The 72,089-nt window shown below is 47.5% G+C and overlaps 1 protein-coding gene and 2 pseudogenes across 1 annotated transcript; 1 reads left to right on the top strand and 2 right to left on the bottom strand.

The window, feature by feature from the left end:
• Positions 1-23,521: 23,521 nt before the first annotated feature.
• On the bottom strand, positions 23,522-32,278 carry LOC134947919 (sialic acid-binding lectin-like). Its single transcript, XM_063935736.1, has 3 exons — positions 32,204-32,278; positions 31,717-31,759; positions 23,522-24,224 (listed from the first exon to the last, which is right to left on the bottom strand). Exon 3 carries the CDS (start codon positions 24,207-24,209, stop codon positions 23,805-23,807), a length of 405 nt encoding a protein of 134 aa, XP_063791806.1. The 5' UTR covers positions 24,210-24,224; positions 31,717-31,759; positions 32,204-32,278; the 3' UTR covers positions 23,522-23,804.
• Positions 27,765-27,882, bottom strand: LOC134953895 (5S ribosomal RNA; annotated as a pseudogene).
• Positions 29,371-29,488, top strand: LOC134953894 (5S ribosomal RNA; annotated as a pseudogene).
• Positions 32,279-72,089: the final 39,811 nt, after the last annotated feature.

Here is a 72,089-nt window from a genome sequence, read left to right as displayed (position 1 = left end):
CACCTCCTATATCGTGCTCAATTGTATAGGCTTGAATGGCCTTTTGCTGCTCCTCCAACCTCTGAAGCATATAGAGGGTTGAATTCCACCTCGTTACCACTTCTTGCTTCAGATGATGGCAGGGCAGGTTCAGTAGTTTTTGGTGGTGCTCCAGTCTTCTGTACGTGGTGCCTGTACGCCGAAAGTGTCCCGCAATTCATCTGGCCACCGACAGCATCTCTTGCACGCCCCTGTCGTTTTTAAAAAAATTCTGCACCACCAAATTCAAGGTATGTGCAAAACATGGGACGTGCTGGAATTTGCCCATATTTAATGCACACACAATATTGCTGGCGTTGTCCGATGCCACAAATCCACAGGAGAGTCCAATTGGGGTAAGCCATTCCGCGATGATCTTCCTCAGTTGCCGTAAGAGGTTTTCAGCTGTGTGCGTATTCTGGAAAGCGGTGATACAAAGCGTAGCCTGCCTAGGAAAGAGTTGGCGTTTGCGAGATGCTGCTACTGGTGCCGCCGCTGCTGTTCTTGCGGCGGGAGTCCATACATCTACCCAGTGGGCTGTCACAGTCATATAGTCCTGACCCTGCCCTGCTCCACTTGTCCACATGTCCGTGGTTAAGTGGACATTGGGTACAGCTGCATTTTTTAGGACACTGGTGAGTCTTTTTCTGAGGTCTGTGTACATTTTCGGTATCGCCTGCCTAGAGAAGTGGAACCTAGATGGTATTTGGTAACGGGGGCACACTACCTCAAGAAATTGTGTAGTTCCCTGTGAACTAACGGCGGATACCGGACGCACGTCTAACACCAACATAGTTGTCAAGGCCTCAGTTATCCGCTTTGCAGCAGGATGACTGCTGTGATATTTCATCTTCCTCGCAAAGGACTGTTGGACAGTCAATTGCTTACTGGAAGTAGTACAAGTGGTCTTCCGACTTCCCCTCTGGGATGACCATCGACTCCCAGCAGCAACAACAGCAGCGCCAGCAGCAGTAGGAGTTACACGCAAGGATGCATCGGAGGAATCCCAGGCAGGAGAGGAATCGTCAGAATTGCCAGTGACATGGCCTGCAGGACTATTGGCATTCCTGGGGAAGGAGGAAATTGACACTGAGGGAGTTGGTGGGGTGGTTTGCGTGAGCTTGGTTACAAGAGGAAGGGATTTACTGGTCAGTGGACTGCTTCCTCTGTCACCCAAAGTTTTTGAACTTGTCACTGACTTATTATGAATGCGCTGCAGGTGACGTATAAGGGAGGATGTTCCGAGGTGGTTAACGTCCTTACCCCTACTTATTACAGCTTGACAAAGGCAACACACGGCTTGACACCTGTTGTCCGCTTTTCTGTTGAAATACCTCCACACTGAAGAGCTGATTTTTTTGGTATTTTCACCAGGCATGTCAACGGCCATATTCCTCCCACGGACAACAGGTGTCTCCCCGGGTGCCTGACTTAAACAAACCACCTCACCATCAGAATCCTCCTGGTCAATTTCCTCCCCAGCGCCAGCAACACCCATATCCTCCTCATCCTGGTGTACTTCAACACTGACATCTTCAATCTGACTATCAGGAACTGGACTGCGGGTGCTCCTTCCAGCACTTGCAGGGGGCGTGCAAATGGTGGAAGGCGCATGCTCTTCACGTCCAGTGTTGGGAAGGTCAGGCATCGCAACCGACACAATTGGACTCTCCTTGTGGATTTGGGATTTCGAAGAACGCACAGTTCTTTGCGGTGCTTTTGCCAGCTTGAGTCTTTTCAGTTTTCTAGCGAGAGGCTGAGTGCTTCCATCCTCATGTGAAGCTGAACCACTAGCCATGAACATAGGCCAGGGCCTCAGCCGTTCCTTGCCACTCCGTGTGGTAAATGGCATATTGGCAAGTTTACGCTTCTCCTCCGACAATTTTATTTTAGGTTTTGGAGTCCTTTTTTTACTGATATTTGGTGTTTTGGATTTGACATGCTCTGTACTATGACATTGGGCATCGGCCTTGGCAGACGACGTTGCTGGCATTTCATCGTCTCGGCCATGACTAGTGGCAGCAGCTTCAGCACGAGGTGGAAGTGGATCTTGATCTTTCCCTAATTTTGGAACCTCAACATTTTTGTTCTCCATATTTTAATAGGCACAACTAAAAGGCACCTCAGGTAAACAATGGAGATGGATGGATACTAGTATACTTATGGATGGACTGCCGAGTGCCGACACAGAGGTAGCTACAGCCGTGGACTACCGTACTGTGTCTGCTGCTAATATAGACTGGATGATAATGAGATGAAATCAATATATATATATGTATGTATATATAATATCACTAGTACTGCAGCCGGACAGGTAGATAATATATTTATTAGGTAATGATGACTGATGACGGACCTGCTGGACACTGTCAGCTCAGCAGCACCGCAGACTGCTACAGTAAGCTACTATACTATAGTAGTATGTACAAAGAAGAAAGAAAAAAAAAAACCACGGGTAGGTGGTATACAATTATGGATGGACTGCCGAGTGCCGACACAGAGGTAGCTACAGCCGTGGACTAACGTACTGTGTCTGCTGCTAATATAGACTGGATGATTGATAATGAGATGAAATCAATATATATATGTATGTATATATAATATCACTAGTACTGCAGCCGGACAGGTAGATAATATATTTATTAGGTAATGATGACTGATGACGGACCTGCTGGACACTGTCAGCTCAGCAGCACCGCAGACTGCTACAGTAAGCTACTATACTATAGTAGTATGTACAAAGAAGAAAGAAAAAAAAAAACCACGGGTAGGTGGTATACAATTATGGATGGACTGCCGAGTGCCGACACAGAGGTAGCTACAGCCGTGGACTAACGTACTGTGTCTGCTGCTAATATAGACTGGATGATTGATAATGAGATGAAATCAATATATATATGTATGTATATATAATATCACTAGTACTGCAGCCGGACAGGTAGATAATATATTTATTTTATTAGGTAATGATGACTGATGACGGACCTGCTGGACACTGTCAGCTCAGCAGCACCGCAGACTGCTACAGTAAGCTACTATACTATAGTAGTATGTACAAAGAAGAAAGAAAAAAAAAAAACCACGGGTAGGTGGTATACAATTATGGATGGACTGCCGAGTGCCGACACAGAGGTAGCTACAGCCGTGGACTAACGTACTGTGTCTGCTGCTAATATAGACTGGATGATAATGAGATGAAATCAATATATATATATGTATGTATATATAATATCACTAGTACTGCAGCCGGACAGGTAGATAATATATTTATTAGGTAATGATGACTGATGACGGACCTGCTGGACACTGTCAGCTCAGCAGCACCGCAGACTGCTACAGTAAGCTACTATACTATAGTAGTATGTACAAAGAAGAAAGAAAAAAAAAACCACGGGTAGGTGGTATACAATTATGGATGGACTGCCGAGTGCCGACACAGAGGTAGCTACAGCCGTGGACTAACGTACTGTGTGTCTGCTGCTAATATAGACTGGATGATAATGAGATGAAATCAATATATATATATGTATGTATATATAATATCACTAGTACTGCAGCCGGACAGGTAGATAATATATTTATTAGGTAATGATGACTGATGACGGACCTGCTGGACACTGTCAGCTCAGCAGCACCGCAGACTGCTACAGTAAGCTACTATACTATAGTAGTATGTACAAAGAAGAAAGAAAGAAAAAAACCCACGGGTAGGTGGTATACAATTATGGATGGACTGCCGAGTGCCGACACAGAGGTAGCTACAGCCGTGGACTAACGTACTGTGTGTCTGCTGCTAATATAGAGTCTAGACTGGATGATAAATTATTGATAATGAGATGAAATCAATATAATATCACTAGTACTGCAGCCGGACAGGTACTATATATATTTATTATGTAATGACTGATGACGGACCTGCTAGACACTGTCAGGTCAGCACAGCACCGCAGACTGCTACAGTAAGCTACTATAGTAGTATGTATAAAGAAGAATGAAAAAAAAAAAACCACGGGTAGGTGGTATACAATATTATATATATATATATATATATATATATATATTATATACAATTATATATATATATATATATATATATATATATATATTAAACTGGTGGTGATTGATTATTAAACTGGTGGTCAGGTCACGTTGCAACTTGCAACTAGTAGTACTCCGAGTCCTAAGCAGACAATCACAAAATATATTATTATACTGGTGGTCAGTGTGGTCACAACAATGGCAGTGTGTCACTGACTCTGGCAGCAAAAGTGTGCACTGTACGTTATATGTACTCCTGAGTCCTGCTCTCAGACTCTAACTGCTCCCCACTGTCAGTGTCTCCCCCACAAGTCAGATAATACACTTACAGTCACACTATCTAATCTATAAATATCACTTCAGCAAGTAGTATAGTAGTATACAGTATAGTAGTACTCCTCCTAATAATGCTCCCCAAAATACTGTGTCTCTCTCTTCTCTAAAAGGAGAGGACGCCAGCCACGTCCTCTCCCTATGACTCTCAATGCACGTGTGAAAATGTCGGCGACGCGCGGCTCCTTATATAGAATCCGAGTCTCGCGATAGAATCCGAGCCTCGCGAGAATCCGACAGCGTGATGATGACGTTCGGGCGCGCTCGGGTTAGCCGAGCAAGGCGGGAAGATCCGAGCCTGCTCGGACCCGTGTAAAAAACCTGAAGTTCGAGCGGGTTCGGATTCAGAGGAACCGAACCCGCTCATCTCTACGGCCGCCCTTAAGGAACCTGCTGACAGAAAGCAGGAGAATATCCTAAAATGTATATACACTCACACGGGTGTGATACTGCGACCAGCAATCGCCTCAGTCTGGATGTGCAGTGCTGGGGTGGCTTGGTCGGATTCCCTGACTGACAATATTGATACCCTAGATAGGGACAGTATATTACTGACTATAGAGCATTTAAAAGATGCATTTCTTTATATGCGTGATGCACAAAGGGATATTTGCCGACTGGCATCAAGAGTAAGTGCGCTGTCCATTTCTGCCAGAAGAGGGTTATGGACAAGACAGTGGTCAGGTGATGCTGATTCCAAAAGGCATATGGAAGTATTGCCTTATAAAAGGGAGGAGTTATTTGGGGTAGGTCTAACAGACCTGGTGGCCACGGCAACGGCTGGGAAATCCACATTTTTACCCCAGGTAGCCTCTCAACATAAGAAGACGCTGTATTATCAGGCACAGTCCTTTCGGCCCCATAAGGGCAAGCGGGCAAAAGGCTCCTCATTTCTGCCCCGTGGCAGAGGCAGAGGAAAAAGGCTGCAGCATACAGCCAGTTCCCAGGAACAGAAGCACTCTCCCATTTCTGCCAAGTCCTCAGCATGACGCTGGGGCTTTACAAGTGGACTCAGGCACGGTGGGGGCCCGTCTCAAAAATTTCAGCGTGCAGTGGGCTCACTCACAGGTGGACCCCTGGATCCTTCAGGTGGTATCTCAGGGGTACAAATTGGAATTTGAGACGTCTCCACCTCGCCGTTTCCTAAAGTCTGCTTTACCGACGTCTCCCTCCGACAGGGAGGCGGTATTGGAAGCCATTCACAAGCTGTATTCCCAGCAGGTGATAATCAAGGTACCCCTCCTACAACAGGGAAAGGGGTATTATTCCACGCTGTTTGTGGTACCGAAGCCGGACGGCTCGGTGAGACCTATTTTAAATCTGAAATCCTTGAACACTTACATACAAAGGTTCAAATTCAAGATGGAGTCACTCAGAGCGGTGATTGCGAACCTGGAAGAAGGGGATTATATGGTGTCTCTGGACATCAAGGATGCTTATCTCCATGTCCCAATTTACCCTTCTCACCAAGGGTACCTCAGGTTTGTGGTACAGAACTGTCACTATCAGTTTCAGACGCTGCCGTTTGGTTTGTCCACGGCACCCCGGGTCTTTACCAAAGTAATGGCCGAAATGATGATACTCCTTCGAAGGAAGGGAGTTTTAGTTATCCCTTACTTGGACGATCTCCTGATAAGGGCAAGATCCAGGGAACAGTTGGTAGTCGGGGTAGCACTATCTCAAGTAGTGTTGCGGCAGCATGGTTGGATTCTCAATATTCCAAAATCGCAGCTGATCCCGACGACACGTCTTCTATTCCTAGGGATGATCCTGGACACAGTCCAGAAAAAGGTGTTTCTCCCGAAGGAGAAAGCCAGGGAGTTATCCGAACTAGTCAGAAACCTCCTAAAACCAGGCCAAGTGTCAGTGCATCAGTGCACAAGGGTCCTGGGAAAAGTGGTGGCTTCCTACGAAGCAATTCCATTAGGCAGATTCCACGCAAGAACTTTCCAGTGGGACCTGCTGGACAAATGGTCCGGATCGCATCTTCAGATGCATCAGCGGATAACCCTGTCACCAAAGACAAGGGTGTCTCTCCTGTGGTGGTTGCAGAGTGCTCATCTTCTAGAGGGCCGCAGATTCGGAATTCAGGACTGGGTCCTGGTGACCACGGATGCCAGCCTGCGAGGCTGGGGAGCAGTCACACAGGGAAGAAATTTCCAGGGCTTGTGGTCAAGCCTGGAGACATCACTCCACATAAATATCTTGGAGCTAAGGGCCATTTACAATGCCCTAAGCCAAGCAAGACCTCTGCTTCAAGGTCAGCCGGTGCTGATCCAGTCGGACAACATCACGGCAGTCGCCCACGTAAACAGATAGGGCGGCACAAGAAGCAGGAGGGCAATGGCAGAAGCTGCAAGGATTTTTTGCTGGGCGGAAAATCATGTGATAGCATTGTCAGCAGTGTTCATTCCGGGAGTGGACAACTGGGAAGCAGACTTCCTCAGCAGGCACGACCTCCACCCGGGAGAGTGGGGACTTCACCCAGAAGTCTTCCACATGATTGTAAACCATTGGGAAAAACCAAAGGTGGACATGATGGCGTCCCGCCTAAACAAAAAATTGGACAGGTATTGCGCCAGGTCAAGGGACCCTCAGGCAATAGCTGTGGACGCTCTGGTAACACCGTGGGTGTACCAGTCAGTGTATGTGTTCCCTCCTCTTCCTCTCATACCAAAAGTACTGAGAATTATAAGACGGAGGGGAGTAAGAACTATACTTGTGGCTCCGGATTGGCCAAGAAGGACTTGGTACCCGGAACTTTAAGAGATGCTCACGGAGGACCCGTGGCCTCTACCTCTAAGAAGGGACCTGCTCCAGCAAGGACCCTGTCTATTCCAAGACTTACCGCGGCTGCGTTTGACGGCATGGCGGTTGAACGCCGGATCCTGAAGGAAAAAGGCATTCCGGATGAAGTCATCCCTACCCTGATCAAAGCCAGGAAGGATGTGACCGCAAAGCATTATCACCGCATTTGGCGAAAATATGTTGCGTGGTGCGAGGCCAGTAAGGCCACGACGGAGGAATTTCAACTAGGTCGATTCCTGCATTTCCTGCAAACAGGAGTGTCTATGGGCCTAAAATTGGGGTCCATTAAGGTTCAAATTTCGGCCCTGTCGATTTTCTTCCAGAAAGAACTAGCTTCAGTTCCTGATGTTCAGAAGTTTGAAAAAGGGGTACTGCATATACAGCCTCCTTTTGTGCCTCCAGTGGCACCTTGGGATCCCAATGTAGTTTTGGGGTTCCTAAAGTCACATTGGTTTGAACCACTTAAATCTGTGGAGTTAAAATATCTCACATGGAAAGTGGTCATGCTGTTGGCCCTGGCCTCGGCCAGGCGCGTGTCAGAATTGGCGACTTTATCCTGTAAAGGCCCTTATCTGATCTTCTATTCAGACAGGGCGGAATTGAGGACTCGTCCTCATTTTCTCCCTAAGGTGGTTTCAGCGTTTCATCTGAACCAACCTATTGTGGTACCTGCGGCTACTAGTGACTTGGAGGACTCCAAGTTGTTGGACGTAGTCAGGGCCCTGAAAATATATGTTTCCAGGACGGCTGGAGTCAGAAAATCTGACTCGCTGTTTATCCTGTATGCACCCAACAAGCTGGGTGCTCCTGCTTCTAAGCAGACTATTGCTCGTTGGATTTGTAGTACAATTCAGCTTGCACATTCTGTGGCAGGACTGCCACAGCAAAAATCTGTAAAAGCCCATTCCACAAGGAAGGTGGGCTCATCTTGGGCGGCTGCCCGAGGGGTCTCGGCTTTACAACTTTGCCGAGCAGCTACTTGGTCAGGGACAAACACGTTTGCTAAATTCTACAAATTTGATACTCTGGCTGAGGAGGACCTGGAGTTCTCTCATTCGGTGCTGCAGAGTCATCCGCACTCTCCCGCCCGTTTGGGAGCTTTGGTATAATCCCCATGGTCCTTACGGAGTTCCCAGCATCCACTAGGACGTCAGAGAAAATAAGAATTTACTTACCGATAATTCTATTTCTCGTAGTCCGTAGTGGATGCTGGGCGCCCATCCCAAGTGCGGATTGTCTGCAATACTTGTACATAGTTATTGTTAACTAAATCGGGTTATTGTTGTTGTGAGCCATCTATCCAGAGGCTCCTCTGTTATCATACTGTTAACTGGGTTCAGATCACAAGTTATATGGTGTGATTGGTGTGGCTGGTATGAGTCTTACCCGGGATTCATAAATCCTTCCTTATTGTGTACGCTCGTCCGGGCACAGTATCCTAACTGAGGCTTGCAGGAGGGTCATAGGGGGAGGAGCCAGTGCACACCAGGTAGTCCTAAAGCTTTACTTTTGTGCCCAGTCTCCTGCGGAGCCGCTATTCCCCATGGTCCTTACGGAGTTCCCAGCATCCACTACGGACTACGAGAAATAGAATTATCGGTAAGTAAATTCATATTTTTTGCTTAACTGCCCCCACTTGAGATCTCAACCCAATGCGACTCCACGTTATCTCCAGTCCCCTCATAAAGAACATCTTTTAAGTTTGGTTTTAGAGATGGTTTAACATGGAGACATGCCCCTCCTCCTCTTTTGGTAGCCCTATCCCTCCTGAAAAGAGAATATCCTTGCAACCCAGTCGTGAGAGTCATCCCACCATGTTTCAGTAATACCTATAATATCATACTTTGATACAAGGTATTCCAATTCCCCCTTTTTACCTGAAAGGCTTCTTGCGTTCTCGTGCATACATTTTAGCTTAGTATTTCCCTTGCCCGTAATGGTATCCTATCTTTATTTACAAGTGCCTTTCTAGAATTACTCTTACCGAATGTTGTTCCCCTCCCTCCCTTTCCATCCCCATCATACTTAATACAGCCTTCTTTACTACTAACTCTGTTTGACCTATTAAGTCTGTCTACCCCCCCACCCCACCCCGATGTAAGTATTTTCTCTGGTGCAATGGACATTATTTTCTATATGTCATACTGATGAACCGTAATCGTCATTAGGTAATAAATTGGGAATACCTTGGACAATACCTGTGTCAGTAATTCCTGTGTCAATACCCATGTAAATGCCCTTGCCGGCTGATCTTTCTCTCCCTCCTTCTCCACCCCCATTTTGTTCACTACTCCCATCATTACTGTTCTCACTGTTTGACCCGTAGCTTCTAGCTAAACCCTCCCCCCAGTTTAAAAGCTCCAGCAACCTTCTAACCATCCTGCCCCTCAGCACCGCAGCCCCCTCCTCATACAGGCGCAATATTATGGCCACTAAAAGACTTTTATAATGTTTTCCAATATTACTTTGGCATTTTTGGGGGTACAGGCACATTTCCCCACTTTTCCCTATACTTTTGTCGGCTAGAATTATCGTGCGATTGCCATTATTGCCGATTTGTAATAGTACAGGTGCGATAAATGGGAACATACAGGCTGCGATAACCTGATTTTTTGGGAGATAGGTGGGTTAACATTAGCCAAGATCGCGGATGGCGTTATCACGGCTAATAGGACACCCCCTTACTTTTGTATCAACAACAACCTTATGTGTTGCCGATACAGTATTTGTATTTTGCATCATAAAATTAAATAATTTCAGAAATTGTTGCCAAATTAAATGTAATTTTAAAAATAGATCTTGTTGAAATTAACTACAGTTTACAACTTTTTTAGTTTATAAACTCAATGTCCCTTTATGTATTATCTGCCCGTTATACAGAGCCGGCCTTAGGCATAGGCAAACTAGGCAAATGCCTAGGGCATTTGGTATGCTTAGGGGCACCAGCAGCTTCTGCTGATTAAAATGATATGCGGCATGCCTATATTCTGTGTGTGACTGCGGCTGTATCTGCATACATTATGCTACGTTGCAGTGTATTCCTGGAAATCACTGTAATGTAGCATTTCATATGAAGATACAGCCGCAGTCACACACAGAATATAGGCATGCTGCATATCATTTTAATCAGCAGAAGCTGCTTGTGCGTCCTAGCCACATAGTAATGAAAATAAGATGCATTTTCATAAACAAAAGGCGCCCAATGTTAGCAGAGCTGCCAACTGACTCATGCCAGGCATCTCCTGCAGAACTAGCGGCGGTGCTAGGGGGCACCAGCCAAAATCTTGCTTAGGGCATAATATATGTTAGGGCCGGCTCTGCCATTATAGTTACTTGTTCTGCACTTGATTTAAATGTAAATGTCATTATCTTAATTAATGGGACTGTTGCATTACCATCATGATGTAAGCGGACGCAGTAAATGAATATGTAGATGGACGGCAGTGACACCTTACAGCAGTGGTTCCCAAACTTTTTTAGTCCAAGGCACCCTTTGGGTCTTCCTGACTTTTTCAAGGCACCCTTAAGCCAAAATAATTACCGAACTGTCCCTTTTTTTTCGGCGTCCTGCGCATGCACTGTAGAGTCTCTAGTGCTCAGAGGGCTATCAGCAGCGCTGCTAACTATGGGAGATATAAGTCACTTATAGCAGGCACCCCCCTCCTATAGATTTCCCTATGCAGCATCTCACATACAGTATCACATATTAATATTAATATTTTACTCACTTTCTCAGCGAGCTCCTCCGTCACAGCAGCCAGGACTTCAATCAGCCGTCAGGACCCTTGCCCAGCGCACTCCTCGGTCACTCCAGGGCACTTCTCGGCCACTTCAGCGCACTTCTCGGTCACTCCAGGGCACTCCTCGGCCACTTCAGCGCACTCCTCGGTCACTCCAGGGCACTCCTCTGCCACTTCAGCGCACTCCTCGGCCACTTCAACGCACTCCTCGGCCACTTCAGCGCACTCCTCTGCCACTTCAGCGCACTCCTCGGCCACTTCAGCGCACTCCTCGGCCACTTCAGCGCACTCCTCGGCCACTGCAACCTGCTTACACCCGCATTCCCTGCCTGCTGATTCCAGTCACAGTTTCCCCAAAGCACCCGGTCACAACCTGCACAATAACACCTCCCCTCCCCACAGGGTGACTGTCCCAGCACCTGAGCTGGCTAACTTTAGGCACAGCCACAGCACATCCCGCACAAACACCCCCCCCCCCTCCCCTCTGCGCTGGCTAACTCCACACTGGCCAGCCGCAGCTCTCCTCTTTCTCCCTCCCCCGCCGGCTAACTCCACACTACCCAGCTGCAGCTTGCCGCCTGCACTCTGTCCCTTCCACTGCGCCCTCCCCTCCCCTCCGGGCGCCGGCTCTGTGCACACTGTGGTAATCAGCCTGCACTCTCTCCCTCCGGCTCGCCCCCCGACCCTAACTGTGCGCACTGTATATCAGCTGCTGCCGCCAGCCCCCGCTAGCCCCGGCGCCGGCTAACTGAGCGGACTACTCACTACTGTGACACTGATCCTCCTGCTGCCCGCACTCCCCTCCCGAAGCCACATGCGGACACATTCCGCACAGCACGTCCCGGTTCCGGCCACACTGGCCTGTCTCTCCTGCTGCCAGCACTCCCCTTCCGTAGCGACAGGCGGAAGTAAAAAAAAAAAAAAAAAAAGCGGACAATTGGCTGCTAGGCTGCGGCACCCCTGTCACAGCGTCGCAGCACCCCAGGGAGCCGCGGCGCACAGTTTAGGAACCACTGCCTTACAGTGTTATGACTTGTGTATACATTGGTTTTAACTAAATATAGTTTCCTTGCGAACGCCAGTGCGAGTGGATCCTTTGCACAAACCCCGTCTCTCACCGGTGATCCCCTTTGCAGCCGTCCATCGTGCCCGCGCATAGCGGTGCATACACATGCGCACTTCGGATCTGATTGCCCATTGTGCGAAAGTGCACAGCAGCGATCAGATCTGAATTACCCCCTTTATCCATAACAGGCCTGTTACACATGGGGAAACATTAGTTTCTGCATGTTTTTTAGTAACCAACCCATTAATTATTAGGGACTCGATGGGTCTTTTTGCAAACAGATAAGTGTTTTAAAATTGCACCACACAAGGTGATTGGATCTTTTAGATACAGAGACGTTCCACTTCTACCTACCTTCAAGGTGATAAGATCGTTTTCTTAAGGCCCGTACACACTGGTCGATGTATCGGCCGTTCTCTTGAACGGCCGATACATCGCGGGACCGTCGGCCAGTGTGTACGGGCGATACGTTAGTGAACTCCGTCGTTCACAGACGTATCGCGTCGGCCGCGCAGCACAGCCGACAGCCAATATATCTAACGATATATTGGCGCTTCGCTGTGTGTGTACGGGGCGGTCGTCCGACCGCCCGTACACATGCTGCGGCGGCCGGCGGTGATTGACAGGTGAACTGGGCGGGCGCGAGCGCCCGCCCAGTTCATGACGCCAGTCCCCCGACGGATCGGGCTGTGTGTATGCACAGCACACTGCCCGATCCGTACATAGATATATCTGCAGATCAATTGATCTGCAGATATATCTAATAGTGTGTACCCACCTTTAGACTTGTGCTATATTTCCCAGTTTATTTTGTCGGGACTAAATTGGTGAAAGGCAAATGTTTAAGGCCCTTATGGAGTAGAGTGACACAACCCTATTTTTAATTTTTTATGGACTTGAACTTTTTATGGATTTCGTTTTTAACTTGTTATACCACCCCCTGAATAAATTGATGTATGGAGAATAATCGGTCCCGCTATCTTGATTGGAGTCAGCTAGAGTTGGGATACATCTACAGAGGAGAAGGATAGCCAAAGATACCTTTTGGTGAACATAGGGCCTGAGATACTGGTGAGTGAATTTCTATATGACCACCGTGTAATCAGATGTCAGGATAAAATGAAAATCTAAAGATACCTTTTTGTGAACGCATCTCACGGCCTCTTGGTGAGTGAGATATATTCAGGCGGGGTTAAACCTGAAAAAAAGACGAATACAGCTATCTGGTGTTTGACCAAAGTTTTTGCCTCTTGTGCTTTATTGAGTTGTACACTTGAGTTGAGTTGGACATTCTCAAACAGAAGTATATTTATACAGAGTTGTATACAGGCAGCGCTGGTGGGCCACTCTCTTCTGTCTTTGACTTGATGGGTCTGCCTAGTCATCAGAAATCTACAAAAACTGAAAGCTTCCAGAGTTTGCCTGTGGGAATAAATGCCATCTTCCTATGGGCAGTAGGACCGGGGTTGTGAAAAGGGATCTGATAGGATCCATCAGCCGCCTCCACAATGCATATCCTGTGGCCATGTGCATGCGTGAACTCGGGTCATACAGTGGGCAGCGAAAGGATAGTAAGGGCATGGTGTGGGTGTGCATTTGCAAATTGAGACTAGCATGCCCTATAAAAGTGTAAGTGTACAGTTGATAATGATGACTGCAAAGCTGCGACTGATGACTGCATAAGACTGGTTGCATTATGTGAAAAAACACACTTCCTACTAAATACATGAAAATAGCAGGAGCAGTGATTAAAAAATAAGAATTTACTTACCGATAATTCTATTTCTCGTAGTCCGTAGTGGATGCTGGGACTTCCGTAAGGACCATGGGGAATAGCGGCTCCGCAGGAGACTGGGCACAAAGTAAAAGCTTTAGGACCAGCTGGTGTGCACTGGCTCCTCCCCCCATGACCCTCCCCCAAGCCTCAGTTAGGATACTGTGCCCGGACGAGCGTACATAATAAGGAAGGATTTTGAATCCCGGGTAAGACTCATACCAGCCACACCAATCACACCGTACAACCTGTGATCTGAACCCAGTTAACAGTATGATAAAACTTAGGAGCCTCTAAAAGATGGCTCACAACAATAAACAACCCGATTTTTTGTAACAATAACTATATACAAGTATTGCAGACAATCCGCACTTGGGATGGGCGCCCAGCATCCACTACGGACTACGAGAAATAGAATTATCGGTAAGTAAATTCTTATTTTCTCTGACGTCCTAGTGGATGCTGGGACTTCCGTAAGGACCATGGGGATTATACCAAAGCTCCCAAACGGGCGGGAGAGTGCGGATGACTCTGCAGCACCGAATGAGAGAACTCCAGGTCCTCCTCAGCCAGGGTATCGAATTTGTAAAATTTTGCAAACGTGTTTGCCCCTGACCAAGTAGCTGCTCGGCAAAGTTGTAAAGCCGAGACCCCTCGGGCAGCCGCCCAAGATGAGCCCACCTTCCTTGTGGAATGGGCTTTAACAGATTTTGGCTGTGGCAGGCCTGCCACCGAATGTGCAAGCTGAATTGTATTACAAATCCAACGAGCAATCGTCTGCTTCGAAGCAGGAGCACCCAACTTGTTGGGTGCATACAGGATAAACAGCGAGTCAGTTTTCCTGACTCCAGCCGTCCTGGAAACATATATTTTCAGGGCCCTGACTACGTCCAGTAACTTGGAATCCTCCAAGTCCCTAGTAGCCGCAGGTACCACAATAGGCTGGTTCATGTGAAACGCTGAAACCACCTTAGGGAGAAATTGAGGACGAGTCCTCAATTCTGCCCTGTCTGAATGAAAAATTAGGTAAGGGCTTTTATAGGATAAAGCCGCCAATTCTGAGACACGCCTGGCTGAAGCCAGGGCTAACAGCATTACCACTTTCCATGTGAGATATTTAAAGTCCACAGTGGTGAGTGGCTCAAACCAATGTGATTTTAGGAACCCCAAGACTACATTGAGTTCCCAAGGTGCCACTGGAGGCACAAAAGGAGGCTGTATATGCAGTACCCCCTTGACAAACGTCTGAACTTCAGGCACTGAAGCCAGTTCTTTCTGGAAGAAGATCGACAGGGCCGAATTCTGAACCTTAATGGATCCCAATTTTAGGCCCATAGACAGTCCTGCTTGCAGGAAATGTAGGAATCGACCCAGTTGAAATTCCTCTGTAGGGGCCTTCTTGGCCTCACACCACGCAACATACTTCCGCCAAATGCGGTGATAATGTTTTGCAGTTACATCCTTCCTGGCTTTGATCAGGGTAGGGATGACTTCATCCGGAATGCCTTCTTCCTTCAGGATCCGGCGTTCAACCGCCATGCCGTCAAACGCAGCCGCGGTAAGTCTTGGAACAGACAAGATCCCTGCTGAAGCAGGTCCTTTCTTAGAGGTAGAGGCCACGGTTCCTCCGTGAGCATCTCTTGCAGTTCCGGGTACCAAGTTCTTCTTGGCCAATCCGGAGCTACGAGTATAGTTCTTACTCCTCTCCTTCTTATGATTCTCAGTACCTTGGGTATGAGAGGCAGAGGAGGGAACACATACACCGACTGGTACACCCACGGTGTTACCAGAGCGTCCACCGCTATTGCCTGAGGGTCCCTTGACCTGGCGCAATATCTGTCCAGTTTTTTGTTGAGACGGGACGCCATCATGTCTACCTTTGGTTCTTCCCAACGGTTTACAATCACTTGGAAGACTTCTGGATGAAGTCCCCACTTCCCCGGGTGGAGGTCGTGTCTGCTGAGGAAGTCTTCTTCCCAGTTGTCCACTCCCGGAATGAACACTGCTGACAGTGCTATCACATGATTTTACGCCCAGCGGAGAATCCTTGCGGCTTCTGCCATTGCCCTCCTGCTTCTTGTGCCGGCCTGCCTGTTTACGTGGGCGACAGCCGTGATGTTGTCCGACTGGATCAATACCGGTTGACCCTGAAGCAGAGGCCTTGCTTGACTCAGGGCATTGTAAATGGCCCTTAGTTCCAGGATATTTATGTGAAGAGACGTTTCCATGCTTGACCCCAAGCCCTGGAAATTTCTTCCTTGTGTGACTGCTCTCAGGCTGGCATCCGTGGTCACCAGCATCCAATCCTGAATGCCGAATCTGCGGCCCTCTAGAAGATGAGCACTCTGTAACCAACACCGGAGAGACACCCTTGTCCTTGGAGATAGGGTTATCCGCTGATGCATCTGAAGATGCGATCCGGACCATTTGTCCAGCAGATCCCACTGAAAAGTTCTTGCATGGAATCTTCCGAATGGAATCGCTTCGTACGAAGCCACCATTTTTCCCAGGACTCTCGTGCATTGATGCACTGACACTTGGCCTAGTTTTAGGAGGTTCCGGACTAGCTCGGATAACTCCCTGGCCTTCTCCTCCGGGAGAAACACCTTTTTCTGGACTGTGTCCAGAATCATCCCTAGGAACAGTAGACGTGTTGTTGGGATCAGCTGTGATTTTGGGATATTTAGAATCCACCCGTGCTGACGTAGCACTACCTGAGATAGTGCTACTCCGACCTCTAACTGTTCCCTTGACCTTGCCCTTATCAGGAGATCGTCCAAGTAAGGGATAATTAAGACACCTTCTCTTCGAAGGAGAATCATCATTTCGGCCATTACCTTGGTAAAGACCCGGGGTGCCGTGGACAATCCAAACGGCAGCGTCTGAAACTGATAATGACAGTTCTGTACCACAAACCTGAGGTACCCTTGGTGAGAAGGGAAGATTGGGACATGGAGATAAGCATCTTTGATGTCCAGAGACACCATATAGTCCCCTTCTTCCAAGTTCGCTATCACTGCTCTGAGTGACTCCATCTTGAATTTGAACCTTTTTATGTAAGTGTTCAAGGATTTTAGATTTAAAATTGGTCTCACCGAGCCGTCCGGCTTCGGTACCACAAACAGTGTGGAATAATACCCCTTTCCCTGTTGTAGGAGGGGTACCTTGATTATCACCTGCTGAGAATACAGCTTGTGAATAGCTTCCAAAACAGCCACCCTGTCGGAGGGAGACGTTGGTAGAGCAGACTTCAGGAACCGGCGAGGGGGAGATGTCTCGAATTCCAATTTGTACCCCTGAGATACTACCTGCAGGATCCAGGGGTCCACTTGCGAGTGAGCCCACTGCGCGTTGAAATTTTTGAGACGGGCCCCCACCGTGCCTGAGTCCGCTTGTAAAGCCCCAGCGTCATACTGAAGCTTTGGCAGAAGCGGGGGAGGGCTTCTGCTCCTGGGAAGGGGCTGCCTGGTGCAGTCTTTTCCCTCTTCCTTTGCCCCGGGGCAAAAAGGAGTGGCCTTTTGCCCGCTTGCCCTTATGGGAACGAAAGGACTGAGTCTGAAAAGACGGTGTCTTCTTCTGCTGAGAGGTGACCTGGGGTAAAAAGGTGGATTTTCCAGCTGTTGCCGTGGCCACCAGGTCCGATAGACCGACCCCAATTAACTCCTCCCCTTTATACGGCAATACTTCCATATGTCGTTTGGAATCCGCATCCCCTGACCACTGTCGTGTCCATAAACTTCTTCTGGCCGAAATGGACATCGCACTTACTCTTGATGCCAGGGTGCAAATATCCCTCTGTGCATCTCGCATATATAGTAATGCATCCTTTAAATGCTCTATAGTTAATAATATACTGTCCCTATCCAGGGTATCAATATTTTCAGTCAGGGAATCTGACAAAGCCACCCCAGCACTGCACATCCAGGCTGAGGCGATCGCTGGTCGCAGTATAACACCAGTATGTGTGATATTTTCCAGCCTTCTATCAGCTGGTTCCTTGAGGGCGGCCGTATCTGGAGACGGTAACGCCACTTGTCTTGATAAGCGTGTGAGCGCCTTATCTACCCTAGGGGGTGTTTCCCAACGCGCCCTAACCTCTGGCGGGAAAGGATATAGTGCCAATAATTTATTAGAAATCAACAGTTTTTTATCGGGGGAAACCCACGCTTTATCACACACTTCATTTAATTCATCTGACTCAGGAAAAACCACAGGCAGTTTTTTCACACCCCACATAATACCCTTTTTTGTGGTACTTGTAGTGTCAGAAATGTTCAACGCCTCCTTCATAGCCGTGATCATGTAACGTGTGGCCCTACTGGACATTACGTTTGTCTCCTCACCGTCGACACTGGATTCAGTATCCGTGTCTGGGTCTGTGTCGACCACCTGAGGTAGCGGGCGTTTTAGCGCCCCTGACGATGTCTGAGACGCCTGGACTGGCACTAATTGATTTGCCGGCTGTCTCATGTCGTCAACAGTTTTTTTTTTTTTTGCAAAGTGCTGACACTGTCACGTAATTCTTTAAACACGACCATCCAGTCAGGTGTCGACTCCCTAGGGGGTGACATCACTAACACAGGCAATTGCTCCGCTTCCACATCATTTTCCTCCTCATACATGTCGACACAATTGTACCGACACCCAGCACACACACAGGGAATGCTCTGATAGAGGACAGGACCCCACGAGCCCTTAGGGGAGACAGAGGGAGAGTTTGCCAGCACACACCAGAGCGCTATATATGTATAGGGATAACCTTATATAAGTGTTACTCCCTTAAATAGCTGCTTATATTATTATTTTGCCAAATAGTGCCCCCCCTCTCTTGTTTTACCCTGTTACCGTAGTGTAGGACTGCAGGGGAGAGTTAGGGAGCTGTCCTTCCAGCGGAGCTGTGAGGGAAAATGGCGCTTGTTTGCTGAGGAGATAGGCTCCGCCCCCTTCTCGGCGGCCTTTTCTCCCGCTTTTTTCCGGAAAACTGGCAGGGGTTAAATGCATCCATATAGCCCAGGAGCTATATGTGATGCATTTTTTTAGCCATATAAGGTTTTTTTCAGTGTTTTATTGCGTCTCAGGGCGCTCCCCCCCCAGCGCCCTGCACCCTCAGTGACCGGAGTGTGAAGTGTGCAGAGAGCAATGGCGCACAGCTGCGGTGCTGTGCGCTACCTTATTTGAAGACAGGAACGTCTTCTGCCGCCGCTTTCTCCAGACCTCTGCGCTCTTCTGGCTCTGTAAGGGGGCCGGCGGCGCGGCTCCGGGACCCATCCAGGCTGAACCTGTGATCGTCCCTCTGGAGCTAATGTCCAGTAGCCAAGAAGCCCAATCCACTCTGCACGCAGGTGAGTTCGCTTCTTCTCCCCCTAGTCCCGCGCTGCAGTGAGCCTGTTGCCAGCAGGACTCACTGAAAATAAAAAACATAAGTATACTTTTACTTCTAAGCAGCTCAGGAGAGCCACCTAGATTGCACCCTTCTCGGCCGGGCACAAAATCTTAACTGAGGCTTGGGGGAGGGTCATGGGGGGAGGAGCCAGTGCACACCAGCTGGTCCTGAAGCTTTTACTTTGTGCCCAGTCTCCTGCGGAGCCGCTATTCCCCATGGTCCTTACGGAAGTCCCAGCATCCACTAGGACGTCAGAGAAAGACACATTACACTCTGCAGAATGAACATTTTTCAGAGCTAAAGATTGATTCAATGTGCAATCGGTGCAGGGAAGACTGGATATGTGTTTATAAGTTACAAAATAATAAAAAGAAATAATATACAGTGCTCCAAGCCACTTGGGTACTTATTAGCTGCACAGTCCTACCATGTGTACTGCGATTAATAGCATTTTCAGTCCATGGCGCCACGTCTCCAGATGCAATCCAGGCTCATCTCCGCAGTGTATGGCAATGGGAAGGAATAACAGCCAAGGGGAAGGGGACACAGTTCAAGTCATACCTCCCAACTTTAGAAAGTTGGAAGGAGGGACAGAGATGAGCGCTGGAGGCATGGCTTCATGGGTAGGGGGCGTGACCTCACAGAGGGTGCCGTGATCACAAGCCACGCCCCTGTTTTTGACACTATGGGGGCATGCCCAGTGCTCTTTGAGCAGCTGGCATACCCCCGTGCCTCTCTCCCAGTGACTGTGAATAAAGCCCTTACAGTACTATAGGCTTCACAACACTTAATGTCAGCTGTCATGAGCGGTATGTACAGTATACACATTGCGTAGTACAAAGCGCCTGAGATTCAAAATAAATAAATATTTACATCAAATCTACTTGTTTGGTAAACCTCGGAATTCTCAGGTTCAAAATAATGAAAACCACAAATTTTTAAGAGAAAAAATAAATTGAAAGGCTAATGGATGAATTTATTGTATATATTAATAGCACAAGGAGCATGGCAATGCAATATTTGTAATATACTGTAATTGCTTCCCATAGCAAGAGCATTGCTACCATAAGTGCAGCTGCTATGGGGCCCAGAGCTGAGAGGGGCCACCTTCCCTGTCACAATTACATATGTTATATACAAGGTTGTAGCTACCATAGGTGCAGGGAGTTCGGCTGCTATGGGGCCCAGAGCTGAGAGGGGCCACCTTCCCTGTCACAGTTACATGTGTTATATACAAGGTTGTAGCCACCATAGGTGCAGGGAGTTCGGCTGCTATGGGGCCCAGAGCTGAGAGAGGCCACCTTCCCTGTCACAGTTACATGTGTTATATATAAGGACATAGCTACCATAGGTGCAGGGAGTGCAGCTGCTATGCGGCCTAGAGTTGAGAGGGACCACCTTCCCTGTCACAGTAACATATGTTATGTACAAGGGCATAGATACCCTAGGTGAAGGGAGTGCAGCTGCTATGGGGCCCTGAGCTGAGAGGGGCCACCTTCTCTGTCACAGTTACATGTGTTATATACAGGGGTGTAGCTACCATAGGTGCAGGGAGTGCAGCTGCTATGGGGTCCAGTGATGAGAGGGGCCACCTTCCCTGTCACAGTTACATGTGTTATATACAAGGCTGTAGCTACAATAGGTGCAGGGAGTGGGGCCCTCTCAGCTATGGGGCCCAGAGCTGAGAGTGGCCACCTTCTCTGTCATGAGTACACAAAATATAATAAAGCCTTGTGCTCTACATACATGTTTTATACAGAGATGTACAGGCTGCTTCTTGCTACTAGCTATGCATAGCGGGGTCTATTAATTAACTTGAATATGCAGTAACCAGGTTATACAAGCAAAAACAGATGTTTCCGCACCGGTATAATATGACTTAATCCCCGTATAACATATTAACCTAGAGGTCTGGGTATCTACCTGAGGGGACGTGCTACCTGGGAAGTCTGTATTTTATCAAAAGAAAAAGGGTAGCATTGTGGTGCACAAGGTCAAAAATTAGCTGTTTATGAATCAATTAAAACGTAACTTTTATTGTGGTAATTTGAAATTAAATAAACTCCCCACCAATCAAAAAAGCGAAATATTAAAAACTAGAAGATAGTAAGAGATGAAATATTAAAATCTGGCGCTGAGACACCAGATATTGCTCCTATTAATGCTCAATAATCGATCCAAATATCAATGTAAGTATTGTGTAGTGGTATGTAAATTGTCACCTACTAAATATCAATGTAAGTCTTACGTAGCGGTGTATAAATTATCACCACTGTATATATTATATAGTGATCCCCTAATTAACACCGATAGAAACAGAAACAAAGGACACTCCTCATGTATTTAATCCATGTAGTTATATAATTAGGGAGTAATAAATAGAAGTGGATTTTACAGATATCACTGAATAATGGAATTGAATACTATGTCTTCCCCATACACTGTTGAAAAAGTGTGTTCTGCTAACTTCTCCACCAACAGGGAGTGATCACTGTAGCAAGAATGAAACAAATAAGCTATACATTCTTTTTTCTGTGGACTGCTGTGATGCAGAGCACGATCTTCATTTGTGGTTATTCACACTGTCTGGATGAATATTCCCATTAGCGTATTATACTCTGAACTAATACAAAATTCTGGAGATTGTGTTCATAAACTAGAAGGTGACAGTATAATTGGTGGGTATGATTACTGATAATTTGACCAATTATTCTTTCCTCTCTATACTGCTAGAATCTATAATGAGATTGCAGAATAAATCCTCATCACATCTCACTGAAATAGTAACTACTTGTCTGCACAGTATTGTAGGCAGTGATTATTTTCTCATAGTCAGTAAAACTAGGAATGACATGTATCTCATATTGGGAACCTAAACATTGGGAACCTAAACATTTGCACCCACAGTTAAACAGTGTTTCTGTTGTGTATTGGACTAACAGCAGTCTGCTGAGTTCGCATTAGCCGTGTTGGGTGGGACGGCATTAGGCAGTCCTGACCTGCACGGTGTTACAAACAGATATAAGTCTCTCACAGTAAGAGAGATATCGTATGTCTCATGTTCGAGGGAGCAGTGTTATATTTCATTAACACTTGTGCCCTCAGTTAGATCACTTCACTCAGCTCCATGATTAAGCTACGGGCGAAATGCGCATTGGAGTGAGGCGCTGACGGCCCTAGATATGCTCCTAACGATATTGTGTTAACTATAAATGTTAGTTTAATTGAAGTGATCTAACTGAGGGCACAAGTGTTAATGAAATATAACACTGCTCCCTCGAACATGAGACATACGATATCTCTCTTACTGTGAGAGACTTATATCTGTTTGTAACACCGTGCAGGTCAGGACTGCCTAATGCCGTCCCACCCAACACGGCTAATGTGAACTCAGCAGACTGCTGTTAGTCCAATACACAACAGAAACACTGTTTAACTGTGGGTGCAAATGTTTAGGTTCCCAATGTTTAGGTTCCCAATATGAGATACATGTCATTCCTAGTTTTACTGACTGTGAGAAAATAATCACTGCCTACAATACTGTGCAGACAAGTAGTTACTATTTCAGTGAGATGTGATGAGGATTTATTCTGCAATCTTATTATAGATTCTAGCAGTATAGAGAGGAAAGAATAATTGGTCAAATTATCAGTAATCATACCCACCAATTATACTGTCACCTTCTAGTTTATGAACACAATCTCCAGAATTTTGTATTAGTTCAGAGTATAATACGCTAATGGGAATATTCATCCAGACAGTGTGAATAACCACAAATGAAGATCGTGCTCTGCATCACAGCAGTCCACAGAAAAAAGAATGTATAGCTTATTTGTTTCATTCTTGTTACAGTGATCTACTCTGTCACTCCCTGTTGGTGGAGAAGTTAGCAGAACACACTTTTGCAACAGTGTATGGGGGAGACATAGTATCCAATTCCATTATTCAGTGATATCTGTAAAACCCACTTCTATTTATTACTCCCTAATTATATAACTACATGGATTAAATACATGAGGAGTGTCCTTTGTTTCTGTTTCTATCGGTGTTAATTAGGGGATCACTATATAATATATACAGTGGTGATAATTTATACACCGCTACGTAAGACTTACATTGATATTTAGTAGGTGACAATTTACACACCACTACACAATACTTACATTGATATTGGATCGATTATTGAGCATTAATAGGAGCAATATCAGGTGTCTCAGCGCCAGATTTTAATATTTCATCTCTTACTATCTTTTAGTTTTTAATATTTCGCTCTTTTGATTGCTGGGGAGTTTATTTATTTCAAATTACCACAATAAAAGTTACGTTTTAATTGATTCATAAACAGCTAATTTTTGACCTTGTGCACCACAATGCTACCCTTTTTCTTTTTCTTTTGATAAAATATGCAGTAACCAATCAGCTTCTAGCTATCATGTAACAAATATAGTCTATAAAATGACAGCTTGAAGATGATTTGTTACTCTGGGCAACGTTTCCACCTGCCCGGTTTAATAAACCGCTCCCCAAGTGTTATACCGAATAGGGCCATTTACTATGTGTTACAGAGATGAGGTTGCTGCGTTCTCCTCTGCTGTACATTACACACAAACAAATTAAAGAAACATAATGTTTAGAAGACAGACTTCAGCATCTCCCAACCTTAACAAAGTGTACGGGAAGCCTGTTCTCACATCGTATACATATCACATTTGTTTCAGGTCTACGATTATAGGGACACGGAGGCTTCATATCAGATGCCCTAAAGCAGTTTGTGAGTCTGAAACTTGTACTACTCGTCACATCTCTGTTCCCGGTGACACTGCTGCAGATAGCCTGGACACTGGGTGCAGATGAATGGATGAAGGTGTTGAGTGACTTGCAGCGCCCACGTACATGGAACAGAGGCTGATTCATGACCGTGATACAGTCGATGTTTGATGAGCCAGTTATGTGCTTTGCCTGAAACGCCGGCCAGTTCTGACATGCGGACAGATGGGAGAGACTGAGGACAATCCCGAGCGTCAGGATAAATGGTGATACTGAAGACATCCTGGTGGGCGTGATCTGAAAAGAGATACAACAATGGATAGACTCAAGCTTTGCAGTCACAGTAACTCCTCAGTGTTTATCAATGACCTATACACTAGACCACAGGTTCTCAAACTCAGTCCTCAGGACCCCACACGTTTCATGTTTTGTAGGTTTTTAAAATGTGGCAGTTGGTGATACACAGTGCACCTACTAGGTGAAATGGAAAACGTGAACCGTGTGGGGTCCTGAGGACCGAGTTTGAGAACCACTGCACTAGACACACAGGGGTAAATTTACTAAGATCAGAGTTCTATTTAGAATGGGATGTTGACCAATGCAACCAATCAGATTCTACTTCTCATTTATCTAGCACCTTCTAGAAGATAATACCTGGAATCTGATTGGTTGCTATGTGCAACATCCCATCCTAAATAGAACACCCATCTTGGTAAAGTTACCCCTTAGAGCACCTGAGTTTCATGCACTTTGTCAGCATCTACAGCCATACTGCTTCCTTCAAAATATATGGAAATGCTCGCCTTTATTCAGAGCTGGCCACATCTACTGTATGTGGCTGCACCATCCACCACTTATGGAAGTGGCTGCCATCACTATCAGTGCAGATTATGCCCTATCCTTGGCGCAGGAGGTCTGTCTGAGGTCAGTGGGACCTCTGGGTAGGCTCACTCTGAGTAACATGCAATTGGGTCTACATGCCCGTGGCACACTTATCTTACATGCAAATGTCCTGTTGTTACCTGGTTATACCCATAATGCCGCTTACAGGGGCTAAGAGACACAACATTTATCCACAGAGGGGAATTACATTCAACTCTTATCACTCCACCCCCTGAGGACTTGTCTGTTCAATACATGTTGTTTGTACTGTATATATGTTACCCCAGTTAAGGGTTAAAGTGAGAGTTAATGACTGGGGCCTTATATACACTATGTTGACAAGTGATTGGACACTGACAGCAAATAAATCAACGAGATCTTATTGACGTCAGTATTTTGTAGGTCCACCACATGCAGTGATTACTGCAGACACCCTCCTTGGCAAACTGTCCACAAGTTCCTGAACAACAGCAGGTGGTATGTTTTGCCATTCCGCCTTATGTACAGTGACCAACTGCGACAGTGAAGAAGGTCGAGTTGGCCTAGAGTCACTCGTTGCTCCAATTCGTCCCAGAGGTTCTCAATAGGGATAAGATCTGGACTCGGAGCTGGCCAGTCCATCCGGGTTACCGAAGTTTCTGTATACCAGTCCAGCGTCACCCTGGAAACATGACAGGTGGCAATGTCGCCCTGATAAAAACATTCATTGCTTCTGTAGAACTGCCGCAATGTAGGGAGCACAGAGTTATTGAGAACATCTTTATACTTAGAGTTAATGTGACCGTGCATTACAACTAGTGGACCCATGACAAACCAGCTGAAACGGGATGTACTCAAGATCCCGGCGGTTGGGATCCCGGTGGTCAACAATACTGACGTCGGGATCCTGGCCGCCAGAATGCCGGCAGCAGTGTCAGGGCTATTCCCACTTGCGGGTATCCACGACACCCATAGATTGGGAATATAACCTGTGGCAAGCGCAGCGAGCCACCGAGCCCACAAGGAGCTTCATTGCGCTCGCCCCCCTGCCGGCATTCTGGTGGCCGGGATCCAGGTGCCGATATTCTGAATGCCGGGATCCCGACCGCCGCCGTCCCGTATCCAACGTGCTGAAACAGCCCCACGGCATAACGCCACCACCTTTACTGTAGGTACTGTACACTCTGGCATCAGACGTTCTCCTGGCAATCTCCAAACCCAAACACGTAAGTGCTGGGCCTAATTCAGATGTGCTTGTTCGTGCTACTGTTGTTGCTATCTTTTGCTGTACGCAATTGCGATTATATGCTAATATGGGCATAAGCTAACCTGAGCATAGGGACGCCTACTGCTGTTGCATCATTTCCGTCTGACGGTGTATAACTACTGATACATCGGTACCATCATCACGCACAGGCTGAGCTGCTCTCCAGGGATGCTGAGGGCTCTCCAGTTGCAAATGAGATTGCAACTGCTAACTTATGCGCACCCAGAAAACGCCATCTGAAAAGCCATGACAAGCCTGCGTTTACCCGACCACTCCCAGTTACCACCCCCAAATGCTGTGTTCCTGTCACTCACTTTGCGATTACTGTAATTCCCCTGTGCGACCGCCATCGCAGTTCACTCACTGCACATGCGCACTGCACTGCGGCTCAGACGCATGCGCAGTAATAAAACATCAGCCCATTTGCGTACAATAGCAGATCTGCAACTGCATCTGAAATAGGCCCATGGTTAGTCTTAAGGATAGAGATTAACATTGACTAGTCTTAGGGGCAGATGTATTAAGCTTTGGAGAATGATAAAGTGGAGATAAATAAAGTACCAGCCTAAATGCCATGTTACAGGCTGTGTTTGAAAAATGACAGGAGCGGATTGGCTGGTACTTTATCTCCATCCACAGCTTCCTACATCTGTCCCTTAATATTTTATAGAGATGTGTGGTTCGATTCTTTAGAAATCCCAACCCACCCAGATTCCACAGATCCTTTTCGAGACCTCGTTCGGATCTTGCCGCGTTCAGAATTCAGATTTTTGATCCGAAGTCAGTGTTTTGGATTGCTAAAACTCTTAAATGATTTTAGCTGTTTTTATCCATTTTCAAGAAATCTAGAACCTAAGGTTCTGATCAGGGGCGTTTTAAGAGAGGAGGGGGCCCGTGACTCCTCTCCATGGCGCTGTAGGCTCCAGCAATGATTTACCAAAGGAGGTTGGTGATTCCGCACCAGTATTGCACAATTACATGTGTTTATAAGGACCAGTATACATTTGTACGGAGATAATCTCTTATTGCTATCTGGTGGTGCACCCAGAGTCAGAGAAAAGCTAGAGCAAACATGGAATAAAGAAGACTCTTTTTTGGGTGCACTCTTGTTAAATGTGTATTTATGAATGATATTAAAACATATAATTTTATTATGTTTTATTAAAATATTGTCCGTATCCAGTCATTCTCCCCATGAAATTAATTTATATCACAAGACGGAGATATCCATAAATATATTTGTTGGGGAAACAAAGTCACAAATGGGGTTATGTCCTGGTTTAATCTATCCCAATATAGACTGGCATGGAGGTGTAGATATAATCACCGTACACCTGTTCTCATGCCATACCAGTACAAGCAATGCTTGTTTTAATGGGACCAAAATTGGTCATGCAAAAGTAGGTATCAATTACACCGGGAGTGTGTATACCATATATATTACCTTGTCCTGTCCTCGACACTCAAACCCTACTGAGGGTGCCTGATATAGTGGAATAAAAATTCCTAATTAATTCTCGCCTGAGAAAGTAATCATACACCTATTCTCATATCGTATCCGTACAGGCAGCGCATGTGTTGATGAGACCAAAATTAGTAATATACAAATGTTCTTGCCTGAGAAAAATCAGGAAGAATACATACAGGTGGGAAGGAAGAAGTAGTGGTGATACTGCTGTTGGTATTGAGTTTTGATTTGAAACAGCCTCAGATTACTACACTGGGTATTCTCTGAGGGTCACCCCTCAGATACTGACCCAGCCCATCACCGTTTTGCTTCCAAGATCAGACGAGATTGGGCTCTAGCGGTGAGGTATGATAGTAACCTATAAATGAAGTGTTTCACTCACCAATGAGAGTGCACCTATTGGTAGATTAAGGGAAAAGTGTGGATCTGCTGTCCCTGTTAGACCTGGGATTACTCCCAGGAATCATGGATGAGAGTCCACGAAAATAAGGAAAGTAATGAATTCTTTGTAAGAAATAAGAGGATTACACAATACACTATTCAGGCAAAATTGCACATCTGTATTGTCTATGGTATGTGTTCACGGTGTCACCGTATGCAAGAAATCGGGGAAAATGCCCTATTATGGGAGAAAAATTTCATCCACACATTTTCATTTCAATTTGAACAACATATCCAATAGTATCATAAAAAGAGGTCTCAGATACAATGTATATAAGAATATATAACGGGTAAAGGTAATATAGTAATCAGGTACAGCATGCATGTGTCATGACTGGAGCTATCATCTCCATTCATTGGTTACACCTGGGATAGGTATGCTGTCTTAAGCACCAATTAGTGCATATACCACTGAATAATCACAAAAACTGATAGAAAAAAATGATAGAGAAAAATAATAATAATAATAACAATAATATCAAAGGTGATACCGATTACCGCCCAGGTCCCTGGGTCAGTTAAGAGTGATTGGTAGTATAGGTATTCTCCCGTGTAGGATCCTATTGCATGCCTTGCTCAGAGTCCTTGATGCATATTGGATAGGAGTCAGAGTCCTTACTGCATATTAGATAGGAAGTCAGAGTCCTTACTGCATATTAGATATTTAATATGCAGTAAGGACTCTGACTTCCTATCTAATATGCAGTAAGGACTCTGACTCCTATCCAATATGCATCAAGGACTCTGAGCAAGGCATGCAATAGGATCCTACACGGGAGAATACCTATACTACCAATCACTCTTAACTGACCCAGGGACCTGGGCGGTAATCGGTATCACCTTTGATATTATTATTATTATTATTATTATTTTTCTCTATCATTTTTTTCTATCAGTTTTTGTGATTATTCAGTGGTATATGCACTAATTGGTGCTTAAGACAGCATACCTATCCCAGGTGTAACCAATGAATGGAAATGATAGCTCCAGTCATGACACATGCATGCTGTACCTGATTACTATATTACCTTTACCCGTTATATATTCTTATATACATTGTATCTGAGACCTCTTTTTATGATACTATTGGATATGTTGTTCAAATTGAAATGAAAATGTGTGGATGAAATTTTTCTCCCATAATAGGGCATTTTCCCCGATTTCTTGCATACGGTGACACCGTGAACACATACCATAGACAATACAGATGTGCAATTTTGCCTGAATAGTGTATTGTGTAATCCTCTTATTTCTTACAAAGAATTCATTACTTTCCTTATTTTCATGGACTCTCATCCATGATTCCTGGGAGTAATCCCAGGTCTAACAGGGACAGCAGATCCACACTTTTCCCTTAATCTACCAATAGGTGCACTCTCATTGGTGAGTGAAACACTTCATTTATAGGTTACTATCATACCTCACCGCTAGAGCCCAATCTCGTCTGATCTTGGAAGCAAAACGGTGATGGGCTGGGTCAGTATCTGAGGGGTGACCCTCAGAGAATACCCAGTGTAGTAATCTGAGGCTGTTTCAAATCAAAACTCAATACCAACAGCAGTATCACCACTACTTCTTCCTTCCCACCTGTATGTATTCTTCCTGATTTTTCTCAGGCAAGAACATTTGTATATTACTAATTTTGGTCTCATCAACACATGCGCTGCCTGTACGGATACGATATGAGAATAGGTGTATGATTACTTTCTCAGGCGAGAATTAATTAGGAATTTTTATTCCACTATATCAGGCACACTCAGTAGGGTTTGAGTGTCGAGGACAGGACAAGGTAATATATATGGTATACACACTCCCGGTGTAATTGATACCTACTTTTGCATGACCAATTTTGGTCCCATTAAAACAAGCATTGCTTGTACTGGTATGGCATGAGAACAGGTGTACGGTGATTATATCTACACCTCCATGCCAGTCTATATTGGGATAGATTAAACCAGGACATAACCCCATTTGTGACTTTGTTTCCCCAACAAATATATTTATGGGTATCTCCGTCTTGTGATATAAATTAATTTCATGGGGAGAATGACTGGATACGGACAATATTTTAATAAAACATAATAAAATTATATGTTTTAATATCATTCATAAATACACATTTAACAAGAGTGCACCCAAAAAAGAGTCTTCTTTATTCCATGTTGGCTCCAGCAATGAGTCAGAGTCTACTGCGCATGCGCAAGTCTCCAGAAACATGGCGCCTGCCATGGTCTGGAAACTGATTTCCTACTGCACATGCGCAGCGGCCATGTTGGGACAGATTTTTGCTGCGACTGCTGCGGCTTCAGCACCGGTCGCAGGACTCCGGAACAGTGAGTTTTAACACAGCATGGGTGCAGTGTGTGCGGTGTGGCCCCCACTGGACCCAGGAGCCTGTGTGCACCGCACACATTGCACCCATGGTAGAAACGCCAATGGTTCTGATATTAAAACACTTGAGGGTGGTTTCACAAAACATGACAGTGAAATTAGAATGAAAACCAAAACAAGTGACATCTAATATTATCTAACCTCTTGTATTTTCCAGGCACTGTTTGGTGCCTCGATTCTCATCCACCACTACAACTCCGATGCTTCCCTGTGGACCCTATGTACTTTTTATGCTAATATTCCTCTACATATTTAATACTTAAAACACTATTAGCTATAACAAAATGTGGTCTCAGACACAAGATCAGCTGAGACCCAGATCAGCAGAGTCTATAGTGCATTATACTGGTTTACACAGCTGTTTATAAAGGTTAATTCCACCAAAACCTAAACATTACGTTTTGGTTGGAGTATCTCTGTCCCCAAAGCTCATTTACTGGGAACATAAAATGTGCTGAACCCTGGGTAAGGGACCTATTGGTAAAGGGGGTAGGATATTTGCACTTAAAACTTGCTTTTCAGTTTCAGGTGGAATTATCCTGGGACCGCGGATATTGGCCCTCATTCCGAGTTGTTCGCTCGCAAGCTGCTTTTAGCAGCTTTGCACACGCTAAGCCGCCGCCTACTGGGAGTGAATCTTAGCATAGTAAAATTGCGAACGAAAGATTAGCAAAATTGCGAATAGACACTTCTTAGCAGTTTCTGAGTAGCTCCACACTTACTCGGCAACTGCGATCAGTTCAGTCAGTTTCGTTCCTGGTTTGACGTCACAAACACACCCAGCGTTCAGCCAGACACTCCTCCGTTTCTCCAGCCACTCCCGCGTTTTTCCCAGAAACTGTAGCGTTTTTTCGCACACACCCATAAAACGGCCAACTTCCGCCCAGAAACACCCACTTCCTGTCAATCACATTACGATCAGATCACCAGAACGAAGAAAAAAACCTCGTAATGCCGTGAGTAAAATACCTAACTGCATAGCAAATTTACTTGGCGCAGTCGCACTGCGGACATTGCGCATGCGCATTAGCGACTAATCACTCCGTTGCGAGAAAAAAATAACGACCGAACAACTCGGAATGACCCCCATAATCCTGCAAAAGTATGATAACACTTTCCGTTTAACACGCTACCAGACCCTCCAACATGACCCGCCCCACTAGGTACATAATGCTCTGTTCCTGGTCTTCCCTCTTAATTTATTATTGCCATCACCTGTGAAGAAACAACTTTCTTATCATTTAACTAGTTCAACACAGGTGATGGAAATCATAAATTAAGAGGGAAGTCCAGGAACAGAGCATTTTGTACCTAGTGGGGCGGGTCATGTTGGAGGGTCTGCGTTACTTGATACTACTAACCTTATATGTAAGACCTTGTATCCTGTGACAGTAATCACCAGCTCTGAAATATGAAGACATACTGTATATAAGTAATTGACTAAAAATTAAATGAAATATGTTCCAGAATTATAGCAAAGCAAAGTAAGCAATTTCTCACAATCCAAGAATGACAATGGGGGTAATTCTGAGTTGATCGCAGCAGGGACTTTGAAAGCAGTTGGGCAAAACCATGTGCACTGCAGGGGAGGCAGATGTAACATGTGCAGAGAGAGTTAGATTTGGGTGTGGCGTGTTCAATCTGCAATCTAAATTGCAGTGTAAAAATAAACCAGCCAGTATTCACCCTGCACAGTAACAATATAACCCAACCAAATCTAACTCTCTCTGCACATGTTACATCTGCCTCCCCTGCAGTGCACATGGTTTTGCCCAACTGCTTTCAAAGTTCCTGCTGCGATCAACTCAGAATTACCCCCAATAGCCATCAAATATTAAATCCTCTCACCGGAGATGTCTGTAGACTGTGTAACACTGAGCTGCGATCACAGAAGTGAATTCTCTTCCTTCATAAGTGCAGGGTGTGTACAGTATCTGTGGTTTATAAATGCAGAAAACAGGAAACGAACAACGGTCTCTCCAGTCCGACCAATCACAGCCACAGTCTCTTTCTCTAACATGTCCTGACTGAGTAGATTAGTTTAACTCTTAGTGTGAACACATCATCATTCCTCGCATTCCTCACCTGACCACCTCTAGCACCCTATGATAGTAATCGGTTTCTGACTTGTCATCAAAGAAACCAGGCTATTGTAGCTGGAAAATAAGTTTGGTAACAACTAACAACAAGCAAACTAATCCTAAACATAATGCAGCTGAGACTGCAGCTTTAGCGTATACCCTCACACCGTTCTCTTATTCTCTTACATCTGTGGGGGTAATTCTGAGTTGATTGCAGCAGCAAGTTTGTTAGCAATTGGGCAAAACCACGTGCACTGCAGGGGGGGGCAGATATAACATGTGCAGACAGAGAGTTAGATTTGGGTTAGAGATGTGCTCCGGAAATTTTTCGGGTTTTGTGTTTTGGTTTTGGATTCGGACGCGTTTTGCCAAAACCACCCTGAAAATTTTTGTCGGATTCGGGTGTGTTTTGGATTCGGGTGTTTTTTTTTACAAAAAAACCTCAAAAACAGCTTAAATCATAGAATTTGGGGGTCATTTTGATCCCATAGTATTATAAACCTCAATAACCATAATTTACACTCATTTTCAGTCTATTCTGAACACCTCACGCCTCACAATATTATTTTTAGTCCTAAAATTTGCACCGAGGTCGCTGGATGGCTAAGCTAAGTGACACAAGTGGCCGACACAAACACCTGGCCCATCTAGGAGTGGCACTGCAGTGTCAGGCAGGATGGCACTTCAAAAAAATAGTCCCCAAACAGCACATGATGCAAAGAAAAAAAGAGGCGCACCAAGGTCGCTGTGTGACTAAGCTAAGCGACACAAGTGGCCGACACAAACACCTGGCCCATCTAGGAGTGGCACTGCAGTGTCAGACAGGATGGCACTTCAAAAAAATAGTCCCCAAACAGCACATGATGCAAAGAAAAAAAGAGACGCACCAAAGTCGCTGTGTGACTAAGCTAAGCGACACAAGTGGCCGACACAAACACCTGGCCCATCTAGGAGTGGCACTGCAGTGTCAGACAGGATGACACTTCAAAAAAATAGTCCCCAAACAGCACGTGATGCAAAGAAAAAAAGAGACGCACCAAGGTCGCTGTGTGACTAAGCTAAGCGACACAAGTGGCCGACACAAACCCCTGGCCCATCTATGAGTGGCACTGCAGTGTCAGACAGGATGGCAGATTTAAAAAATAGTCCCCAAACAGCACATGATGCAAAGAAAAAAAGAGGTGCAATGAGGTAGCTGTGTGACTAAGCTAAGCGACCCAAGTGGCCGACACAAACACCTAGCCCATCTAGGAGTGGCACTGCAGTTTTCTAGCGAGAGGATGAGTGCTTCCATCCTCATGTGAATCTGAACCACTAGCCATGAACATAGGCCAAGGCCTCAGCCGTTCCTTGCCACTCCGTGTCGTAAATGGCATATTGGCAAGTTTACGCATCTCATCAGAAGCTTTTAATTTTGATTTTTGGGTCATTTAACTGAACTTTTGTGTTTTGGATTTTACATGCTCTCTACTATGACATTGGGCATCGGCCTTGGCAGACGACGTTGATGGCATTTCATCGTCTCGGCCATGACTAGTGGCAGCAGCTTCAGCACGAGGTGGAAGTGGATCTTGATCTTTCACTATTTTAACCTCCACATTTTTGTTCTCCATTTTTTAATGTGTGGAATTACATGCCAGTATCAATAGCAATGGCCTACTACTATATATACTGCGCACAACTGAAATGCACCACAGGTATGGATGGATAGTATACTTGACGACACAGAGGTAGGTAGAGCAGTGGCCTTCCGTACTGTACTGCTATACATACTGGTGGTCACTGTCAGCAAACTGCAAAACTAAAATGCACCACAGGTATAGAATCTAGATGGATAGTATACTTGACGACACAGAGGTAGGTAGAGCAGTGGCCTTCCGTACCGTACTGCTATATATACTGGTGGTCACTGTCAGCAAACTGCAAAAATAAAATGCACCACAGGTATAGAATCTAGATGGATAGTATACTTGACGACACAGAGGTAGGTAGAGCAGTGGCCTTCCGTACCGTACTGCTATATATACTGGTGGTCACTGTCAGCAAACTGCAAAACTAAAATGCACCACAGGTATAGAATCTAGATGGATAGTATACTTGACGACACAGAGGTAGGTAGAGCAGTGGCCTTCCGTACCGTACTGCTATATATACTGGTGGTCACTGGTCAGCAAAACTCTGCACTGTACTCCTCCTATATAATACTGCTGGTCCCCAGTCCCCACAATAAAGCAGTGTGAGCACAGATATATGCAGCACACTGAGCACAGATATGGAGCGTTCTTCAGGCAGACAACGTATAATACTGGTGGTCACTGGTCAGCAAAACTCTGCACTGTACTCCTCCTATATAATACTGCTGGTCCCCAGTCCCCACAATAAAGCAGTGTGAGCACAGATATATGCAGCACACTGAGCACAGATATGGAGCGTTTTTCAGGCAGACACCGTATAATACTGGTGGTCACTGGTCAGCAAAACTCTGCACTGTACTCCTCCTATATAATACTGCTGGTCCCCAGTCCCCACAATAAAGCAGTGTGAGCACATATATATGCAGCACACTGAGCACAGATATGGAGCGTTTTTCAGGCAGACAACGTATAATACTGGTGGTCACTGGTCAGCAAAACTCTGCACTGTACTCCTCCTATATAATACTGCTGGTCCCCAGTCCCCACAATAAAGCAGTGTGAGCACAGATATATGCAGCACACTGAGCACAGATATGGAGCGTTTTTCAGGCAGAGAACGTATAATACTGGTGGTCACTGGTCAGCAAAACTCTGCACTGTACTCGTCCTATATAATACTGCTGGTCCGCAGTCCCCACAATAAAGCAGTGTGAGCACAGATATATGCAGCACACTGAGCACAGATATGGAGCGTTTTTCAGGCAGAGAACGTATAATACTGGTGGTCACTGGTCAGCAAAACTCTGCACTGTACTCCTCCTATATAATACTGCTGGTCCCCAGTCCCCACAATAAAGCAGTGTGAGCACAGATATATGCAGCACACTGAGCACAGATATGGAGCGTTTTTCAGGCAGAGAACGGATAAAACTGGTGGTCACTGATCAGCAAAACTCTGCACTGTCCTCCTCCTATATAATACAGCTGCTCCCCAGTCCCCACAATTAAGCAATAAGCACAAATATTTGCAGCAATATTAATAAACGGAGAGGACGCCAGCCACGTCCTCTCCCTAACATTTCCAATGCACGAGTGAAAATGGCGGCGACGCACGGCTCCTTATATAGAATCCGAATCTCGCGAGAATCCGACAGCGGGATGATGACGTTCGGGCACGCTCGGGTTAACCGAGCCATACAGGAGAATCCGAGTATGCCTCGGACCCGTGTAAAATGGGTGAAGTTCAGGGGAGTTCGGTTTCCGAGGAACCGAACCCGCTTATCACTAATTTGGGTGGGTTATTTTGTTTCTGTTCAGGGTAAATACTGCCTGCTTTATTTTTACACAGCAATTTAGATTTCAGTTTGAATACACACCACCCAAATCTAACTCTCTCTGCACATGTTATATCTGCCCCCCCTGCAGTGCACATGGGAGCTGGGTGCTGCACAGTGACATTATCACCCCAACTACTGTCCTTGAAGAGGAGCCCAGAAGGCGTAGCTAGGTGCCATGGTGCCCGGAGCAAGGGTATGTTTCGGCGCCCTCTCCCCTGTACTGAATTGGGGGCATGTTACATTTGAAAAGAAAAAAATGTTGAAAAATCCAAAATTGGTGACAGGGCCGGTTCTAGACCTTGTGGATCTCAGGGTGAAACTATCTTTTGGGCGCCCATCATGTTTAAAACAGGGACAGTGCGCGCCAAAGGAGCGCAACAAAAATATAGGGGAGGTTATGCCATAGTAGAGCCGCTTATAAATGTTACTCTGCAGCTTTTTATGCAGAGAGAGGTGCTGCAGCAGCAGCCTGGGGAAGACGGGTGCTGTAGCACCCGAGGCAGAAAGAGGTGCTGCAGCAGCCGGGGCAGAGATAGGTGCTGCAGCACCTGGGGCAGAAAAAGGTGCTGCAGCAGCTGGAACAAAGAAAGATGCTGCAATAGCTAGGACAAAGAGAAGTGCTGCAGTAGCAAGGGCAGACAGAGGTGCTGCAGCAGCCGGGGCAGAGATAGGTGTAGCAGGACAGAAGTTACCCTGCTGCACAGCTACAAGCACACAGTGAGACATATAATAGGGCGGCAGAGCTCCGGCATGTGTCGGCTGTCAGTGTCTCCTGCTGACTACTCTGATCTGCCCTGTTCCCTACCTTGTCTCAGAGTCCGAGTAGGTGTGGTATAGCGGGCAGAAGGAGGGGGTGAGCAGGCGGTGGTGCGCCATCTAACTTTTCTGGCACCCGGAGCTTGCACTTTACTGGAGCCACCCTCGCTACACCCCTGGAGGAGCCAGCAGTGCAAGGAAATTCTCCAGGGGGCAGCCCAACATCTCCGGAATGCTGGGCTGCCCCCAGGGTGATGTAAGTGGCGATGTACCGCGAGACCTCATCTCTTCTCGCAAAGCCATGTACATTTTTGTACATGCACAAGCACAAATGCACACCTCCCAACTGTCCCAATTTTCGCGGGACAGTCCCGTTTTTCTGGGACTGTCCTGCTGTCCCACCCGCGGGTCACAGTGTCCAGCGGTGGGGGGGCGGAGGTAGTTGGGAGATTCCTGTCACCCTGCTCTGCATTCCGGAGGAGCGGTGAATAGATGCTGTGCGCTATTCACGGGAGACAGAAGGGCTGGGGGCATGCCAGCTGCTCACAGAGCGCTGGGCATGCTCCCTAAGTGCCAAATTCGGGAATCGTGGCTTGCGGATGCATCACTCCTGCTAAGCTACACCCCCTTTCCCCAAGACCATGCCTCCTTTTCGGGTGCGGGCACGGCTTTGCCGTGCAGGTGTCCCGGGTACACTGTCCTCAATATTGGGAGGTATGCAAATGTTATGTATGTCATTTATTTGATACACCAGGTGTCACTAATACCGCTTTCAGATCGCAATGCCGGGTCACATCCGGGAATTGGAAAGGGGTCCTTCCCGGGTGCAACCCGGCATTGGACCCTTTCAGACTGGCTTTCCGACCCGGTAATATGGGGAGGGGACAGAGGTGGCATCAGGGGCTGGTGCGGAGGCAGCGGTGGGAGATAAGATCATCTCCACGCCGCCTCTGTCTATACTGTGAATGGGTCCTGGGTCGCATCAACCCTGCAACCCGTTCACACTGCACCTGACCCCGTAATATCCCGGGAATAACCCTTTTTTATTCCTGGGTTGAAATACCGGGTCAGGTGACCTGGGAATTCGGGAGTGACCCCTTTTACAATGCACAGTGACCCGCGTCGACCCGGCAATATACCGGGTTATTTGTGTGGGGTGAAAAAGGTATTACCCTAATGACACCACTGAATATAGGCAATCATAATATAGAAACCATAATATCGACAGGTACTTTTACGTCGACAACAAAAAATGTTGACATGGGCTAAATGTCAACAATTAATATGTATACAATCAAAATGTCGTCAAGGATATTATGTAGACATGGACAATTATTAATATATAGAAAGGCATCAAATGTTGAACGGGTTAAAATAAAAATACAGACATGATCAGAATGTTAACCTAATATTAGAGATGAGCGGGTTCGGTTCTCAGAGAACAGAACCCCCCGAACTTCATTACACGAGCCCGGATCTGAGTCAGGCTCAGGTTTTCCCGCCTGACTCGGAACCAGAACAAGGCAAAACATCATCATCCTGCTGTCGGATTCTCGCGATTCCATATAAGGAGCCACGCGTTGCCGCCATTTTCACTCCGGCATTGGAGAGTGTAGAGACGTGTCTTCGTCCTCAGTGTCCTGCATCAGTTCAGTGGTAGTGTCTTGTGCTGCATCAGTCCAGTCACAGTGGTGGTGTCCTCTGCTGCCATATGTCCAGTGCTGCTGTAGAAGTCCAGTCCATTGCAGTGGTGCTGTGTTGTCCTGCATCAGTACAGTGGTGGTGTCTTGTGCTGCATCAGTCCAGTCACAGTGGTGGTGTCCTCTGCTGCCATATGTTCAGTGCTGCTGTAGAAGTCCAGTCCATTGCAGTGGTGCTGTGTTGTCCTGCATCAGTCCAGTGGTGGTGTCCCTGTGCTGCTGTATATGTCCAGCGGTACTGCCGTATAATTCCAGTGATCCTGCCGTATAATTCCAGTGATCCTGCCGTATAATTCCAGTGATCCTGCCGTATAATTCCAGTGATCCTGACGTATAATTCCAGTGACCCTGCCGTATAATTGCAGTTGTACTGGCATATAAATCCAGTCCAGTGATACTGCCATATATGTCCAGTGATACTGCCGTATATGTCCATTGATACTGCCGTATATGCATAGGCGTGCGCAGCACATATTATTAGGGGATGCACCGTTGGGGGGGCGTGTCTAGCACCATCTATTGACGGTCAACGCAATATAAAATATCCACCCTTGTACCAATCCTAATAAAGCAGATGCATTGTAAGATATTGTGGTGTGCATCAAACAAACACCCCTGATGGCACTCACTGCAATTACACTGCTTCTCCTCAGCCTGGTCTGGCTCCCCCTCTCTTTCCCCTGCACTGACAGTCGCAGACTAGTACTGCTGCTGCTGGAAAAACAAGTGATGTTTCAATGCTGCTGCCGACCGCCTGCCAGTATTGAATTTGTCTTCCTAAGAGGAATGCTGGCTGCATGCTGATCCTCATCAGTGGCTGGCGTTGGCATAGCATAGAAGGAGAGAGGTGGGCGGGTGTGACAGGTGGGCGTGCGAGCAGCATGACGTAATCATGTCACATCACGCTGTTTTTGTACATGGAGGTGGAGCCGGGAGTTTGAAAGCCGGTGGCAGTGGCACCCTTGATTAACCCAGGCGTCCGGTCAGTAATGCAGCCCTGACAGGGTGCAGCGCAGAGGGGACAGTAATAAGCCTGCTCGGCGATCGCTGCATCAGGCATGTGAGATAGGGGGTGCCTGTGCGCACCAGGCACCCACCCTGCGCACACCTATGTGTATATGTCCTTTGATCCTGCCGTATATGTCCAGCGGTACTGCCGTATAATTCCAGTGATCCTGCCATATAATTCCAGCGATACTGCCGTATATGTCCAGTGATACTGCCGTATATGTCCATCAGGGGTGTATCTAAGGGCCTGAGCGCCCATGGCAAAATAAGGGACCGGCGCCTCCCCCCCCCCCCCCCAGGAATCAGAGGGGGAGTTACAGGAGAGGGTGAGGGCAGGGACACTGAGGCATAGTTATAGGGAGGATGAGGGCAGTGACACTGAGGGGGAGTTAGTGGGAGGGTGAGGGCAGGGATGCTTAGGGGGAGTTAGAGGGAGGGTGAGGGCAGTAACGATGAGGAGGAGTAGAGGGAGGGGGAGGGCAGGGACAATGAAGGGGAGTTACAGGAGAGGGTAAGGACCGTGATGCTGAGGGGGAGTTAGAGGGAGGGGGAGAGCAGGGATGCTGAGGGGGAGTAAGAGGGAGGGGGAGGGGAGGGATGCTGAAGGGGAGTTAGAGGGAGGGTGAGGGCAGTGATGCTGAGGGGGAGTTAGAGGGAGGGTGAGGGCAGTGACGCTGAGAGGGGGTTAGAGGGAGGGTGAGGGCAGTGATGCTGAGGGGGAGTTTAAGGGAGAGTGAGGGCAGGGACACTGAGGGGGAGTTAGAGGGAGGGTGAGGGCAGTGACACTGAGGGGGAGTTAGAGGGAGGGTGAGGGCAGGGATGCTGAGGGGGAGTTAGAGGGAGGGTGAGGGCAGTGATGCTGAGGGGGAGTTTAAGGGAGAGTGAGGGCAGTGACGCTGAGGGGGAGTTAGAGGGAGGGTGAGGGCAGTGACGCTAAGGGGGAGTTAGAGGGAGGGTGAGGGCAGGGATACTGATGGGGAGTTAGAGGGAGGGTGAGGGCAGTGATGCTGAGGGGGAGTTAGAGGGAGGGTGAGGGCAGGGATGCTGATGGAGAGTTAGAGGCAGGGTGAGGGCAGTGATGCTGAGGGGTGTTAGAGGGAGGGTGAGGGCAGGGACGCTGAGGGGGAGTTAGAGGGAGGGTGAGAGCAGGGACGCTGAGGGGGAGTTAGAGGTAGGGTGAGGGCAGTGACGCTGAGGGGGAGTCAGAGGGAGGGTGAGGGCAGTGACGCTGAGGGGGAGTTAGAGAGAGGGTGAGGGCAGGAAAACTGATGGGGAGTTAGAGGGAGGGTGAGGGCAGGGATGCTGAGGGAGAGTTAGAGGCAGGGTGAGGGCAGTGATGCTGAGGGGTGTTAGAGGGAGGGTGAGGGCAGGGACGCTGAGGGGGAGTTAGAGGTAGGGTGAGGGCAGTGATGCTGAGGGGGAGTTAGAGAGAGGGTGAGGGCAGGGACGCTGAGGGGGAGTTAGAGAGAGGGTAAGGGCAGGAAAACTGATGGGGAGTTAGAGGGAGGGTGAGGGCAGGGATGCTGATGGAGAGTTAGAGGCAGGGTGAGGGCAGTGATGCTGAGGGGTGTTAGAGGGAGGGTGAGGGCAGGGACGCTGAGGGGGAGTTAGAGGGAGGGTGAGAGCAGGGACGCTGAGGGGGAGTTAGAGGTAGGGTGAGGGCAGTGATGCTGAGGGGGAGTTAGAGAGAGGGTGAGGGCAGGAAAACTGATGGGGAGTTAGAGGGAGGGTGAGGACAGTGATGCTGAGGGGGAGTTAGAGGGAGGGTGAGGGCAGGGATGCTGATGGAGAGATAGAGGCAGGGTGAGGGCAGTGATGCTGAGGGGGTGTTAGAGGGAGGGTGAGGGCAGGGACGCTGAGGGGGAGTTATAGTGAGGGTGAGGGCTGGGATACTGAGGGGGGGTTAAAGGAGAGGGTGAGGGCAGGAACGCTGAGGGGGAGTTATAGGGTGGGTGAGGGCAGGGACACTAAGGGGGAGTTATAGGGTGGGTGAGGGCAGGGACACTGAGGGGGGTTACAGGGAGGCTAGGTATTTTAAGATGTATATAATTAATAACAATAATAAAAAAAAATACTTCACCCAGTTGATTCCCTGGGGACAAACCTTCCAAGATGCTGCTGCTGCTGTCACCCCTTAGGCTCTTCTTCTGTCCAGACTGCTCTCCTCTCCAGACTCCACGTTTTCAGCCACTGAGCCCGGGGAGTCACTATGGAAATCTCCCAGTAGTCACCTCACCACTGGTCACGGTAGGGATGAGCTAAGGGGAGGGGTCACTGGGAGCTGCTGTATAGTCTCTGCTGCTCTGTTCCACTTCTGCCAGGGGGAAGGGGGAGGAGCTTGTTGGGCATCTGATCCTCTGCATGGTGCCTGCTGTGACTTAGACTGAGTCCCCTGAGGTTTAGAGACTGTACTGTGGTGTACACTACAGGCTTTCAGACAGCTGCTCCACTGCCTGTCATACTGTATATAGACAGGCAGTAGTGGAGCAGGTGCAGCATCAGACAGCCTGTACTGTGTGTACATGCTGCAAGGAACTTTGACAGTTTTGGCCAGGGGCGCCCCACCCCCCCCACCTTCGGGTGCCCCCCTCCCCCATCCGCAGGTGCCCCTCTCATCTGTGATTACCCCTCCCCCTGTGGATGCTCCCCTCTCATATTGGGCGGGATGTACTAATGTACATCGCCGCCCATCGCCACGATGCTGATCGCATATGTACTAACATATGCGATCAGCATTGCGGAGGACAGCTCTTCCGATAAGAGCTGTCCTCCGCGATGCGCAGCGGCAGCCTGACTTCCGGGATTCGGCCCCAGGAGTCAGTCTGCGCATGCGCGGGGTGACGGGGGGCGGCCGCAGGGCATGCTGGGAGGGATCCGATCGGATCCCTCACACAGCGCCGCGGAGAGAAGCCCATAGGCTTCTATGGACGTACGCCAGCTAAAGCTAGCGTACCCCGCTGCGGCGCTGTCCTGCCGGCTGGGGGTTAGTACATCAGGAAAATGCGGTAAACAGGGAGTTTACCGCATTTTCCGCTTAGTACATCCCGCCCATTGTTAGGCTGTACTCTTGCTACTGCCTCCTCCTCTCAGCCAGCACTGATGCTTCTGAGAGAAAGAGAGCATCACTGAGTTTTTATTACAGACAGCACGGGCCGCAGGTGGCACAGCTGGGTGGCGCCCCCTCTCGGCCGGCGCCCCTGGTGAGTACCACCCTCGCCAAACAGTAGATACATCCCTGATGTCCATTGATACTGCCATATATGTCCAGGAGTACTGCCGTATAATTCCAGTGATCCTGCCGTATAATTCCAATGATCCTGCCGTATAATTCCAATGATCCTGCCGTATAATTCCAGTGATCCTGCCGTATAATTCCTGTGGTACTGGCGTATAAGTCCAGTGATTCTGCCGTATAATTCCAGTGATCCTGCCGTATAATTCCAGTGATACTGTCATATAATTCCAGTGATACTGCCATATATGTCCAGTGGTACTGCCATATAATTCCAGTGCTGTATATATATATACCCTATTGCAAAGCGGATTACTGAGGCCATAACAACTATGCTGGTGCTAGACATACATCTGGTATCCGCCATTAGTGCAGTGGGACTGCAGTGCCACTCCTAGATGGGCCAGGTGTTTGTGCCACACACTTGTGTAGCTTAGCTTAGTCATACAGCCACCTCATTGCACCTCTTTTACTTCTTTGCATGATGTGCTGTTTGGAGACTATTTTTTTAAAGTGCCATCCTGTCTGCCACTGCAGTGCCACTCCTAGATGGGCCAGGTGTTTGTGCCGCACACTTGTGTCGCTTAGCTTAGTCATATAGCCACCTCAGTGCAACCTTTTGGCCTAAAAACAATATTGTTAGGTGTGAGGTGTTCAGAATAGACTGGAAATGAGTGGAAATTAATTTTATTGAGGTTATTGAGGTCACTAACTGAGGAAACCGCCGGGGGTGATGTGAGGTAGAGAAACGCGTATTTCAACAGTGCCAGCAGCTACACGGACCTATCTTTGTCCATATAAGCCCCTAGAAAGCCTACGTGGACCTGGACTTGGATCTCCGGATAAGGCTCAAGTAAAAGGGATTCAGCTACCAGAGCCGGGAGCCCTATTGACCAGCACAAATATCCACAGACGGCGGAAGGGGTAAACTTGCTCCATACTTCTAAAGACACTTACATGGCCATGTATACTAATTAGCACTAAATGTGCAAACAATGTTTTCTGCTATAAAATTGAGGATACAAATACTGTACCTTAACAGTATACACGCTGCTAAAACACAATTTTGTGTGTAATAATTCCAACGTATTTCAGCTCAATCATTTAATTAAACCTGGTGTCAAAACGGATCAAAACAGCAACTCTGTTAATACACAGCAAAAATCCTTTCTAACATGGACATTGCTATGTCATCTTAAAGTTTTAAATGTGCATTTTATTGTGTATAACTGCATAGTAATAGAATTACTTTGTTGCAGGTTGAAAGAGGAGCAATCAAACTTTCTGCTCTACACAGACTAGTTGGATACATTTGAGATCCATTAAGATAGTAATTAATTGAAACTATCTCTGAAGATCAGAAAGAAATAAGAGATATTTTCATGGTATCTATAGAAAGGTCTATTAATATTGTGTTTTTATATTATACAGCTGATCTGATGTTTTTTAAATTAGATTTTTATGGTATTAAAAAATTTAAAGTAAATACAAAATAATAAAAAAACATTCTTCATATATATATATACAGAGTGTCAGCGCTTTCAACTTTCTTTTTTTGTTCTACTTGGTTACACAGGGGTTGAGTATCCCTTGGTTATATGAAAGCTGTGACAAATCTGTAGATTTATTTACTGGGTACCTGGTTGGCGCTGGGAAGATTCCTTTTCGTCTTTCTTTTTAATCATACAGCTACCTCATTGCCCTCTCTGCACATGTTATATCTGCCCCCCCTGTACTGCACATAGGGGGTCATTCCGAGTTGATCGCTCGCTAGCTACTTTTAGCAGCCGTGCAAACGCATAGTCGCCACCCACAGGGGAGTGTATTTTCACTTTGCAAGTGTGCGAATGCCTGTGCAGCCGAGCTGTGCAAAAACATTTTGTATAGATTCTGAGTAGCTCTGGATTTACTCAGCCGCTGCGATCACTTCAGTCTTTTTGGTGCCGGAATTGACGTCAGACACCCGCCCTGCAAACGCCTGGACACGCCTGCGTTTCCCCTACCATTCCCAGAAAACTGTCAGTCGACACCCATAAACGCCCTCTTCCCATACTTTCCTACTCTCCCAGAATGGCCGGGAGGCTCCCGAAAATCGTGTGGCGCTCCCGGCCCCCTGGAAGAGTGGGCAAGTTTCCCGGCCGATCGCCCACCATCTGCAACCCCCCCGCATCCCCCCCGCATCCCCTAACAAATTCCCGGTGGCGCAATAGAAAGTGGGTGGTCTGGGGGTCAGATGACGCGATTCGCGTCATCCCGGCCTCGCCCCCTGCCTTGCAATGCCAATATTATCGGCATTGCTAGACAGGGGGCGGGGCCATGATGACGTGAGCATGCAGCCACGCCCCCAATCCCGCCACTAAACATCCGCCTCCACCATCGCCACGCCCCTGCTGCTCCGACCTGGCTGCCTCCTCCCGGGGGGGCAGCCAGATTGTCAGTAAGTATGCCTCTTCCTGTCAATCTTCTTGCGATCGGCTGTGTGAATGAATTCTTCGTTAAATCCATTGCTCGGCACTGATCCTCTTTGTACCCGTACGACGCGCCTGCGCATTGCGGTGCATACGCATGTGCAGTTTTGCCATTTTTTTACCTGATTGCTGCGCTGCAAAAATCGTCAGCGAGCGATCAACTCGGAATGACCCCCATAGTTTTGCCCATTAGCTAACAAATTTGCTGCTGCAATCAGGTCTGAATTAGGACCCAAGGCCCTCATTCCGAGTTGTTCGCCCGTTCTTTTTCTTCGCATCGCAGCGATTTTCCGCAAACTGCGCATGCGCAATGTTCGCACTACGGCTGCGCCAAGTTAATTTGCTAAGAAGTTTGGTATTTTACTCACGGCTTAACGAAGAAATTTCTTCGTTCTGGTGATCGGAGTGAGATTGACAGGAAGTGGGTGTTTCTGGGCGGAAACTGGACGTTTTATGGGTGTGTGCGAAAAAACGCTGCCGTTTCTGGGAAAAACGCAGGAGTGGCTGGAGAAACGGAGGAATGTCTGGGCGAACGCTGGGTGTGTTTGTGACGTCAAACCAGGAATGACAAGCACTGAACTGATCGCACTGGAGGAGTAAGTCTCGAGCTACTCAGAAACTGCAAAGACAAATCTTTTCGCTAAATTGCGAATACTTCGTTCGCACTTCTGCTAAGCTAAGATACACTCCCAGAGGGCGGCGGCTTAGCGTGTGCACTGCTGCAAAAAGCAGCTAGCGAGCGATCAACTCGGAATGAGGGCTCATGTGCAGTTATCTATATTTTAAATGTAAACATTTTGACATGGTCAAAAAAAAAAATATCATCATACAGTATAAATATAGGGCATCGGCCCTCATTCCGAGTTGTTCGCTCGCTAGCTGCTTTTAGCAGCATTGCACACGCTAGGCCGCCGCCCTCTGGGAGTGTATCTTAGCTTAGCAGAATTGCGAACAAAAGATTAGCAGAATTGCTACTAAATAATTCTTTGCAGTTTCTGAGTAGCTCCAGACCTACTCCTAGATTGCGATCAGCTCAGTCAGTTTAGTTCCTGGTTTGACGTCACAAATACGCCCTGCGTTCGGCCAGCCACTCCCCCGTTTCTCCAGCCACTCCTGCGTTTTCACTGGCATGCCTGTGTTTTTTAGCCAACGCCATGAAAACGCTGAGATGCTGCCCAGAAACGCCCCTTTCCTGTCAATCACTCAACGAACACTCGAGCGACTGAAAATCATCGCTCGAGCATCAGCAAATCTCCTAAGTTTTGTGTTAAATAACTAAGCGCATGCGCACTGCGTACCATGCGCATGCGCATTTAGCAACTAATTGCAGCATAGCGAAAATCGGCAACGAGCGAACAACTCGGAATGACCCCCATAATTCAAAGGAAATCCCAATCACCCTGCCCATGTCGACCGAAAGTTCCCGGTGGCAAAAAAGTGCAGAACAGCCAACAGTTTATGTAGGCCTGAAAAGACTTGTGCCCGTGCAGTGTCTCTGGCTCAAGCTGAGTTTTAACAAGGTCATACAGGTGCATTAAGTTGTTGTGGTTGAGGCGGAACATCTGTATGACCTCGCTATCACGCACTGCATTGAGGTATACCAGGGACGTGCGCTGATTAAATGGCTCTGGAGACACTGGCTAGTACCAGAACCAGATTTTCATGCAATATATGAACCAAAGGGTACATCTGGGCATTATACACAGGAGGTGGCACTCATTATACCGGCTGTCGGGATCCTGGCGCTCAGCATACCGGCGCCAGGATCCCGACCGCCGGTATTCTGACAACTATTCTCCCACGTGAGGTGTCCATAACACCGATGGAGGGAGAATAAATAGCGCAATGCGCATACCGCACCACCGTGCCCACAGGGGGCTCTTTTGCGCTCAGCCCGCTGCTGGCATTCTGGCTGTCAGGATCCCGGCGCCGGTATGCTTGGCGTCGGAATCCCGACAGCCGGCAATTCGTAGTATACCCTACACAGGTGCGGCAGTATAAACTCCTGGAAATTTGGTGAGTTTTGATCAGAGATGTGAGGAAAAGATAAGAAAGTGAGGCATTGCCTCCCCTGCCATAGACTATTTACTCCAGAGTTTTGGCTATAAAAATGATTAGAATAATGCAAAGAAGATATTTCAAACATATTCTTTGTATTTTTCATATACTTTATACAGTCAAACCCTGACTTATATGTTTGTTTTACCGGAAAGGCTCTGCTTCACCTGCCTCACCCCACCGCACGTCACTGAGTTTTACTCACCCACGGGAGAACCTAGGCCTGAGTGGCCCTGTTTCTTACTCCTGGGTCTTTTCGGTCAGCTGGTGGAATCTAAATGACAGAGAGAATTGATACTTTTCACTATATATCGCATCAGTTCAATGCGATATATATAGCTTTGACAAGTAGCAATTCAAATATACTAACCTTCCTGGTGAAGCAATGCAGAATCCTGGGCTCCTGCAATGACGTCCTCAAGCTACGGTCCTTTGGAGAAAGCAAGCTGCCCCTTGGGGACCAGAGCAAGTCGCGGGCAGCAGAGAGCAAGCAGTCTGAAATGACCCAGCATATGCCGGGCCACTTCAGAACAGAGTGGGGGTGGGGCAGAGCGAGCCAGCTGCAGGGAGGGTAGGGGCATCGGGCAGGCAGTAGTGACCCAGCATATGGCTATGCCAGGTCACCTCTAATGTATGTGCAGGGCAGCAGCGGGGATGGTGAGCACAGTGAGCTGGCGGCGGGTGGAGCGGGTTTTAGGCAGAGGTCATACCCTCCAACTGTACCTTTTTGGCAGGTACAGTACCGTTTTTTTATGGTTTGTACCGGCCAAAAAGGGCTTTGTACCGATTTTTGACTCTTTAAATCTCCATTGAAAGTATAGGAAAGGGGGTGTGACCATGCCCCTTTACTCGTGGGCACGCCCCCTATCCTAATTTGTAGGGGGCCATTTTTTCTTTGCCATTTTGGAAGCCTCTCCCGCCCGCCCTGTTTTTTTTTTTCAATTTGATTTTAGGTTCGCTATTTTGGCTTCTATTTCAATCTCGTAGTTGGCCGTTGACAGCCAGATGGGCGGAAAGTCGCTACCAGCCAGCGGTCAAAAGCTTGCATAAGTGGTCATTGTGGTGCACCCCCTTTTGGTAAGACGGCGAGTGTGTCCTCCCCCTGCGGGTAGACTACGGACGTTCCCGTGCGGTTTCGTCCATTTCTCTGTTAGAGTAAAGGGTGGTGAGTCCTGCACAATGCGGGTTATGTTGTTAGGAGGCGGTGGTGAGTCCCCTCCTTGGTTATTTGGTATTATTCTACTTGACTAATGCTGGTGAGTTGGTAATACCTTTCTTTGCCATCCTCCAATACATAGTTAAAATTAGGTAATCAAACAATAAATACCAGTTGACCTTTTAAATCTGGCAGTTGGTGTCCGTGTTGTTATTTCTTAGTAGTAAACTAGCTTAAATGTAGATGTGTAAGTGTGTCACAATAAAGTTATGGGCGACTTAAGGCTCAGTCTAGACACTATCTCACCTACCTTCCAGCACATAGTGGCAGCCACCATGATCAGGGAGTGGTATATACATATTGCAAATTCCAAAGTTCCCAAGATGTCAGAAAACATGTCATGTTGTATCTCACATCTGAGGTGAGGGGTAAATTCCAACCTGTCTTGAGTCAAATTAATAAAATGCATAATACAGAATCTGAACTGCTCAATTGAATTTAACAGTATACACTGCAATGTGAGTGGTAGCACAGTGGTTAGCATTGATACCTCACATCACTAGGGTCATGCGTTTTATTCCTGACCAGGCCCTGTCAGTGTGGAGTTTACACGTTCTCTCTGTTTTTTTTGTGAGTTTCCTCCTAGTGCTCCGCTTTGCTTCTACACTACAAAACCATGCTGTATCTATGTGTGTGTGCTTCTGGGTTAGGGAATTTAGACTGCATGCTCCTATAGCAGAGCTGGCCAAACCAGTCCTCGAGATCTACCAACAGTTCACATTTTCCAGATCACCTAGCTGGTGCTCAGGTGTAGTCATTACTAATTAAGATGTGCTGCATTCATTCCTAACTAACAATTCTACAGATCTCCAAGAGGCCTGGAAAACATGAACTGTTGGTAGATCTCGAGGACCGGTTTGGCCAGCCCTGTCCTACAATATGCTGTAGGGACTGCTGTGCATGACAAAAACATCTCTGCATTAGGGATGGCCATCGGTGTGTCCAGTGAACATCAATAGTTGAAAAACAATGTAATGGGTGGGCATCGATGGTTGCACCAAATGATGGACATCCCTATTCTTTCACTAACTGTGAGCCAATCAGAGTCTTTGGGTGGGGCTTTGTGTTTGTTGGGGGTGGAGTTATGCTCCGTGTCCTAGCACCTTGTAGAAAAAAAACAACCATCGGGTGGTTCTCTATCGTAGTTGGCTGGAAACCAACTGGTTCTCCACCATCGATGGCAAAAGTATTCACTATCGACCATAAACATCGATAATTTGGAATCATCAGTGGTCGATGGACATCCCAACTCTGCATAACACTTCTTAAAATGGTGCTGCTATATAAATAAATTATAACAATAACCAGTTTGAATATTTATTAATAGCAGTAAAAGCTTGGTAAGCAATGCTTGTAATACATGTACTACATGCAGACACTGAGTATACAGTCGTGTGTTATAGGAAGCATTTTACAAAGGTTGCACATACTTATAGCTGTAATATCACAAGGTCCCTGTCAGAGGACAGTCTGTTTCTTGCTGGGTGCTACAGAAAGCAGGATCTAGTATTAGTTATTATTATGGGCCTAATTCAGCATGGATCGCAAAAGCAAAATCTTTCTCTAATGGGCAAAACCATGTGCAGTGCAGGTGTGGCAGATGTAACATGTATAGAGAGAGTTAGATTTGTGTGGGGTGTATTCAAACTGAGGGCCTAAATCAGACCTGATCACAGCAGCAAATTTGTTAGCTAATGGGCAAAACCATGTGCACTGCAGGGGGTGGGGCATACTTACCTACTTTCGAAAAAGCATTTCAGGGAGATGTGAAAGTAACACCTATCAGCGCGGACGTGTACTGCTACATCTGAGAGGTGTGTCATGAAAATAACTTACATCCAAATGTAAATGAGCCCCAAAGTTAGTAAGATCTACTCGTTGAAGAAAAGACACTTATATTTTGCAGGATTTTTTTGTGTATTGTGTTTTACAAGAGGTTCCATATACTGTAAGTGGCCACAAGAAACCTTTACAATGCATGTAGTCATAAGGATCATTGTGCCTTATAACTAATACAGGGAAATGGCACTGATGATCCCATTTAAATGTATGTATCTCTGATTTCTCTTTTTTTTTTTCAGGGAGATTGAGGGACTATTCAGGGAGTGAGGGAGATTGCTACTATTTCAGGGAGTCTTCTGCAGAATGAGGGAGGGTAGGCAAATATGGGGTGGGGGTGGGCAGATGTAACACGTGCAGAGAGTTAGATTTGGGTGGGTTATAATGTTTCTTTGCAGGGTAAATACTGGCGGCTTTATTTATACCCTGCAATTTAGGTTTAAGTTTGAACACACCCCACCCAAATCTAACTCTCTCTGCACATGTTATATCTGCCCCCCCCCCCCCCCCCCCCCCTGCAGTGCACATGGTTTTGCCCATTAGCTAACAAATTTGCTGCAGCAATCAGATCTGAATAAGGTCCTGGAATCTAAATTGCAGTGTAAAAATAAAGCAGACAGTATTTACCCTGCACAGAAACAAAATAACCCACCCAAATCTAACTCTCTCTGCACATGTTACATCTGCCTACCCCCACAGTGCAGTGCACATGGTTTTGCCCATTAGAGAAAGATTTTGCTTTTGCGATCCATGCTGAATCAGGCCCAATGTGTTATACAGATGAGGGTCTCTCTCTAAAGGGGTGTAGTATGGTATGCAGGCGGCCGGGCTCCCGGCGACCAGCATACCGGCGCCGGGAGCCCGACCGCCGGCATACCGACAGCGTGGCGAGCGCAAAGGAGCCCCTTGCGGGCTCGCTGCGCTCACCACGCTGCGGGCACGGTGGCACGCTACACGTGCCACGCTCTTTATTCTCCCTCTAAGGGGGGTCGTGGACCCCCACGAGGGAGAATGTCTGTCGGTATGCCGGGTGTCGGGATTCCGGCGCCGGTATACTGTGCGCTGGGATCCGGACATTTGGCATACTGAAGACCAGCCCTCTAAAGGGCCCTACAGACACGGTGACCCAGCTCAATAGCAGTGCATGCTAATATGGACGATATTGTCCATATTGCTCTGCATGTTTAAACAAGCCGGCAACAGCGATGAACGAGCGCGGGACCGTGCATCGTTCATCGCTGGTGCCTACACACTGAAAGATATGAACGGTATCTCATTCATTAATGAACAATATCGTTCATATGTTTCACTGGTATCGGCCAGTGTGTAGGGCGCTTTACTATTTGTTATAGAGATTGGGTGTGGTATAGCGGTTCGAATCTATTTTTCCCGACAAAGATTAGTCCGACAGTGATTGTCAGACAATTTAGTTTTACCGACAAACTATTGTTCGACATTAATCATACCTCGACATAGATAACTTAGACAATGAAAGTAAACAGACCTCTCAAAGATCGACAGCGTGTATGCAGACATTAAAAAAGCCATACAATTATCAATTAGATACGTATTACACAGACACTGTTGAAGACCGACAAAACATATGTAGACATTTTAAAGTCCGACAGGACATAAGTCAGATAAGCTCAAGACCGACAAACAAAAGACCGACAAAACATATGTAGACATTTTAAAGTCCGACAGGACGTAAGTCAGATAAGCTCAAGACCAACAAACAAAAGACCGACAAAACATATGTAGACATTCTAAAGTCCGACAGGACATAAGTCAGATAAGCTCAAGACCGACAAACATAAGACCGACACACATTCATTATCAAAAAATCATATTACACATTGCTGGGGTGACGATGGAGGCGTCCAGGACAGGACGCCCAGAAATCGCGGAGGGACGGACGGAAGAGTGGTGACTGTGGGGATGGGGTGCTTTGCGGGGAAGGGTGGGGGGTGTGGGGGGTTTGGCCTTGCACTCATGACTTTGGCCTGTATGGTTTGGGCTTGGTAGCTGTAAGGCTGACAAGTGTGGCTGGGACCTGTAGTTCCACGGATGAGGGTAGCGCCGGGGGTAACGCTGTTAGCGTAGGCGCGTCTGAGGTTAGACGGCATGGTGCCGTTGTATGTATTGTCTAGGTATATGATGTCGGTCTTTTATGTGTCGGTATTATTGCTGTCTGTTTTATGATTTGTCGATCATTTGCCTGTCTATGCATACACTGTCGGTCTTTTACTTGTCGATATTATCGAGGTCTGTTTGATTAATTGTCGGTCTTTTTTACTGTCTATGTATGCACTGTCGGGTTTTAGTCATGTCGGTCAAATGCACGTCTGACTTGTGTTTTGTCGGTCTTTTGTGTGTCTGCATATATACTGTCGGCCTGTTGTGTTTTGGTATAAATCTTGTCTGATGTAGGACTTGTCGGTCTGTTGTGTTGTCGATTTATGCGATGTCGGTTTAGGGGTGTTCGATGTGACTGTTGTCGGACTTATGAACTGTCGGTCTTTGTTCTGTCGGACTGTTGGTCTTGTCGGGCTTTCCTTTGTCTTTATTTTAACTTTGTCTGACTTTTAACTGTCGGTCTCTCACTACTGTCTAACTGGTGTCTTTCTGTCTTCTGTTGTCGGTCTTTTCACTGTCTGTATTCTTCATGTCGGCGAGTCAGCCGGAACCCATAGAGATTAAGGTACTGCAAATATTACTGCTATACATGATACTGAGGAGGGCCCTTTGCTTGCTATGTAGGGGAGGGGTCTGTCTTTTGTAACATATCGTAAAGAGCAGGGTCTATTTTTTTGCCATATGCTGCTGTATCTCTTGATAGGCCTACTATGATTTATACCAAAGAGAGTCTGTCATTTACTACAGTATGTGCTACACAGAAGAGGATGCTCTCTCCTCTGCTGTGCAACATTACAGGAAATGGCCGGGATGTAATGGGAGCCGAGTTTGAGCCGAGTTTGTAAAATGTCCGAGTTTGCCACAAAAGACGGACATTTTGCAAACCCACCCAATGTAATAGCGTCCGAGTACATGAAAAGTCGCATGTTTTTACTCTTAAAGAGAGCGGCCGGCCAAAAGTCTAATTCAGTTGTTTTGCCCATGTTAAACATACAACTCGGCCGATGTAATGGAGTCCAAGTTTGGAAATCTCACACAAAAGAGCTCTACAAAGTCGGACATAAACAGAACTGTTTTTTGGGTGAGTTGTATTTGTCAATGTTGAAAATCAATTACAAGTGCACAATTACAGCACATTTACAACAAATAACCATGTTTCAAATGTCTAACCATAAAATCAAACAAAAATACTTTAACTCTCAAAATAGTCAATGTACTGTACATGTCATATTTTGCTGATTTGCAAATTTTTCACTGGAAAATGCATCTGATTCACAAAGGGATGTATTAGGACACACAAGCAGCTCCTGCTGTTTAAAATAAGATTTTACTCACCGGTAAATCTATTTCTCGTAGTCCGTAGTGGATGCTGGGACTCCGTAAGGACCATGGGGAATAGCGGCTCCGCAGGAGACTGGGCACAACTAAAAGAAAGCTTTTGGTCTACCTGGTGTGCACTGGCTCCTCCCTCTATGACCCTCCTCCAGACCTCAGTTAGGATACTGTGCCCGGAAGAGCTGACACAATAAGGAAGGATTTTGAATCCTGGGTAAGACTCATACCAGCCCCACCAATCACACCGTATAACTCGTGATACTATACCCAGTTAACAGTATGAACAATAACTGAGCCTCTCAACAGATGGCTCAACAATAACCCTTTAGTTAAACAATAACTATATACAAGTATTGCAGACAATCCGCACTTGGGATGGGCGCCCAGCATCCACTACGGACTACGAGAAATAGATTTACCGGTGAGTAAAATCTTATTTTCTCTGACGTCCTAAGTGGATGCTGGGACTCCGTAAGGACCATAGGGATTATACCAAAGCTCCCAAACGGGCGGGAGAGTGCGGATGACTCTGCAGCACCGAATGGGCAAACTCTAGGTCCTCCTCAGCCAGGGTGTCAAACTTGTAGAATTTAGCAAATGTGTTTGACCCCGACCAAGTAGCTGCTCGGCAAAGTTGTAGAGCCGAGACCCCTCGGGCAGCCGCCCAAGAACAGCCCACCTTCCTCGTGGAATGGGCTTTCACTGATTTAGGATGCGGCAGTCCAGCCGCAGAATGTGCAAGCTGAATCGTACTACAGATCCAGCGAGCAATAGTCTGCTTAGAAGCAGGAGCACCCAGCTTGTTGGGTGCATACAGGATAAACAACGAGTCAGTTTTCCTGACACTAGCTGTCCTGGAAACATAAATTTTCAGGGCCCTGACTACGTCCAACAACTTGGAAGCCTCCAAGTCTTTAGTAGCCGCAGGCACCACGATAGGTTGGTTCAAATGAAAGGCTGAAACCACCTTAGGGAGAAATTGGGGACGAGTCCTCAATTCTGCCCTATCCATATGGAAAATCAGATAAGGGCTTTTACATGACAAAGCCGCCAATTCTGACACACGCCTGGCCGAAGCCAAGGCCAGCAGCATGACCACTTTCCACGTGAGATATTTTAATTCCACGGTTTTAAGTGGCTCAAACCAATGTGACTTTAGGAAATCCAACACCACGTTGAGATCCCAAGGTGCCACTGGAGGCACAAAAGGGGGCTGAATATGCAGCACTCCCTTAACAAAAGTCTGAACTTCAGGTAGTGAAGCCAGTTCTCTCTGGAAAAAAATCGATAGAGCCGAAATCTGGACCTTAATGGAACCCAATTTTAGGCCCATAGTCACCCCTGACTGTAGGAAGTGCAGAAAACGGCCCAGCTGAAATTCCTCCGTTGGGGCCTTCCTGGCCTCACACCACGCAATATATTTTCGCCATATGCGGTGATAATGGTTTGCGGTCACTTCTTTCCTAGCTTTAATCAGCGTAGGAATGACTTCCTCCGGAATGCCCTTTTCCTTCAGGATCCGGTGTTCAACCGCCATGCCATCAAACGCAGCCGCGGTAAGTCTTGGAACAGACAGGACCCCTGCTGCAGCAGGTCCTGTCTGAGCGGCAGAGGCCATGGGTCCTCTGAGATCATTTCTTGAAGTTCCGGGCACCAAGCTCTTCTTGGCCAATCCGGAACAATGAGTATAGTTCTTACTCCTCTTCGCCTTATTATCCTCAGTACCTTGGCTATGAGAGGAAGAGGAGAGAACACATAAACCGACCGGTACACCCACGGTGTCACTAGAGCGTCCACAGCTATCGCCTGAGGGTCTCTTGACCTGGCGCAATACCTTTCTAGCTTTTTGTTTAGGCGGGACGCCATCATGTCCACCTGTGGCCTTTCCCAACGGTTTACAATCAGTTGGAAGACTTCTGGATGAAGTCCCCACTCTCCCGGGTGGAGGTCTTGCCTGCTGAGGAAGTCTGCTTCCCAGTTGTCCACTCCCGGAATGAACACTGCTGACAGTGCTAACACGTGATTTTCCGCCCATCGGAGAATCCTTGTGGCTTCTGCCATCGCCGTCCTGCTTCTTGTGCCGCCCTGTCGGTTTACATGGGCGACTGCCGTGATGTTGTCTGACTGGATCAGTACCGGCTGGTTTTGAAGCAGGGGTTTTGCCTGACTTAGGGCATTGAAAATGGCCCTCAGTTCCAGAATATTTATGTGTAGGGAAGTCTCCTGACTTGACCATAGTCCTTGGAAGTTTCTTCCCTGTGTGACTGCCCCCCAGCCTCGAAGGCTGGCATCCGTGGTCACCAGGACCCAGTCCTATATGCCGAATCTGCGGCCCTCTTGAAGATGAGCACTTTGCAGCCACCACAGCAGAGACACCCTGGTCCTTGGAGACAGGGTTATCAGCCGATGCATCTTAAGATGCGATCCGGACCACTTGTCCAACAGGTCCCGCTGAAAAGTTCTTGCATGGAACCTGCCGAATGGAATTGCTTCGTAGGAAGCTACCATTTTTCCCAGGACTCGCGTGCAGTGATGCACCGACACCTGTTTTGGTTTTAGGAGGCCTCTGACTAGAGATGACAGCTCCTTGGCCTTCTCCTCCGGGAGAAACACTTTTTTCTGTTCTGTGTCCAGAACCATCCCCAGGAACAGTAGACGTGTCGTAGGGACCAGCTGTGACTTTGGAATATTTAGAATCCAACCGTGCTGTTGTAGCACCTCCCGAGATAGTGCTACCCCGACCAACAACTGCTCCCTGGACCTCGCCTTTATCAGGAGATCGTCCAAGTACGGGATAATTAAAACTCCCTTTTTTCGAAGGAGTATCATCATTTCGGCCATTACCTTAGTAAATACCCTCGGTGCCGTGGACAGACCAAACGGCAACGTCTGGAATTGGTAATGACAATCCTGTACCACAAATCTGAGGTACTCCTGGTGAGGATGGTAAATGGGGACATGCAGGTAAGCATCCTTGATGTCCAGTGATACCATGTAATCCCCCTCGTCCAGGCTTGCAATAACCGCCCTGAGCGATTCCATCTTGAACTTGAATTTTTTTATATATGTGTTCAAGGATTTCAAATTTAAAATGGGTCTCACCGAACCGTCCGGTTTCGGTACCACAAACATTGTGGAATAGTAACCCCATCCTTGTTGAAGGAGGGCAACCTTGACTATCACCTGCTGGGAATACAGCCTGTGAATTGCCTCTAGCACTGCCTCCCTGCCTGAGGGAGTTGTTGGCAAGGCAGATTTGAGGAAACGGCGGGGGGGAGACATCTCGAATTCCAGCTTGTACCCCTGAGATACTATTTGAAGGATCCAGGGATCCACCCGTGAGCGAGCCCACTGATTGCTGAAGTTTTTGAGACGAGACCCCACCGTACCTGGCTCCGCCTGTGGAGCCCCAGCGTCATGCGGTGGACTTGGAGGAAGCGGGGGAGGACTTTTGCTCCTCGGAACTGGCTGTATGCTGCAGCTTTTTCCCTCTACCTCTGCCTCTGGGCAGAAAGGACGCGCCTTTAACCCGCTTGCCCTTATGGGGCCGAAAGGACTGTACCTGATAATACGGTGCTTTCTTTGGCTGTGAGGGAACATGGGGTAAAAATGCTGACTTCCCAGCTGCTGCTGTGGAAAAGAGGTCCGAGAGACCATCCCCGAACAACTCCTCACCCTTATAAGGCAAAACTTCCATGTGCCTTTTAGAATCTGCATCACCTGTCCACTGCCGAGTCCATAACCCTCTCCTGGCAGAAATGGACATTGCACTTATTTTAGATGCCAGCCGGCAAATATCCCTCTGTGCATCTCTCATGTATAAGACTGCGTCTTTAATATGCTCTACGGTTAGCAATATAGTGTCCCTGTCTAGGGTATCAATATTTTCCGACAGGGAATCTGACCACGCAGCTGCAGCACTGCACATCCATGCTGAAGCAATAGCTGGTCTCAGTATAATACCTGTGAGTTTATATACAGACTTCAGGATAGCCTCCTGCTTCCTATCAGCAGGCTCCTTTAGGGCGGCCGTGTCCGGAGACGGTAGTGCCACCTTCTTTGACAAGCGTGTGAGCGCTTTATCCACCCTAGGGGATGTTTCCCAACGTGACCTATCCTCTGGCGGGAAAGGGTACGTCATTAGTAACCTTTTAGAAATTACCAGTTTCTTATCGGGGGAAGCCCACGCTTCTTCACACACTTCATTTAATTCCTCAGATGGAGGAAAAACTACTGGTAGTTTTTTCTCTCCAAACATAATACCCTTTTTTGTGGTTCCTGGGGTAACATCAGAAATGTGCAACACATTTTTTATTGCCTCAATCATGTAACGTGTGGCCCTATTGGAAGTTACATTAGTCTCATCGTCGTCGACACTGGAGTCAGTATCCGTGTCGACATCTGTGTCTGCCATCTGAGGTAGCGGGCGTTTTAGAGCCCCTGATGGCTTTTGAGACGCCTGGGCAGGCACAGGCTGAGAAGCCGGCTGTCCCATATTTGGTATGTCGTCAAACCTTTTATGTAAGGAGTCGACACTGTCGCGTAATTCCTTCCACATAACCATCCACTCAGGTGTCGACCCCGCAGGGGGTGACATCACATTTATCGGCATCTGCTCCGCCTCCACATAAGCCTCCTCATCAAACATGTCGACACAGCCGTACCGACACACCGCACACACACAGGGAATGCTCTGATAGAGGACAGGACCCCACAAAGCCCTTTGGGGAGACAGAGAGAGAGTATGCCAGCACACACCAGAGCGCTATATAACAAAGGGATGAACACTATAACTGAGTGATCTTCCCTTATAGCTGCTTATATATATACTGCTGCGCCTAAATTTAGTGCCCCCCCCCTCTCTTTTTACCCTTTGTAGTCTTGATACTGCAGCGGAGAGCCTGGGAGCGATTCTTCCAGCGGAGCTGTGAGGGAAAAATGGCGCCAGTGTGCTGAGGGAGATAGCCCCGCCCCTTTTCCGGAGGACTTCTCCCGCTTTTTTATAGATATCTGGCAGGGGTATTTTTCACATATATAGCCTCTAGGACTATATATTGTGATTATTTTGCCAGCCAAGGTGTTAATATTGCTGCTCAGGGCGCCCCCCCCAGCGCCCTGCACCCATCAGTGACCGGAGTGTGAGGTGTGCATGAGGAGCAATGGCGCACAGCTGCAGTGCTGTGCGCTACCTTGTTGAAGACCGAAGTCTTCTGCCGCCGATTTTCAGGACCATCTTCTTGCTTCTGGCTCTGTAAGGGGGACGGCGGCGCGGCTCCGGGACCGGACGATCGAGGTCGGGCCCTGTGTTCGATCCCTCTGGAGCTAATGGTGTCCAGTAGCCTAAGAAGCCCAAGCTAGCTACAAGCAGGTAGGTTCGCTTCTTCTCCCCTTAGTCCCTCGTAGCAGTGAGTCTGTTGCCAGCAGATCTCACTGAAAATAAAAAAACCTAAAATATACTTTCTTTTCTAGGAGATCAGGAAAACCCTTGTGTGCATCCAGCTCAGCCGGGCACAAGATTCTAACTGAGGTCTGGAGGAGGGTCATAGAGGGAGGAGCCAGTGCACACCAGGTAGACCAAAAGCTTTTAGTTGTGCCCAGTCTCCTGCGGAGCCGCTATTCCCCATGGTCCTTACGGAGTCCCAGCATCCACTTAGGACGTCAGAGAAAATATGAAATGCGGCATGGCTATATATTCTGTGTGTAATAGCAACTGTATCTGTATACAAAATGTTATGCTACAATGTTTTCCTGCCAAGCACTGTAACATAATTTGGTATGCAGATACAGCCGCTATTGCACACACAATATAGCCATGCCGCATATCATTCTAATAAAGCTACTTGTGCGTCCTGAAAGACTGGTGTTTATTTAGGGTCCATCCTGGAGGACTGGGAATTATTTAGGGGGTTTGTTGCTTTAATTATGGGACTTTTGGGTGCCAATGGGTGACGTTCTATCACTGTGCCACTGAAATAATCAGACGCTTCCTGGTCTAAAAGTCCCGTCGGAAGTCAGATCCAATTTGTATTGTAAGCCTAAAAGACGCACGCCATTACATTGGCCAAGTTCTGGGGAAAAGATGCACATTTTAATGTCCGAGTGTGTGCGTCTTTTTCCCAGATGTTAAATCGGATCCCATTACATCCCGGCCAATCAAAGAAACTAATGTTTAGAAGACAGACTTCAAGCATTCCCCTATGTGAGCAAATTGTACAGGAAAATAGTTCATACATCTTACACATATCACACTTGGTATAGGTCGAGGTGTAGCTTGATAATATGTATTTTTAGTACCAGATTTTATGCACCTGATGACATTGAATATTTCTGGACTTGTTTTATATCCGTTGCCGGATCCCTTGCTGCAGGTTGCGAAGACACTCTTACGGATATCCTCGACACTGTCTACAGATGAATGAACAAAAATGTTTGATGGCATGTAACGCCCAGCTACACGGAACCGAGGCTGCTTCATGACATCACAGCTGAAATTTGGTATAGGATTAATCTTATTGTACATTAATGCCAGCCCATAATCACATGTGGTCAAATGAGAGAGACCGAGGAGGATCCAAAATATCAGGACAAGTGATGATGATGAGGACATCCTGGTGATCTGAAATGAGATACAGGGGAGTTGCAGTCAGAACTGTTATCCATTGTGTGCCAGTCAGTCTATATAATATGTTAGGACCAGATTTATCAAGCCTTGGAGATTGATAAATTGCATGGTGATAAAGTACTAACCAACCAGCTCCTAACTTCCATGTTACAGGCTGTGTTTGAAAAATGTCAGGAGCTGATTGGTTGGTACTTTATCACCGAGCAATGTACCACTCTCCAAGGCTTGATAAATCTGGGCATTTGTTTGTACAGTATGTGGTAAATCAACATTACTATGATAACAGTAAAGGAGACCCATTGAAGTCACAGTGGTCAGTACAGAAAGGTGCGGATTGAGTTCTGGAACGCCTAGATCACAGATTTCTCCCCCCTGTATAGGTAAGCACAAATATCAATGATTTTGATGTGATATAGCAAATAAACACACACCCGGGCATTGCTGGCATTGTGACTTCTAATTCAATCAGCAGTGTCATCAGTTTCCTATACCTCCTAACTGTCCTTATTTTAGCAGGACAGTCCCGTATTTTGGGCACTGTCCCACCCGCAGGCCGCAGTGTCCTGCAGTGGGAGGCAGTTGGGAGATCCTCCCTCACTTGCTGCTCTGCCCAGCAACAGTGAATAGATGCTTTATGTATGGGCGCAGAATCTATTCACCAGGAGAGAGGGACTGGGGGAATGGTCAACAGTTCACAGAGCACTGGGCATCCCCCACAAAGATGAAAATGGGGGTGTGGCTCCCGATTATGGCACTTCCCATGAGCCCATGCCCCCTAGCCATGAGGCCACGACCCCAACCAAGGCCACGCTCCCTTTCCAGAGCATGCACACCATAGGCACGAGGAGTGTCGGACTGGAGGATGAAGGGCCCACTAGGGGAATGCAGTTGTAAGGGACCATGCTTAGGGGTGTTGTCTGCCTCCAGAGGGGTCATGGTCAGCCACCACAGATGCTTGGCTAATGATTAGAGAGTGCATTGTCTGGGATGCTTGATAAATATATACAGTAATACTGATAATGCATGCATGATAATGTACCAGACTAATAACAGCAATGCACTGTAGAATATACATCATACTGTAGTCCTGTGCAGTATATGGTAACATATGTATAATGTATAATTCAAATGCACAGTCTAGAACCTGATCCATAGAGTAGGGGGTGGGCCACCAGGCAGTGGGGCCCACCGGAGGATTCCCCTATACCCCTGTGGGCCAGTCCAACCCTGGGTACGCAAGGGTCCCGATCCATGGGACCCAAGAGTCGGGAGGTATAACATCCTGCTCAGCATGCCGACGGTCAGAATCCTGATGTTCAAATCTCGACAGATTTTGGGAAGTATTATAATCATAACCCTAACCCACCCCTCCCGCAGCCTAACCCTCCCCTCCAACAGCCTATCCTTAACCCTCCCCTCCCGCAGCCTAACCCTCCTCTCCAACAGCCTATCCTTAACCCTCCCCTCCGCAGCCTAACCCTCCTCTCCAACAGCCTATCCTTAACCCTCCCCTCCCGCAGCCTAACCCTCCTCTCCAACAGCCTATCCTTAACCCTCCCCTCCCGCAGCCTAACCCTCCCCTCCAACAGCCTATCCCCAACCCTCCCCTCCAACAGCCTATCCCTAACCCTCCCCTCCAGCAGCCTAACCCTCCCCTCCAACAGCCTATCCCTAACCCACCCCTCCCGCAGCCTAACCCTCCCCTCCAACAGCCTATCCCCAACCCTCCCCTCCAACAGCCTATCCCTAACCCTCCCCTCCAGCAGCCTAACCCTCCCCTCCAACAGCCTATCCCTAACCCACCCCTCCTGCAGCCTAAGCCTCCCCTCCAGCAGCCTAACCCTAACCCTCCCCTCCAGCAACCTAACCCTCTCCTCCCGCAGCCTAACCCTCCCCTCCAGCAGCCTAACCCTCTTCTCCAACAGCCTATCCCTAACCCTTCCCTCCCACAGCCTAACCCTCCCCTCCAGCAGCCTAACCCTCCTCTCCAACAGCCTATCCCTAACCCTCCCCTCCTGCAGCCTAACCTTAACCATCCCCTTTGGCAGCCTAAACCTAACCCTCCCCTTCTGCAGCCTAACCTTAGCTGTCCGCTTCTGCAGCCTAATTCTTAGCTGACCTCCTGCAGCCGAACCCTAACTGCTCCCTCCCCCAGCCTAACCCTAACCTCCCCCCATCCCCGCAGCCTATCCCTAACCGTCTCCTTCTGCAGCCTAACCAAGCTGTCCCCTTCTGCAGCCTAACTTTAGCTGTCCCCTTCTGCAGCCTAACCTTAGCTGTCCCCTTCTGCAGTATAATTCTAGCTGTCCCCTTCTGCAGCCTAACCCTAACTGCCCCCTCCCCCAGCCTAACCCTAACCTCCCCCACCCCCGCAGCCTAACCCTAAACTTCTCCTTCTGCAGCCTACCCTAGCTGTCCCCTTCTGCAGCCTACCCTAGCTGTCCCCTTCTGCAGCCTACCCTAGCTGTCCCCTTCTGCAGCCTACCCTAGCTGTCCCCTTCTGCAGCCTACCCTAGCTGTCCCCTTCTGCAGCCTACCCTAGCTGTCCCCTTCTGCAGCCTACCCTAGCTGTCCCCTTCTGCAGCCTACCCTAGCTGTCCCCTTCTGCAGCCTACCCTAGCTGTCCCCTTCTGCAGTCTAATTCTAGCTGCCCCCTCCCCCAGCCTAACCCTAACCTCCCCCACCCCCACAGCCTAACCCTAAGCTCCCCCACAGCCGCAGCCTAACCCTATCCTTCCCACTAGTGCCTAACCCTAAACTTACCCTTTATCCAAACCGATATACTTACAATTGGGACCTGTCTGGATTTTGAGTGTTAGAATTCCGCACCCGGGACCATTGACATGCTGAGTTCTGCGTTATTGACTATGGGCCCGATTCAGTAGGGCACGCAGAAGTGCTAATATCGCTATTGCACCCATGTGCGAGGACTTAAACTGCGATCACATGCGATCGCAGTCCAAGTCCAGCGGGGGGGGCGGGAACAGGGCATCGATGCAGCGTTTTGTAGGTGTCGACACGCTGTTCGGGAAGCGCGGTCCGGACAACGGAGGTGTGTCTAGAGCGATTGTGGGGCGTGCCACGGCGGCTGCGTGACGTCACACGCAACCCGAAACATGGCTAGGCTGAGAAGGGAGGCGGCAACCGTTAAGAAGCGAGCGCATCGCTGTATAGTGATGCGCTTGCATTTTAGTGAGGGGGGGGGGGGGGAGGACACAGCATGCGAGGCGGCTTTGCCCTGTGCTGGGCCTCCCCCAGCATGCTAGAGACATGAGTTTCTCGCAACTCATGCTGAATCGGGACCTACATCCACTTTGGACAAACCTCTGTGAGTGCATTGAATCAATTTCAGTCTTAGACATTGTTGGTTGTATTTTTGCACCTGTCTGTTTTTTGAAAACTTTAGGACAGGAAACAAGTTTAACAATAGAAAATAATTTTCTAGCATCACAGCCATGCTAGTTACATAACAATGGTTAAACTTGCTTACTGTCTTCAAATTTGCGAAATACAGATTGTTACAAGAAATAGCCAAAAATAACTTTCAGTGTTTATTCTTCATTTATGTATCCATGCCCTCATTCTCTTGAGAACTTGCCCAATACATACAGTATTGATTGGGTGTTGTTTGTATAGTTTTTTGGAAGGAAATAGATAAATTTATGTATCTCTGCTGAAAATACAACAATCAACCCTAACCGCCAAGCTCGCTGCTTACGTGTCATCCGTGACTCAGAACTGTCCTTTGTTCCCCACATTCTGATTTCAAAATAAGGGGTCTCTGGTGGTCATTCCGAGTTGTTTGCTCGTTGCCGTTTTTCACAACACAGCGATTAGGTGGAAAATACACATGCGCATGGTACGCAGCACGCATGCGCTAAGTAATATAACACAGAACTTAGTAGTTTTGCTGTTGCTCGAGCGGCGCTTTTCAGTCGCACTGCTGTTCGGTAAATGATTGACAGGAAGTGGGTGTTTCTGGGTGGTAACTGAGCGTTTTCCGGGAATGTGCTAAAAAACGCAGGCGTGTCAGGCTAAAACGCAGGAGTGGCTGGGGAAACGGGGGACAGGCTGGCCGAACGCAGGGCGTGTTTGTGACGTCAAACCAGGAACCAAACAGTCTGCAGTGATCGCAATCTAGGAGTAGGTCTGGAGCTACTCAGAAACTGCAGGAAAAGAACTTACAGCAATTCTGCGATCCTTTCGTTCGCAATTCTGCTAAGCTAAGATACACTCCCAGAGGGCGGCGGCCTAGCGTGTGCACTGCTGCTAAAAGCAGCTAGCGAGCGAACAACTCGGAGTGAGGGCCTATGTATTATTCAAAGACTTAGTACATAGACCCCAGAGTACCAGCCAACCAGCTCCTAACTGCATGCCCTCCAACTGTACCTTTTTTTCCGTGCCTGGGGGCACCACCTGCTGGGGTGGCGGGGCACAGGATAACCCCTTGGGGCGCAGCTGGGCAGAACGGCAGAGCAGCTATTAAGTACCTTGGCGAACCCTAGCCTGGAGCGGCCGCCGCAGCAGCAGCGGCAGAGACACAGCCGGCAGCAGCTGGGCCACCCACGGGCAGCAATCGCCAAGGAGTAGCAGCATGCAGCCCGCTGCTCAGCACTCCAGGTTTACTAAGCGGCAGCGCATCTACCTCCTGCAGGTTCTGCTTACTCACTGCACGGATCTCTGGGGCGGCTAAAGGTGAAGGCCTGGGGAAGATAATGAGGCACCTCCCCTTCCCAGGCCAGCGGTCCCACAGTCAGGGGTCTATTCATAAAGCAGAGAAAAGAGTGGAGAAGTGAGCCAGTGGAGAAGTTGCCCATGGCAACCAATCAGCTGCTCTGTATGATTTTATAGTATGCAAATTATAATGTTACTTCAATGCTGATTGGTTCTTCTCCACAGTTTTCACTGCTTCATGAATATACGCTTCAGTGACAGTCCGACTCCTGCAAGTGATAGCCAGACCGCAGAGAGGGAAGTTTCCTCCGTCGCATACAGTGATCTCGGTGGCAGCTGCACTCATTGATACAGCAGCCCGGCAGCCTGCCCTGGTATTCTTATGCAGACCAGATCACATAAGGAGAGAGGTAATGAGGGAAGGATTCACAGGGGTCCTATGGGTAACTACTGCCCATGCAACTGTGATGAGACTTCAAGTCCCAGCAAACCTTGGCAACTGGATGTGCTCGGACCTGTAATGTAATCACAGCTAGAGAGGCCCTGACAAGTGCACAAGTACACCAACATGTCATGGGTTACAGTACACATTTATATACAGTATATACAGTGTATATATATATATATATATATATATATATATAATTTTTTTTTCTATGAATTTGAACTTTTGAATCTGATATCATAATGTAATGTATATACATATATATGTGTATATATAGAACAGATACACACACGCAGTAGTAAAGGTATTCGGCAAGTAACCTCTGTCTCGGCCCTGCCGCCCCGGCTCCCCCCCCATGTTCAGCCCCTCCTCTGATTGCTGCGGATCCATTACCCCCCTTCCCGCTCCTCTTTGTCCACAACCACCCACCCCACTCCATCCGCCAGCCCCAAACCCCCCTGCTCTGTTTCAAGGCCAACTCCCATACTTACATCATCCTTGTTCCTCTTCCGCAGCGCTAGCAAGATGGGGGGTGCCCAATAATTTTGTGCCATGGGGCAGCCTGACCCTAAAATTTGACACTGTGTACCGGGCAAAAAGGGTCCCTGTAGCGGTTTTCAGCGTCTCCCATTCCTTTATGTGGCAGTTAATCATTTGTAATTGAATTCTCAGCACTTCATGAAAGTTTTATACAACTATTTGTATTTTTAATGTTTTATTAAAAATTAAACATTTTTTTTTTAAATATATCCATCATAAGTATTGATCTGGAAAAACAGCACAAGCACCGGTTTCTACATTTTTTTTTTTCACATTTGGGGGACTGACAACCCCTTTACTGGCTGCTGTGACAGCGCATCAAGTGTACATACTTTCTGTTTCTCCCATTCCTATGGCAGCCTATGGGAATGCCGCTTAGCCACACCCCTTTACCAGTGACCACGTCCCTTTCCTCGATTTTGTACCCGGTTTTCAGCGGGGAAGTGTTGGAAGGTATGAAACCGTCATTTTTCAAACACAGTCTGTAACATTTCAATTAAGAGTTGATTGGTTGTTACATTATCGCTGCTCATTTTCTCTCTCTCCAAGTCTTAGGTGGTCATTCTGAGTTGTTCGCTCGCTAGCAGTTTTTAGCAGCCATGCTAATGCTATGCCGCCTGACACTGGGAGTGTATTTTAGCTAAGCAGAAGTGCGAACGAAAGGATCGCAGAGCGGTTACAAAGTTTTTTTGTGAAATTTTAGAGTAGCTCCAAACCTACTCAGCGCTTGCGATCACTTCAGACTGTTCAGTTCCTGTTTTGACGTCACAAACACGCCCTGAGTTCGCCCAGCCACACCTGCGTTTTTCCTGGCACGCCTGCGTTTTTCCGGACACTCCCAGTAAACGGTCAGGTACCACCCACAGACGGCCTCTTCCTGTCAATCACTTTGCGAACGCCCTTGCAAATCAAATTTTCGCACCAGCCTGCCGCTGACCGGTCGATGTCCGTTGTTGTTGGCCAACGCGCATGCGCATTGCGGTGCATACGCATGCTCAGTTAATGCCCGATCGCCCGATGTGCGAAAATGCACAGCAGCAATCAGGTCTGAATTAGTCACTAAACTTCCAGTGCAACCTCCTATTTGCCTGCTGCTTCCAATATTACTGGAGGTACCCTACCCCCACTTAAAAACAATAAAAAAAAAAAAAAGAGGAAGCGCTGGCAAACAGTATTATAAAAATGGATTTATTATCCCATAAAGTTTTAATTGTTAACTTAAAATGTCAGCTGATGACACTAAAATAATTGGAAATATGAATTCAAAGAGATAAAAATGACATAGCGATCCAATATATGTTTCTTTGTATATTCATATAAAGCAATAAAAGTTGTTATCTCTATTTAAAGATGTGCTATTTTGTAGCTTTTAAATAAACCTCCATTCTTATTATATATATATGTATACAGGGGCGGATTGGGAACTAAAAGGGGTGCTGGAAAAATTTCTAGAAGTGGCCCCATGTGGGCGACACCAAATCAATGGTATATGGAGCCAACACCAAAGTAGGCGGGATCAGTACACAGGGCAATAAATATGGGGTGCGAGCAGTAGCGTCGCGAAATAGCCCTGGGGGCAGCACCGCTACTGTGCCTTGGATGTACTTAGAATTTAAACTTTTTTTTTCATATGTCTCCAGACTGGCACAGCACTGTACTGTACATGTATGTCTTACAAAAATCTAAGATCCTATGCAAGAAATTCAAATACCGTGCTCATTTGTGATTTGCTTTAAGTAAACTAGGAAAATCCCATTTAGTTTACACTTAAATACTCTTCCTCTGCGCCGATGGCACTGTGCTGTAGTGTATAGGATAGCCTGTCCTGTAAATCATATGTTGCAGCTTAAGGGTGAAAGTTTTCTCTGGCGCTGTCCCCCCGCATAACCAAAATAATGAGAAGGCGCGCAAAAAATATGGGGGCGTGGCCACTGAATAGTATAAATTCACATTACACCAGACAGAAGCGTTGTTATTCACATTACACCACCCAGCAGCGTCCCTTTATTCACATTACACCGCCCAGCAGCGTCTGTTAGTCACATTACACCACCTTGCAGCGTCCGTTAGTCACATTACACCGCCCGGCAGCCTCCATTATTCATATTACACCCCCCAGCAGTGTCCGTTAGTCACATTAAACCACCAAGTAGTGTCCGTTATGCCGTCCAGCAGCATCCGTAATTCACATTACAGTGCACAGCAGCGTCCGTTAGTCATGTAACAGAGCAAGCAGCGTCTGTTATTCACATTACAGCGCCCAGCAGTGTCCGTTAGTCACATTACACTGCCCGGAAGCATCCGTTTGCCACATTACACCACCCGGCAGTGTCTGTTAGTCACATTACACCGCCCAGCAGTGTCTGTTAGTCACATTACACTGCCCGGCAGTGTCTGTTAGTCACATTACACCGCCCGGTAGCGTTCGTTATTCACATCACACCTCCTGGCAACATCCGTTAGTTACATTACAGTGCACAGCAGTGTCCGTTAGTCATGTGACAGTGCACAGCAGCGTCCGTTATTCACATTACAGTGCACAGCAGCGTCCATTATTAACATTACAGCGCCCAGCAGTGCCCGTTAGTCACATTACACTGCCCAGCAGCGTTCGGTATTCACATTACACTGACCAGTAGCATTCGTTAGTTGCATTACAACTCCCAGCAGCGGTTGTTATTCACATTACAGCGTCCGGTAGCGTTCATAATTCACATGACAGTGCACAGCAGCATCTGTTAGTCACTTTACACCACCTGGCAGTGTCCGTTATTCACATTACAGCGCTGGCAGTGTCCGTCAGTCACATTACAACACCCGTCAGCATCCGTTAGTCACATTACAGTGCCCAGCAGCGTCCGTTAGTTACATTACAGTGCCCGGCAGCGTCATTATTCACATTACACCGCCAGCAGCATCCGTTAGTCACATTACACCATCCAACAGCGTCCGTAATTCACATGACAGTGCACAGCAGCATCCGTTAGTCACCTTACACCACCTGGCAGTGTCTGTTATTCACATTACCGCGCTGGCAGTGTCCATTAGTCACATTACACCACCCGGCAATGTCCGTTAGCCACATTGCACCGATCAGCAGCGTCCGTTAGTCACATTACAGCGCCTAGCAGCGTCCGGTATTCACATTACATTGTGAGTGGGAGAGGGGGGTGCCACGAGTGGTCGGTGCTGCAAGTGGGGGAGGGGGTGTGCCGTGAGTGGGGGGTGCTGCAAGTGGGGGAGGGGTGTGCTGCGACTCCTACGAGTGGAGGGGGTGCCGCGGGTTGGGGAGAGAGCAGATGGGGGTTTGGAGTGTGTGTGAGAATGGGTCGGTGGTTTAGCAGAGAGTGGGAGGGCAGACAGAGCAGCAGAGGAGAGGAAAGCAGGAGGGCCAAAGGGATAGTTATCACTCACCATCACTGTGTGTATGCACTGCCTGTGAGGCTGCCGGGAACTGGTGACTGGAGGAACTCTGTCACGTGAGATGACAAGCTATCCTCACAGACTGAGACTGTTAGAGCTCCTCCATGCTGCGGCCTCTGATGGATGCTGGCGGCTGCCAGATGTAATGGTGAGTGACGCGCTACTGGGGGCGGAGCCACATGTGGCAATCAGCTCCCCACACTGTGGTTGGCCTCTCAGGAACCTTACCAGTAGCTTTAAAGGCCAATCCATCTATATATATATATATATATATATATATATATATATATACTCTGTATATAAGAATTTTAGCAGCTCGGCGTATACATGTGATCGCACACTTGCGCAGCGAAAATACACTCCCACTGTAGACGGCGACTATCTAAATGCAGGACTGCAAAAAACGCAGCCCAGCGATCATGTCTAAATTACCTCCTAAATTAACAGCCAATTTACGTTACTTTTTCAAAAGTTGCTATTATATATATGTATGTATTCAAATTATTTGTGAAAAGCTAGATGTAACATAAGATTCATCAGGAAGAATAGGGAAGAGTGAGATCATTTTGTTTTATTGTAGTGACCATTTTAAGCAGAAAATATAAATTGACATTGCATAGCAGGGATCTATTTGCTGTCAAGGGTATATATATATATATATTGGCCCTCATTCCGAGTTGTTCGCTCGGTATTTTTCATCGCATCGCAGTGAAAATCCGCTTAGTACGCATGCGCAATGTTCGCACTGCGACTGCGCCAAGTAACTTTACTATGATGAAAGTATTTTTACTCACGGCTTTTTCTTCGCTCCGGCGATCGTAATGTGATTGACAGGAAATGGGTGTTACTGGGCGGAAACACGGCGTTTCAGGGGCGTGTGGCTGAAAACGCTACCGTTTCCGGAAAAAACGCAGGAGTGGCCGGGGAAACGGTGGGAGTGCCTGGGCGAACGCTGGGTGTGTTTGTGACGTCAACCAGGAACGACAAGCACTGAACTGATCGCACAGGCAGAGTAAGTCTGGAGCTACTCTGAAACTGCTAAGTAGTTAGTAATCGCAATATTGCGAATACATCGGTCGCAATTTTAAGAAGCTAAGATTCACTCCCAGTAGGCGGCGGCTTAGCGTGTGTAACTCTGCTAAATTCGCCTTGCGACCGATCAACTCGGAATGAGGGCCATTGTGCAGTGTGTGCGCAGCCTGGGACTTCCTCCTCCAGTGCAATAGATGCAGACTGATCGGGGCTGGAGCTGACGTCAGACACCCTCCCTAAAAAACACTTGGACATGCCTGCATTTTTCCGGACACTCCTTGTAAACGCTAAGTTGCCAATCACAAACGGCCTCCTCCTGTCAATCACCTTGCGTACGCCCGTGCGATCAGATTTATCGCACCATCCTGTCGCTGACCAGCGATCCCCGTTGTTGTTGCCCGACGCGTGTGCGCATTGCGGTGCATACGCATGCGCTGTTATGACCTGATTGCCCGCTGTGCGAAAAAGCACAGCAGCGATCAGATCTGAATGACCCCCTTAGTCAGCAATAGCACGTAGATCAGAAAGAGGAAGCTTTAGATGTTAGTTTGTATTTCATGTGCATTGGTTATAAATTATAATTTACAAAGACACTTTTGCAGATAAGTAGATACAGTATATAGCATGCAGATTTTAGCAGAGAAGCAGTTTGCAAGTCTCTACAGATAAGCATTTAAAAGTGAACAATTAAAACTTTATGGGATAATAAATTCATTTTTACAATACTGTTTGACAGTGCTTCCTCTTTTTTTCTGTTTAATTCAATTTTATTGATTATTCCAGCAATCTACTTGCTGGTCTATCCCTAAAGATACTTTCACCCAGGTCCGTAACTAAATGTGTGCCGATGGTGCCTTGCCCACAGCACACCATCTGGCAGCACACCCGCACGGCCAGACTCCCGTGCAGTGCACACACTCACTGCCGGTGGCGGTGCCACCTGTGTCCCGCTGGCGGCGCCACCTAAGTCCCGCTAACAGCGCCGCCTGAGTCCCGCTGATGGCCCTGCCAGTCTCCCGCTGACAGCGCTGCCTGTGTCCCGCTGATAGCCCTGCCAGTCTCCTGCTGACAGCGCCGCCTGAGTCCTGCTGACGGCGCCGCCTGTCTCCCATCACCCACTGCCGCTGCTGTAAAGGACTCGGGAGCTGGCGGCAGCGCTGTGATGAGTGTCTGCCTCTGCTAATTGGCCCAGCCCTGAATGCCAACCCCCCTGCAATTCGGGAGAGATGTGATGACGTCAGACGTCTCTCCCGGTTTACACAGAGACTCTCCCACACTGCCCTGTGCCCTGCCCTATCGCTGCACAGCATACGAGGAGCTGATAGTTGAAGGATGAGAGATCCTAATTTTCCTCCTTCAGGTTAGTAAATTACGAAATTACGTTTTATAAAGAGAAAAAATACATCCACTTGCATGTACAGTATCTGAAAGGTTATTTACAATTTAAAATATATATATATATAGTCACAGTGCTAAAAATGTTAAGCAGCTCTGTTCAAAAAATAGTAGTATGTAATAAATGAGAAATGGAGCGCTGAATGTCTATAAAATGCTAATACCTGTAAAATAAAATGAGGTTAGTGAAACAGTGTTTGACAGCACTTTTACGTGCAGATGTGACGTGTGAGTCCATAAGTGATCTGTTTTGTAGTGGGTTCCTTAGTTATGCCGGCGGTCAGCAGGGCCGTAACTACGTG

Source organism: Pseudophryne corroboree, chromosome 8 (assembly GCF_028390025.1).
Source record: "Pseudophryne corroboree isolate aPseCor3 chromosome 8, aPseCor3.hap2, whole genome shotgun sequence".
In the NCBI taxonomy this organism is placed as follows: Eukaryota; Metazoa; Chordata; class Amphibia; order Anura; family Myobatrachidae; genus Pseudophryne; species Pseudophryne corroboree.
Note: the sequence above shows the minus strand (reverse complement) of the source record. Positions and strands in the feature narration are given on the sequence as shown.

Bases quoted from the DNA above. Each gene is read 5' to 3' on its own strand.
- LOC134947919 (XM_063935736.1), bottom strand. From the start codon at position 24,209: ATGTCTTCAGTATCACCATTTATCCTGACGCTCGGGATTGTCCTCAGT.